General features: G+C 45.2%; 1 protein-coding gene across 1 annotated transcript; it reads left to right on the top strand.

The window, feature by feature from the left end:
* Nucleotides 1-16879: 16879 nt before the first annotated feature.
* LOC311218765 (ankyrin repeat and MYND domain-containing protein 1-like) lies at nt 16880-52176 on the top strand (the record flags this gene model as incomplete). The annotated part of the gene is made up of 16 exons (XM_084301618.1): nt 16880-17002; nt 21314-21460; nt 21923-22359; nt 23441-23657; nt 24443-24607; nt 26661-26719; nt 28158-28329; nt 28870-29010; nt 31246-31407; nt 33298-33405; nt 35650-35781; nt 36533-36646; nt 38236-38401; nt 40294-40360; nt 41982-42136; nt 52013-52176. 16 exons carry the CDS (start codon nt 16880-16882, stop codon nt 52174-52176), a joined length of 2529 nt encoding a protein of 842 aa, XP_084157744.1.
* Between the last annotated feature and the right edge of the window lie 18476 nt (nt 52177-70652).

Raw genomic sequence — 70652 nt, 5'->3', positions numbered from 1 at the left:
AGTTACTAAGGATGAGGGTGTTAAGGAAGGTGGAGGAGCCTGAGGACAAAGACAGCTGGGAGGGCTGAAGATGGTGGAAAAGGATGAGAGTGCTCAGGAGGTGTGAGGAACCTGGGGACAACATTAGTTGGGGAAGACAAGGATGCTGGGGAGGGCAAAGGCACAGGAGAGGAGGGTCACCCACCTGCCTTGGTGCCACCCACCCTCTGCACAGGGTTTTTGCTAGTGGAAAGCTCATTTTGGGGTAGAAAATGAAAAAAAGCTGGATTTTACCTCAGCCAAGGGGACTCTGGCATTGCCACTGTGCTCCTGTCCCTCCTACCCTTTGCAAAGGGACAAGGCCCTGAGCTCCCTGGCCCAAGAGCTGCCCCCTGCCAAAATCCACCCCCACTCACCTCTGCCTGTCACAGGAGTGCTGTGCACTTGGTCCAGCTCTGAGTAAGGACACACAGCCTGTGAGACATCTCCTTGGTGTCTCCTAGGTGTCCTCCCCCTTCTCCAGTGCCCCATACCCACCTTGCTTGCAGATGTAGTTCTAGAGCACTGGCAAAGGGGTGCTGGGCTCGGGAACCCCAGGGTTCCCCCTGTGAAGGTCGCTGCAGCTGGGGAACATCACGGGGCAGAGGCTTGGTAGCTCCAAGGACAGGGCTGTCATGGCTGGGCACCCACGGATGCTGAGCCCCTTGCCCCCTGCACCCCAGGCTCTGTCTGTTCCCTGGTCCCTGCTGCCTGCAGAGAGGGTCTGGTGGCACAGAAGGTGACCAAGGGTATGTGTGTGTGTCCCCTGTGGCTTCAGGGAGACCTAGGCACGAGGTGGGGATCTCAGGCACCCTTTCAAGTTCCATAGGATGGGGCAGGTGCAGCATTCTGGGAGTGGGCACCTGGAGGCAAGCCTGACACTCTGGGAAATGGGCATCTAGGGCTGGTGACAGAGATGATACGCTTGTACTCTGCTGCTGCTTACCAGGGTGGCATGGCCGTGGTGGAAGCCCCATCACCTCCTGCTTGTGCTGAAACCTGGGCGGCTTCTCATTGCTGTGGGAATAAAAATGTTGGTTTTGCAGAGTTACATTGTTTAAAGGTAAGGAATGTGGTATTGAGATATGCTTGCAGTGATAAGAAAATTTAGCAGGCGACCTTGTAAAATGCAGACAATCAGACTCCTTAGAACAATTAGGTGAAAATCACGGTGTCAAGTTGGATAAGTGAAGAAACATTACCACTTCAAACAGTAAAAAAGTCAAAAGAAATCAGAAATTCAACTGAAGGCCATGCATTGTCTGTGAAGCATCAGATAGATTGTGAACCTGGATTACCCACTCAGTGGGGAAATGGGAGGGTCCTGTCATCATCAAAAAGTATATAAACTGTGTTTTGGAACTAGTAGGTGTGCTCTCCTGCCATTGCAATCGCACATAAATTACTACTTCACTGAGATCCTCGCCTAAGTCTAAGTTACTGGCTACAGAGTGTTTCTCACACTGCTGCCTCAGCACCCTGCAGGCCCAGTAGCCCTGATATGCAGCTGTCTCATTTGCAGGGTCGAGCTGCTCTGGGGGTGTTATAAATGAGGTCTCAACTCAATCTGAATTTTGTAATATTTATAAAAGGAATATTTCTAAAAGGTATAAAAGGCAAGTAAACAGAGCTGGGTGTGCAGGGAGTCTACGCTCCACCAACACGCACACACAAACATCAAACATTCTAAATATACAGAACATTGCTTTACATACTAAACGCAAGCATGCCTATACATACGTACAATCAGGAAAGGTAACAAACAATCCTTTAAGTTCCATAACTTACTAAAATCGAGTACGCCTACACATATTCACGATCAGAAAAGGTAACAAACGATCCTTTAAGTTCCATGACTTAAGTCTCCATTTTCCATTCCCTTTGAACAATATGTCTTGCTTTAAGTTGTCAAGCAACTCAGTCTTCAGGCCTTATGTATCCCCTTCTTCCCAGATCGAAGAAAAGCATATCCACCTCCTTTTCAAGGCCAATAGGGCCTGGGTCAAAAGGCACGTCCAGGTCAGCAGGGGGCATAACAGCAAAAGCCTTCGATGGCTGCAGCAGCAGAGGGGCCCATGGCGTAGCAGTCAGATCAGCAAAGGAGCCCGCAGCTCCCTCACTGTCTGGCAAACCACATGCTTCTGACTGTGGCCCCACAGGGCTCTTTAAGGCCTCAGAGACTGCTCGCCAGGTGCCGAGCAATCCCACCGCAACCTTGTCGTTTTTAGTAGCAGAGTCCCACACTTTGACCTCAATTTGGTTCCATATTTCAGGCTCATAAACTGTCCGATTGTTAATAAGGAGAATGAGCTGTAAGGTTGCCAGGACAGTCTTTGTTCCTAAGGACGTATGATTCCCCATAATGTGCAGCTGCTTACCAGTGAGAGGCAGTTGTGTGCGCGGCTCTGCTTCTCTCAGCTTGAGCTTCTTCCCAGCTCCGGTGCGCCAATTCCAGCGACTTTCAGTACGAGCTTCTCCGAGTGGTTTGCTGAGTTTGGCCGAACCTATCTTCATGAGGCGATCAATGTGCCTGTTCCTGTCCGTCTCTATTCTGCCAGCCTGTTCCTTTTCATTCCTTCTTTCTACTTCTTTACTGATGATATAACTTCATCGTGTTGCCTTTTTTTATCTTGATGGCAGGCTCCCCTCTTATACCCTTCACCCCACAGCAGTCCTTTTCAGAAACATCTTTTAATTGGTCATACAACTTTGCATATAACAACAGCAGCAAACACCCAGAAACTTCCATGCCTTAACAGCTGGAGAACAAGAAACCGGAGACTGCATGGGGTCTCCTGAATCACCCTTCTTTGTTCCCTCTAAACTCTTTTACATTCCTGATGGTCTCGTCGTTAAGAGTCTGATGTTATCATCAACCATGGGTTTTTCCCACCCCCATGGCCACACTCCCACATCTCCCCCTTCTTTATTAACATCAACCATCTTCTCGACGCGAATTACCACTCCATATATAACACAGGGGATCCGTAGAGCTCAGGGGCCGACGGCTGCCGCCAGCCTCGCCCTGCGCTGCTTTGGGTCGAAATCCCCCCGCTTTGGGCTCGGGGGCCGCCCGGAGGCCGCTCGCCTCACGACGCGGCTCTGGCCGTGCCCGCAGCCGCAGCGCCGCCCGCCCGCTCCCCGCCTCGGCCCCCTCGTCCCGCCCGGCGGCGGAGCTCTCTGGAGGAGGCCCGAGGCCCGGCTCCCCTCCGGGCCGCTGCCGGAGCCGGGGGCCGCTGTCCCGGCCCTCCCGGGACGGCCCCGAGCGGGCGGCCCCGGGGCTCGAACCGGCGGCGACACCGCCGGGAGGGGCGGGAGGAGGCCCCGCCCCGCGCCGCCGCCAGGGGGCGCCGCCCCTCCCCTGCTCCCGCCGCGCCCGCGCAGAAGCCGCCCGGGGCCCGACGTGCGCGGCGGCGGCCGGGGCGGGGCGGGGCGGGGCGGGGCGGGGCGGGGCGAGCGGGAGGGCCCGGCCCTCAGGCCCTCAGGCCCCGCCCCCCCCGAGCGGGCTGCGAGGCCCGGCGGGGCCCGCCAGGGGGCGGCGGGGCCTCGCGGCGGGGCCGCTGCCCCGAAGGCCGCCGGGCCCCCGCGGAGCGTTCGGAGCTGCCTCGGCCGCGGCTGCGGCTGCGGGGCTGGACTCGTCCCGCGGGGTTGGGCTCGTCTGGCACCGAGCCGCAGTGACACGGAATCAGAACCACTCGTTATAAGTGCCGGGGAGTTGCTGCTGCTCCTGCGCCGGAGCCCCGCAGATTTGTCACTTAGTTGTGATAAATAAATGCCACGGCAGGTGAGCAGGATGCCTACAAGAAGCAGCTTCAGTAACTCCCAGGTGCTCACTGAGGTTAAAGGCACAGGATGGCAAGCAGATGTCTCAGACAAGTGACACACGTCTGTTTTTCCTGTCCCCAGCAAGTGGATGGACAAGGCCCTGAGACCCCTGGCCCAAGGCCTGTCTGCCACCAGCCTGTGGCCACCTGGGAAAAAAAAAAAAAAGGCCCCAGGGCCACCTCCCTACTGGCCGGAGGTGATGCAGGAGGTCTGGGGGTGCTGCACTCACACCTGCAGCCTCCATGGGCATCCTTGAGGCCGAAGCAGAGGCTGTTGATGGCCATGGCCAGAGCGGAGGTGAAGCTGACACTGAGCACAGGCCTGGCAGTGAGCTGGTGATAGAGGTGTGGGGCCTCCACTTTGCTGCTGCTCACTGGGGTGGCACAGCAGCACTGACACTGCAGAGACAAGGACAGGACTCGGGGTGGCACAGCCTATCCAGAAGGGGCACCTCTGGGGTGCCCTCAAAGCACAGAATTCCTGTGCACGCTGTGGCCTGAGTCACGGCGCTGGGTAGGCTGACCAAAGGTCAGCCATGACAGACTGCAGCTTGGACATTTCTCCCACCCTGTGGATCTCCAGTGACATTACAGACCCACATGGAGAGAAAGGGAGCAAAATGTTGATTAAACTCAGGACCAAGGAGGTCTAATGTGGTCTAATGAGTGATGTCTAGGGGTATACTTTTTGGCCTTTTGACGAGGTTCCTGTACATACTGCTCAGGAAGCCATTGGCCACTGCTGCTGTCCTGGTTTTGACTGGGATGGAGTTATTTTCCTTCTTAAAATAAAGTTCCTATCTCCTTCCTAAAACAGAGTTCCTAACTAAGTTAGTTTCCTTCCTAAAACACAGCTATTTTCCATACTAGTAGCTGGTGTGGTTCTGCATTTTGGATTTAGGATGAGAACAATGCTGATAACACTCCAATGTTTCAGTTGTTGTAGAGCCATGCTTACACTACGTGACACCTGAACACACTGCTCAGTCATATCTTGCCTTCTGCTCCAAGACCTATTCCACAGAGCTGTGCCACGACAGGCTGTCCCCAGCACCTATCACACCACTTCGGTTAGGCCCAAGTACCAGACCTGGAGTTCATTTTTGCTGATTTTTATCAGGTTTCTGTCAGGCCAATCCTTCCACCTGACTTGGTTCCCATGAAGCGTATCCCTTTTTGGTGTCATCTACAAAGGTGGTGAGAGTTGTCTCCCTTGGGTGCCCCATTTGTCAATGCTTTCCAGCTAGGGAACAACCCATTCACCAATACTCTTTCATCCTGATCATCCAATTAGTGTTTTTCCTGTCTGGTTCTCCATCCAGCCACCAGAACCTGGGTACAAGAACATTGTATTGCTGAGTCCAGCAAAGGGCCATAGAGATGATGAAGCATCTTGTATGTGAGGAAATGTTGAGAGAGCTGCTATTGATCAGTCTGGAGAATAGGAGGCTCAGGGGTGGATCTCGACAACATATAGAAATACCTGATGGGACAGTGCAAAGAGGACAAAGCCAGGCTCTTTTCAGTGGTGCCTAGTGCCAGGACAAGAGGCAATGGGCACATTGGAACATGAGAGGTTCTGCCTGAGTATCAAGAAGCACTTCTGTACTGTGCAATTGACTAAGAACTGGAAGAGGTTGCCCAGAGAGATTCTGGAGTCTCCCTTCTCGGTGATCTTCAAAAGCTGTCTGGACATGGTCCTGGGCAACCCACTCTGGGTGGCCCTCCTGGAGCTCAGAAGGACCTCCAGAGGTCCACTCCAACCTCAAACATTGTGTGCTTTTGTGAGTACTCTGCTGTGTGACCTACATCTAGGAACAATAGGGAGGACCCAGGTGTTCAGGCAGCCCCCAGGAGGAGGAATCTGGACTCCTGGAGAAGAGCTGGATGTCTGGGTGTTGTAGGTGAATGGGGAGTGACATTCTCTCTTTTTAATATTTGTTAATATGTTTTTAAATGTTTGTGTATATGTTTGCTACTATGTGTTTTTTAATGAGCTTGTTAATATGTTTGTTATTAAGTCCGTTAATAATTTTATGAATACATTTTCAAAATGCTGTTAAAATATGACAGAATCATAGAATAGTCTGTATTGGAAGGGACCTTTAAAGGCCATCCAGTTCCAACCCACCTGCCATTGGCAGGGATACCTCCCAGTAGACCAGGTTGCTCAAAGCCCCATCCAGCCTGGCCTTGAGCACTTCTAGGGATGGGGCATCAACAACTTCTCTGAACAACCTGTTCCAGTGTCTTACCACCCTCTGAGTGAAGAATTTCATCCTAACCTCTAATCTAAATCTCCCCTCTTTTAGTTTAAAACCATTCCCCTTTGTCCTATCTGCCTGAGTCAAAATCTGCCCGAGATGGAGTCACTCTCCATATTTTATAAGCTCCCTTTAAGTACTGAAAAACTGCATTAAGGTCTCCCTGAAGCCTTCTCTTCTTCAGGCTGAACATCCCCCTCTCTCTCAGCCTTTCTTCATAGTAGAGGTGCTCCCACCCTCTGATCATCTTGATCATCTTGGTGATCATCTTTGTCTCCCTGTGTTACCATAAAAATTCGTCAAAGAAACTCTCTAAACTCAAATTGGAGTGTAAATTCAAAGATAAGTGCATACTATGAGTTCCTCACCTATTCTTTACAGGCACATCCTCCAGGCCTAGGTTATCTTGACCCCTCTCCCCCATCCTGGGATACAATTCTCTATGGTCTTACAGATAAGGTTGACTAATTAGTGAGTAAAGTAGCATCAGACATACAAAGTTTCTAGTCTCCCTTCTATCTAACTAAATATAGTAATATATTTCAAATTTGATTCTACTATTCTATCAGAATAGTCAGAAGAACTACAGAGTCTGTCTGACTAGGTATTACCTGCTTTCTTCAAGGTTTCCTTGTTTTCTTCAACTTAAGAAGACAGGATGGGAGAGAGAATTGGAAAGGTAAAAGTGCAAGAATTCATGAGTTGAGACAAAAACGGTTTACTATGTAAAGCAAAAGTTGTACATGCAAGCAAAACAAAACCAGGAATTCATTCACTACTCCCCATTGGCAGGCAGGTAAGGGCTTATCATACATAATAGTTTATTGGGAAGATAAATGCCACCACTCCGAATGTCCTACCCTTCTTCCTTATTTACCCCAGCCTTCATTGCTGAGCATGATACCATATGGTATGGCACATCCTTTTGGCCGGTTGGGGTCAGCTGTCCCGCCTCTGTCCCCTCCCAGCTTCTTGTGCACCCTCAGCCTCCTCGCTGGTAGGGCAGCATGAGAAGCTGAAAAGTCCTTGGCTCTGTGTGAGCATGGCTGCGCAACAACTGGAATGTTGGTGTGTTAGCAGCAGCATTCTCATCCTAAATCCAAAACACAGCACTGTGTGAGCCTCTACAAAGAAAATTAACTCTGTCCCAGCCATAACCATGTCATAAGGGTATGTAGGAGAGTGTCTACTTCTTTAAGGGTACCTGGTCAAGGATCATTTGCCACAGCAACAAGGGGAAGAAAGGGATGCAGTGCTGGGAACAAAATTTAGTCAGTCATGCTAATTTATGTGAGAATGTAGGAATATTTATTCAAGCAAGGTTATCTGATGGAGAACTTCTAAGTTGGAAGACAATGACAAGAAACAGACCTCTCAGTCATACTAATGGACAGGCTAACAGGCTGCAGGCACCACTTCCAAGAGAGATGAACCTTCCAACTGATATGAACCCAGGGGCCCTAAACTGGGAGGGTGCAGGAACTGCAGAGCTCAGAAAAAAACACGAGGAGTGTGCAGAGAGAAGGGGGAACTGGAAGAACAAACAGGCGGAATAGATAGAAAAGGGTATAAAAGGGCTCATCACTTGTAAATAAAAGGCCTGTCAGTACACTTGTCTGGCCAAGCCCTGTGGGAGGGGAGATGAGGAGGCAGCATTGCCCTCTACAGACAGACAAAAGCAGTATCACGTTCAGAAGTCTTGGTTCTCTTGGGGACTTCAACTGCACCACTATCTGTTGGAGCAGGGCACAGGCAATCCAGGAGGTTCCTTCTCACAGGGATAGAGGAGCCAAAGAGCAGAGGTGCTATGCTGGACCTCATTCTCGCCACCAAGGAGGGGCTAGTGGGGAATGTGAAGCTTAAGGGTAGGCTTGATTGTAGTCACCATGAAATGGTGAAGTTTTGTACTCAGAGGGCAGTGAGAAGGGAGCACAGCAAGCTCACAACAGTGGATTTTGGGAGAGCACATTTTGCCTTCTTCAGGGATCTGCTTGGTAGAGTACCACAGGACAAAGCCCTGAAGGGAAGAGGAGCTCAAGAACGGTTAATATTCAAGGATCATTTCCTCCATCCTCAGGAGTGATGCATCCCAACAAAGAGGAAATCAGGCAAAAAATGCCAGGAGACCTGCATGGATGAACAAGGAACTTCTGTCCAAACTCAAGCAGAAAAATGAGGCCTACAAAGGGTGGAAGCAAGGACAAATAGCCTGGAAAGAATATAGAGAAGCTGTCTGAGCAGCCAGGGATCAGGTTAGGAAAGCCAAAGCCTGGTTAAAATTAAATTTGGCCAGGGACATCAAAGGCAAAAAGGCAAAACCAAAGAGTTCTGTAGGCACATCGGTGATAAAAGGATGACTAGGGAAATTGTGGGCCTTCTCCAGAAGGAAATGGGACACCTGGTTACGCTGGATACGAAGAAGGCTGAGGTACTCAATGACTTTTGCCTCACTTTTCACTGGCAAAAGCTAGCTACATAGCCCAAGTCCCAGAAGGCAAAAGCAGGGACTGGAAGAATGAAGAACCACACAGTATAGGAGGGGATCAGGTTCAAGATCATCTAAGGAACCTGAAGGTACATAAGTCCATCAAACATGATGAGGTGCATCCACATGGCCTGAGGGAAATGGTGGATGAATTTGCTAAACCACTACGCATATTTGAGAAGTCGTGGCAGTCTGGTGAAATTCACAGTGACTGGAAGAGGGGAAACATAACCCCCCTTTTTAAAAAAGGAAAAAAGTAAGACCTGGGGAACTACAGGCTAGTCAGTCTCACCTCTGTGCCTGGCAAAATCATGGAACAGATCGTCCTGGATGCTATGCTAAGGCACATGGAAAACAGAGAGGCTACTGGGGACAGCCAACATGGCTCCACTAAGGGTAAATCATGCCAGACAAATCTCATGGCCTTCCATGATGGGTTTACAGCACCAGTGTATATGGGAAGAAAACTACGTCATCCATCCAGATTTGTGCAAAGCATTTGACACTGTCCCCCATGATCTCTAAATTGGACAGACATGGATATGATGGCTGGACCACTTGGTAGGTAAAGAATTGGCTGGATGGTCACATTCAAAGAATTGTGGTCAACAGCTTAATGTCCAGGTGGAGATCAGTAACGAGCAGTGTTCCTCGGGGGTTTGTATTGGGACTGGAGCTCTTTGAACATCTTTGTCAGTGACATGGACAGTGGGATCAAGTGCACCCTCAGCATGTTTGCCAATGACACCTAGCTGTGTGGTGTTGTCGACATGCTGAATGGAAGGGATGCCATCTGGGGGTACCTTGATAGGCTCGAGAGATGTGCCAGTGTGAAACTTACAAATTTCAACAGGGTCTGCTCCTGGGTTGGGGAAATCCTAAGCACAAATACAGGCTGGATGGAGAATGAATTGAGAGCAGCTCCAACACTCTTGGGGGTGTTGGTTGACAAGAAGCTCAACAAGAGTTGGCAATGTGCGCTTGCAGCCCAGAAAGCCAAAAAGTCACCCAGTTACCTGCACATATCTTGGACCATCGCTAGACTCTGCTGCTAAGCTGGGCTGGGCTCCTAGGCCACAGGGAACTACTGGCAAATGGGCAGTGCTGCAGAGAGACAGCTCTGCCCAGGAGCAGCTCCTCTGTACAGCACAGCAGGGCTGGGGTCTGTGACCACAGGTACTGAGGTGGCATGGGGAGAAGAGAGAATGGAGAGAGACATTGCAGGCAGTCATATCCCTCAGATCATGGCATCTCTCAGGATGTCTGTCACAATTTCTTTTCTGTTGAGGATGTGCTGCACAGCAGGGCTTCTCTGCTGCACCATCATAGGATAGGGCATGAGGGCTGTCTTCTCTTGAGGTTGACTGCAGGCTGTGCAGCCGGGGGTGCAGGCAGGGGTGGCCAGGTCTGTGGTGCAGAGCAGGGTCCCTGCTGTGCCCCAGGGGCTGTGTGCTGGGGCAGGGCCTGTGCCTCCTGCCAGGCTCAGCACTCAGCATGCCCGGGGAGCTGCCCAGGGGCTGCGGGGAGAAGCTGTGAGTGGAAGGAGACCCCCAGGCAGGGCAGGGCAGGGTCCTGCTGCTAGCAGGGGGCTGCTGCCTGGGGCAGGCTGCTCACAGCTCCACAGCACCCCAGGGCATTTCCAAGTGCAGTTTTCACAAGGAAAGTCAAGGCAGGAATTACATGCAAAGCTCTCGATACAAAGAACTTTCCTGAGTTAGTGCTTTCAGTTTCCTTCCCAAGTGTAGAGAAGAGACAGAGACTGATAGACCAGCATGTCTGTTGAAACCCTGTAATATCATGTCACCCACTCTGCAGCCTGACTTCACTAGCATCACATTTTCTGTCTGCTGAATATTTTCTTCTGACCTGCTCCTCTGCACAACCATGTGCCCTGCTCCTGCTGGGAGGTTTCTGCAGGGCAGAGTCAAGTTTTCAGAGACTTGGATGGGAAAAGACAGAGGAAGTGCTCCAAGAACAAAGAGATCCAGGCAGTGGAGTTGTACTGCTCTCCAGAGGGCAGGAGAGGAAACTGCTGTCATAAGTGCTGCACAGGGTGGGCTTGAGGAACCTGTCTGTTCCTCCAGTGCAGACACGTTCTCTGAGCAAGCCTCCTGATGTCCTCTCCCACGTGTTATAGCTTCTGCTATGAACTTCAAGTTGTCTGGGGCATGAGATGCCTCCTCTGAAGCCAGAGCTCCAGCAGATGATAGATGCATCTCCCTGACATGTGCCCTTTTCCTCCCACATGACAGAAGGCTTAGAGGGACAAACCAGCAATGCTGATAGCTGTGTGGGGGACACAGCTGGGTAAGATACTGTCCCTCTGGAGAGTTTCTTTGCCTCATTGCTTTCCTTGGCATAAGCATAATGGTATTTCCCCACATTTCTTCACCTGCCCATGCTGCTCGTGTTATTTCAGGCTTTCTGGTGGAGGCTTTCTCTGGTTGGAGACTTCAGAGATGTGGGAAGCCTGACCACCAGTGAAGACTGAGGCAAAGAAGTTGTTGAGTACCTCTGCCTTCTCCACCTCTGTTGTTACCTGTTCTCCATCTTCATTTGTCAAAGACAGAACGCTCACCTTAGTTTTTCTTTTGTGACCAATGCACCTGTGGAACTCCTTCCTGTTATTCTTTGCATCCCTTGCCAAATTTAGTTCTGTCAGTGGCTTGTCTTTTCTGATCCCATCCCTGCACATCCAGACAGCATCCCTGTACTCTTCCTAGGGCATGTGGCCCTGTTTCTACTGTCTGTGCATTTTCTTTTTTTGCCTAAGTTTGACAAGCAGGTCCTTGTTCAACCATGTTGGTTTTCTACCTTGCCTGCTTGATTTATTACATATGGGAAGAGAGAGCTCCTGTGCAGTAAGAAAAATATCCTTAAAGAGTTGCCAGCTCTGATCAGATCCTCTAAGGGCCATGTCCCATGAGCTCTCATTCACTAATTCTTTGAACACCTGGAAGTTCACACTCCTGACTTTGCTCTTAGGTAGGTCCATATCCCTCGAGATCACACACTCAACCAGGACATGGTCACTGCAACTCAGGCTTCCTCCAATCTTAACCTCTTTAATGAGCTCTTCCGCACTGGTGAGCACCAGGTCCAGTAATGCTTCTCCTCTGGTTGGTTTGTCTAATACCTAGATGAAGTAGTTGTCCTCAGTGCACTCCCGGAGTCTCCTCAATTGCTTACTGCCTGCCATGTGGCTTTCCCAGCACACATCTGCATGGCTGAGATCCCCCAGGAGGATGTCAGTCCGTGAGCATGATGCTCATTGTAGTTAGAGCAAGAAGGCCTCGTCCACAGGCTCCATTTTATTGGGTGGCTTGTATTAGACTCCAACCACAGGATGTCCTTTGTTGATCTGGTCCTTAATTTTTACCCACAGGCTCTCAATGGGCTCTTGGCTGTTTCTCAGAGGCAGCTCTTCACAATCTATCAATTTCTTAACACAGAGGTCAATGCCCGCACCCTTCCTTCCCTGCCTATCTCTCCTGTAAAGCTTGTAACCGTCTATTCCAATCTTCCAGCTGTGTGATTCATTCCACCACATTTCCATGACAGCAGTTAGATCATAGTTTTCTAAGTGCATCTAATTAGATGCAATGGTTAACATCTGGATTGAGAGATACTGATTTCCAACTGCCTCTTCCCTCTGGTGTCTTTTCTTCTCATGTTTTTTCATCAATTGTTGTTATACCTTAGTTCAGATTTTTTCACAGTAGGTCTATGCTGAATTTTACTGCTCTTTTAAGTAGGAGTTAACTGTTTTACAGAACAAGAATTGCAGTCCCACTCGTTGCTCTGTGGAAAGGTATACTGACCCCTGCAGGAATAATAATGACTTGCCACGAAACTGAAAATCATACCATGCCTAGAATTGCTCACTGTCCTTAACTTTATGGGTTTATTTTGGTGTAAATTACAAAATTATTCACTTCCAGGGTAACTGCAAGGCCTATCTCCTCTTTAGAATTTAAAGAGAAAAGTAACCTGAAAACAGGGTTTGCTGTATGCAGTATGTTTTGGAATAAGCATTTAATTTTCCTCTACTTTTTGTAATGGAAGCTGCTATTTCTCTGTTGTTTAACAGCCCTGCTGAATTCCTCACACTGGGGACTGGTGGTGAAAACAAACATCACCTGATATTATCCAGCGGTCTTGTTCTACTACAGTGCTCAAAAATCACCAAAAGACAGTGACACAGAGAAGTAGATTACAGAAGGAACAATACCAAAGTACTGAAAAATGAAGCCAACTAGATAGCATAAGTGTATGGCATCCATTAATAGCATGGTATGAGACCTCTCACTGGAGAAGATATGTGCTCTTTAGGAGCTGCAGCTAAGCAGAGGAATGCCAGTGAAGCAGCTTTTGTCAAGTTGATGGTGTCAGTAAGATTTAGCTTCCATCTGCCCAAGCTTCAGCAGTTCAGCCTGTGAGCCTGTGCAACAAAATGCACACTGCTTCATAGCTACATATGCTTTCCATTTGGAACACCTCAATTTCTCTTTTAAAATAGGAATACAGTGTTTTTTTTTTTTTTTTTTTTTTTTTTTTTTTTAAACAGTGGGAGCTTTTTGTGTGCATTTTCTTAAAGATTGCAAAGGACCTGAAAACTAAATAGCAACTGTCTGCCACAAAAGTGAACTCCACAAGTGAAGTGCACTCTAAAGGGTTCAAAGGAAGGTTGTCTACCTTGTCTGAGCATAAAGTACCAATGCAGTATTCAATAAAAATGGTAATTGCAGTTATCTAAGAAAAACTGGCTTTTTGAGATAGCAGGTCCTAGTGTTTTACAGGATTTAAACTCCATCCTTAGCTTGTTTTGTAAGAAATGTCCATTAGTTCAAAGGTACAAGACTTGAGCAAGTACTCAGGAGGAATTAATTAAAGTGTTATAATTAGGCTGCAAGACAGTACAGTTTTATGTTTGTCTCCAATTTCTAGGGTTTCCTAGTGTTATGAAATGTGAATGGCACATCTAGGTCCTCCTTGTAGTACCTGAACAGAAACTTATGAGAAGCTTGTAAGTTTTACTGTAATCACTCCTCCTCAGAATATTCTCCTTGCCTGCTAAAATCATCTTCTTTCACTCAAGCAGCCACTACAATTTCCCACTAGCACTCCCCTGCTTCAAATGCTCCTTGCAATGTTGCTAATTCTCCCAAAACCCAAACCCCTCTTCAGTTCATATAGGAACTTTCCCAAGACCTCTTCCTGGTTTGATGATTACCATTTAGGTTTAGAGCTCTTGGTAAGCACGTGATGTTAAGACCCTGGCTGCCCCCTCTAGTAGTCCTGTCCCTTTCCCTTCCTGCCCAGCCACTGGAGCCCAACCTGGTACCTGGAGCCCCAGGGTCTCTATCCAGGCCAAGGGACACTGCTGCTGATTTCTTGTTTGCAAATTCAGCCTATAGTGAAGCTGAGCACATGCACACACAAGACAGGACATGGACACAGCTGGTCAGACAGACTGCAGCAGACAAGGTGCAGCCTTCAACAGCACCTACTCATAGGACTATCATAAACACAGACAAACATCAAACAAACATCTGTTCTCCTCTTCTGCCGGCAGAGGTAAAATATCACTATTGCAGGTACAAACATGACTCAGGAATCACAAACACACATTCACAGATGCCTCAAGTACCGGAATGGCCACTCTGCCTGACCTGTACCCCTATCCAGACCTAAGGCTCTCTTAGCTGTATCTTGGGTCCCTTACTCACTGGCTAGACCAGCCTGATGTTTTCTGCAAACACTCACAGGATCATCTTGCATGCACTCTACACGTGCAGGTTCCCCCAAGGCGTACCAGTATGGTCCTCTGGCCACCTGATACCTTGGTATGGACCTGAGACCCCTCTATTTACCGGCTGAAGTTTACCAGCAAACCAGCTTAAGTACACATGTATATCCCATCCACACCAGGTTTGAGGAAGATACAGACATTTGCACTCCTCAGCAGCTGACACCAGGCACACAAGCTGTGACCAGTGGTCCTGCTGTCAGTGTGGAGTTCCTCAGTCACTTCGCTTACATGGGCCCACCACAGGAGTTGGTTTTGGGGACACAAACTGTTCCCACCACATTGTCTGGGAGTTAAAGACCCCCACTGGTGACTGTAACAGACACCAGAAGCCAGAGTGCACAGACACCCAGTCTGGCTCCAGCACCTGGCAACCCATTTTCACTCACACACAGGTCTTACCAGTACTGACTCCTTGCAGCACGCACACAGGTAGGCTAGACTGTGTGAATATGCAGATACGCAGTTAGTTAAGATTTAATAAGAATATAGGACAGACTGCAGTGATCAGGTGCAAGGCTTAGCCATACATGCATAATGACTGGCCCAGTTTTACATGCAGCTGGCCCTCTAAATCCTTTTCTGCCCACATCCAATTTGTACCTCCTTGCTCCTCCTTGTCTTGCACATCCCCTCATCAGTTTGTACAGTTTTTTTTTTGTTTCTCCCACACTGTGGAGGAATGGTTACGTGAAATAGGACATGTGGATGTTGGGCAGTTAGGAGGCAATGGGCTAGTAAAGTACCGTACTCAACTCACATGAGTCTGGCACGTATGCAGCTGGCTGAGAGCCAATCAGGCTCAAGGACACGATGCCCTTGAGCGATTGGGAAAGTCCCTAAGGCGGGACGGTGGCTAAAAGAAGGAGGAACTACCTGAAAAGAGCTGGAAATGTTAGCCAATCCTGAACTTAGTTTTTGCAATATGTATGAGTTGATTATGTTCGAACTAGATAAAAGGCGACTGAGCTATCCATTAAAGTTGAAGTTCACTGTTCACTCATTGAGCGTCTGTGTCTTCCTTCCGTCGACAACACCACACCTCTCCATCCAGGGTCCCCCTCACTCACAGCCTTACCAGCTGCAAAGTCCGGATTGATCTTCCTGAAGTGGCGTACCTGTAGATTGTACCAGTCCATCAATTAGTGTGACTAGGAGGCTTGCCTCTTGCTATTACCTCCATGTTTTTCTTGCCAGGTCTGTGAATCTCACTTTTTTTTTTTTTAATGTTTTCCACTTTTTCCCATAGTTTGCTAATTGACAAGATCCCCAACCAAATAGCCTTGCTGGAATAAATACTCTTACCCTCTCACATTCTCGCATCAGTTCATACAACTGTGTTTGGTTCTCTCCACTGCCTCCCTTATCATTTGGCAGTTAGGTTTGTGTTCCTGTATGGTCTTGTTTATAGGTTCCTCTCTTTCTTATTTTAAAAGGAGCAGACATTCTTCCACACACATGGTCAAGTGATTCTAAGTAGGTAGCAACAATAGGAAAAAAAGTATTTTGACAAAAATCTGTTAGCCACAGCAGAACTCTGATGGGTGAGAAGAGCAACACAACAGGGTAAGGTGGGAACCCCTGTGCTGTGCTGGTGGTGAATGAGGTGTCAGTCATGTCTCTGAAGAGGTTGCTGGTATGGACATCTGGTACCTTGGGCTTACAGATTTTGTGTATTTCTGAGACAGCTGTTTACACTCTGCTCTTAGTCCTGCTCTAATCAACGACACAAGCTTGAAGTTCATCACTCAATTCAAGCACACTGCATGGGTTTGATATGATACCTGCACACGTGGGCTGAAAAAGTCTGGCAAAAGTGCCACGAGGGTGTGAGTGCAGGGGGAAGGGGGGACAAGCACCAGCTGTGAAAGCAGGGACCAGGCTGGGTCTGCACCAGGACGGGCCGGGACAGAGTTGTTGGCTGTCTGTTCATCCAGGGAAATAATTCCAGCCCCCGAGCGTTCTCCTATGCAGCACCTGCGTGCTGTTTTTCTGCCTTACCTGTCATGGCCCGTGCTTCTCTCGGCAACCTGCCGGACTGCACCGTGCCAAGCCAAGTTCTTGTTCCCTGTCCCCAGCAAGCGAGGGGCTGCTTGTGTGCCGTGGCGTGTTTGAACGATGCCTTTCTCAGAAACCGTTCCTCAGAGCCAGCCCCCGCCAGCGTGGGGCTCCGGCTGCTAGGAAGGAGTTCGGGCCTCCCACAGGCTGCGTGTGGACACGGGCGAAACGCCGCGAGTGCCAGGGTGGCTGAGCCTGGCTGGCGCAACGCGGGGAAGCCCTTCTGCTGGCAGGGCCGACCGGGGTCCGAAGGCGCTCGGACCGGTCCCGCTCGCTGCCTCTCCCCCGGTGCCAGCCCGCCGGGGTCTCCGTGGCAACGCCCCCATCACGGCCGAAGCGCAGCGTCGCCGGGCCCGGGCGCTGCGGAGGGCCGGGGCGCTGCCGGTGCCGCTCTCTCTGCTCGCCTTCCCACCGGGCCGCCATGGCGACCGATGCCGGGCGAGCTGCCGGCCAGCCGGTGGCCGGCGGCGGTGAGGAGGCGGGGGCGACCGCATGCGGCCCCTGTGGCGGCCGGGGCCTGCTCTGCGGGCCGGGGGCCGGCGAGGTACGCCGCTGCCGGGGTACTCGTCTGTGGTCCCGAGGGGAGAGGGGTGGGCGGAGGCGCCTTCGTTTTTTCCGTCCGAGTAGCAGCGTGCCGGGGGCCTGCCCTGCCCTGCCCTGCCCTGCCCGGCCGCACGGAGCCAGCCAAGTAAGGCCCTCTGTCCTCCTGTCCCCCCTTTGTTTTAGTTCCGTGCTTTGCAGAGTAGCCCCTTCCAGCTATGAAATATACAAGGTGATGTTTTGGAGGTAATGCTTTCATGGCATCACTTTGTTGTAAGGAGATGTGTCTCTGAAATGCAGGTTTTCCTCGATATAACTCTCTGCCAAACTAAGTAGTTTCAGCTTATTCCTGAGTAAGGCAATTGCTTTCCTAGTGTCTGTGTAACATCTGAGAGCACATTCACCAGGTGGATTTGACTTACAGAAAGCTGACTCCACAATCAGTAAGACTGTAAAGTAGGTATGTTTATTCAGCGTTGGGTGGCATGGGGGGTAGTCCCACCAAAGTCGTGTGCCTCTAACATGGCAACTTGCTTCGGTTATATGCAGTAAAGATTTACATATGCATGAGGTTTCCCAGTATGCCTATACATATTCATAAGCTGTCCCTACTTAGTATTAAAGTTAGCTCCAATAAGTCATTTCCATAAACTCCTCCCCTCTGTGCTTGCGCAGTGCCTTCTGGTGGTGGGCGCTGAGGGTCATGAGGATGAAGTAAGATGTCTTCATCAGGGTTGAACTTTTCACCTCATCTCCTCGCACATGCTCTCTGAGCCCTTGGTCACGATCTGGGCCATAAGGTTGGTTTGGTCCGGTTCTCCGGGTCTGAGGGGCTCCTGTTATCTCGAGGCCTTGCATGTTTGACATTCTTTTTCTTGCCCTTTTAAGAACCGTCCTCCTTATCTCTGAGCCCTTGGTCACAGGGGCCATGGTCTGAACCATAAAGTTGGTTTGATCTGGTTCTTGGGGTCCCAGAGGCTCCTGTTATCTGGAGGCCTAAGCGCAGCACAGGCACATCACAAATGTAGCACATATTAAGCAATGAGTGTTGCCTACATATTCATTCTTAATCAATCGCTCTCTAATTTCTAATCCCATGTTTCAGTCCCCCCTTTTTTGGAAAATCTAGTAAATTCTTTTACTTAATACAAAAACTCTTGTTCCCAGTCTCTGTGATATGTACCCCTCAATGCCTTGCTACGTACTTTTGTCAGGGAAGCTAATATAGCCATTTGTTGTAACAATTTCCAATTCCAAACAAGTATTACAAAAGACAATATTAAACTTACACCAACTATTATCAGTAAAACAATAATTGGGTATCTCGAGGTGTTCAAAATCCCAGTTGCAGTTGGCGACCATCCAAAGAGTGCGTCCCACCAGTTGTGATTTGTGTCTTGTTTTACTCTTTGCAAAACTCTTCTTATTTCCTTTGTATCATGATGGACAGTGATTAGAGTCTTCTTTCCATTTTCCTGAATGCTTTTTAAAATTTTGATCAGGTCTTGGTGTTTAACTAGTTGCTTCACTAACATGAGGTTCATCCCAATAGCTGTAGGTAATAACTTGTGATACATTGTGTTGTTCGACTTGATCAGCTGGTGGGATACCACTGGTGCCAAATATAGAAAATCACACTCGACGATTCTAACAAAGTTACAAATACAAAAGTTAGAGTGATTTTTGCTAGGGAGAGTTATGTTTTCCTTATCTACTTCTACAAAAGCACAAGCAGTTCTTAAACTTACACAGCCTTGACCAATATATACAAGCACAGTCTTTTGACTAGTATTTGGATGAATTTCAAAGTGGCAAACAGCTTGCTCCATGTCAAGACATACATCCTGAGCATTAATTGTGTTGCTTTCACAAATAAATCCTTGTTGTTGCTGGGTAACATGTGATTCTAGATTTACAGACTGCCATTTCCCATTCTCCATCTGTGCCCATGTTCTATGCTCCAAAGGATAGAGAACTGTCTCCTCATGGTTTAATCCTAGTGCAATGATGGGGTGGATAACATAAACTGTGGCATTACTTACAGTAAGCACAAAGGCAGTAGCCATGTTAACAATGGGATCATAGGTAAAATTTACCAGAGTCCGCCAAGATTGGAACTTCTCAAAATCATTGGCATTGTCCCAAACAGTCTTTTGGACTTCAGCTGGAAAAATGCCTTCACCTCCTTCTCCGATGATCAAGGCAGCCGTTGCCTGCATCCATAACTGTGCTTGTGTACAACTAAGAGCTAAAGATACCTTATCTTGAACCATACTACGTGCATCTGTTATTAGTTTGTGGTGTTGGTCTTCAGCCTTTTCCCATCTCGGTAACACCTTTGAAACTTGCTATTGGCTAGTTCCCAATGCCAATAAGGATGATTGTAGGGGCTGTTTTAGTTTTGTCTAATCACTTGTTGCTGTGGCTAGCTTATTCATTAATATTTCTGAATCAATTCCATTTAAAACTCTTAATCCTGTTCCTAGCATTCCAGTTAAGTCTCTTCATGTCCTGCCCCTGAGGTGTGCTTGCTTTTGTGACCATATTGTCTACTCTTCAAATGATATCTTTAGGAAAGGAGAGCAGGCTGGTTGAACTGCTGAGATGTTAATTTTGTATTAGCAATTCAACATGCTTGAGAGACCATTCTGGATTAAAAAACTGTTACAGGAAGAACGGCCAAAAACACGACGGACACTAGTATGGTCAGATCATGCTCTCTCTCTATTACCTGAATAGCCTGACTTTTATAGCAAACTTAACAGGGGCAGATAGTGTCTCACACAATATTATTGGTCAAAAGCACTCAGACAAACAATTGCAAGAAAACAACCCCACCTGCAAGAAAACAACCCCCTTGTGATTAGCAGTCATGTCGATCCCGTCCTTGAAGCCAGCTACTGGCAACAATATTTTTCTAAATTCCTCAATTGGGCGATGTGGGAACACTGTCATGGGAACTTCTTGTAGTCATCCTGGTAGCTTGGTTTGCTCAGCTGCAGCAAGTCATGGCCTCCTTGCTGTTTCAAGAATCCCTCAACAGTTGGGATATACAATACACATTCCTTTTCTTCTTCAGTAGCTATCATTTGCGTATTGCAACAGTGCCCCCTTTTCCCGAAGGGGGTCTTTCAAATGTCAAGATCACAGTTCCTGAATATGGTGGGGCTATTCTTGAACCCCTGTGGTAACACTGTCCAAGTAAGCTGAGTTTTCCATCCTCTGTTATTATTTTCCCACTCAAAGGCAAAGAGTTTCTGGTCTTCAGTTGCCATGGGCAGGCAGAAAAAGGCATCCTTTAAATCTAGTACCATGAAACAAACTTGACTGTTTTTCTCATTTTGTAATTCCAATCATTCTTCCCAATTTAAATTTCAAGCATTGCAAAAAAAAAAGCCTTTTCCTGTTGGCCAGTTGCTCCTATTACATTTACAGACTAATTAACACAGAGAAAGAAGCTCCCGTAACCAACAAAAAATTCAAGCTTCACTTCTTCATTCCCTAGCTTTATTTCAACCAGCGGACCTGGTAGGCAGGTCCCCATTTTTCCTGACTGTTGTAAGTTTATCCTGCAACCTAAGACAATTTCTTTCCGATATCAGGGGCTGATTGCCCTAGAAAGAGGCTAACCAATTGCCTCTGTTTGTTTTCTGAACCCAGGTCATCTCCTTGCACATGCTTTCTGAGCCCTTGGTCACAATCACATGCCAAACATAATTTCATCATCTGGAATTAGGAACATATGTGGAGCATTCTCCATATGTGGAGCTTTTTCCTTCTGTTTCATTAATAAGTCATTTGCAAGCACATAGCTAGGTGTTTTTTTGGTGAGATGTTTTTCATTTGGTTTTGCTAGATTTTTCTGCATTAGAGTGTGTTCATAATAGCTTGGTTTTGAGCCAAACTTGTATTTTCACAGTTCTACTGCTTTCAAATTTGCTTTGAATGCAGAATTTCCCACTGCATATGTTTTGGTATGCAAGTCCTTATGAAAGCTGTTGAACACTTGATAGATGCTGGTTTAACCTGCATCACTAGACAGGGTATATCCAACGACACTGAGATACATTTGCTGAAGTAGTGTGGACTGCTGATGGCTAGCTGCATACTGAAACAGTTGCTGGGAGCAATTGGTAAATCCTGACTGATTTCTGAAGCTTGTGACTAAAATGGACTTGAGATCTTGAGATCTTTTCATATATTGATCTCCTTCACCCTGTTAGTCCTGCTCTGTTTCAGTTAAGGAGGCAACACTTATTTCTGTCCACTCAGTTATATCATCCTTGTTATCTTTTTCCTTTGTTGTGGATTACAGAGATATGTGGGACAGTTCTACATGGACCATCGCCATGGGAAGGGTATTTGCTACCAGCCTGATGGTTCCAAATTCACAGGAGCATTCTATCTTGGCCATGTGGAAGGCTATGGGACCCTGGAATGGAAGGATGGCAAAAAATTTCAGGTAACTGGAAAAATACTATGTTGCTACTGTGATTTCCTAATTTCCTAGCCTTTCAAAGTCAGTTTTGTTTGTTTGTTTGTTGGTATGTTTCAAGCAGCTCCCTTAACATTTTTGTGGATGAGAGAAAAAGCTTCATGCTTTGATCTCCAGTGGGTTAGGGCACTCATTTCCACTGCTCATCTTCTGGTGTACTGAACTTTTGCACAGGGAAATACTGAAGGATAAAATGTGATACCATCTGTCCAGAACTAAAAAACTGATGCCTGGAAAATTTTCTTTTAATATCTAATATATACCAAAGAGAATGTGAGGGCTTTGCAGTTCAGAATGGCTTCAGCAGTCTGTCAATAGGAACTGGGTCACCAAGGCCAGAACTAGACAGATTAATCTAAGGAGAAACCAGACTTTTTTGTATAACTTGTTTGATCTCTGACTGATACTAACGTAATTGTTTCCAAAAAGGGGCTGTACAAATGCGATGAGCGGTTTGGACCAGGGATTGAAAGCTATCCAGATGGCTGTCAGGATGTTGGCTTGTGGCATGGGAATCATCTAATTAAACTGTGTGCTGAAGTACCTGGTTATTTTTCTGTCTTGGATTATCCAGAACACTGCAGATATATTGACGACAGGTCTCAAAGGAAGTATATTTCTGTTAAGGAGGACCCTTTTCTCCATAGCTATAAACATCTCCCTTTTGATGATAAGGATATTTTTCCTGAAGGAGTCTTTGCATATTCTCATAACACAGATCATCTTGCTTTGACTCACTCCTTCCTGGAAGAATGTGATGCTTGGTATTTTCAGAACACCACAAAGCTGCCTGAGGAGGACCACTGGCCTGTTGCAAATGTAACACCTTTGCTGGTTAGAATGCAAATGCATGCTTATAAGCACAGGTAACTGTTGATGATTTGTTCATTTTATATAGATTTTTAGATTTTTTTCTTCTCTGCATTATTTTGTGTTCATTATTTTAAAATTTAAGTTGCATGATGGAAAATGTACTCCAGATTCTTTTTATGAGATCTTGAGATTACAAGTTGGCAATGAGGATTTAAAAAAAAAAAAAAAAAGAAAAAGAAAACAAACAAACAATAATCAGCTCTCAGTTCACAAATTAAATGAAGTTTCTCTCCTTTATGTCAAACATTGGTTTTATCCTGGTAACAGCTATAAAAATAGCATTAAAAATTAATTATTTGCTTCTCAGAATTCCTGGAAGTCCAGTTTTGAAAGGAATTAGGTCTTCACAGCCCTTGTCTCCTGTGAGAGATGACCATTTCTCTTTAGAGAGTGCAGTGTCTTGCGCAGAGGTGGAAACATGAAGAGACATAGTGGCAGATTTTCCAAAGAACTGTGAATCTGGCCACTCATACCTTTTAGTGGTTGTCTTGACTCTTCTCCTCAAGGCAATACAAAACGTGCTGCAGCTAGTCTACAGTTAATACAACTGCTGACTGAATCTCGGTATTTATATGTAACTTTGTCCTTGTATGTGGAAGTGTTCTTTCAGCCAGTGGAGTATTTTCTTCTTTGCTTTGTTGATGGAAACACAAGCCAGGAATGCATATTTTGTAGTCCTAGGTAAAGCAAGTGATGAAAATTTAATTGTGAACAGTTATCCTGTGTGTACATGATAAATCGGTTCATTGAAATACTCGGAAATTAGATTTTGTTTTCTTCTTTTAGCAGATATTTTGATGGTTGGATATTTGAACTCCTCTGTAGTTAAAATCTGTGTGCTGCTGCTAACACTTAATACACTGGTTTGCCTTTTTTCCTGTAATGTAAGCAAGCTTGTGCTATCTGAAATAGATATTTATATTTAATTATAGCTGGCCTTATTTGTCCATCCTGATCATCTCCATGTTTTCTTCTTATGTGTTTTTTTCTTTAACTGTGCTAGTGATCTAAGAATACCTAGCTGCTTAGTTGTGCAGTGCTTTTGTTTTTGTTTTTGTTTTTGTCGTTTTCTAGGCACTGTCAAGTGGAGTTCATTTCAGATATCAACCTCATTCTCAGTGGAATCCGCAGTAGTCATGGGCCTTCAGGCCCCAGGGAACTTGCTGCAGAACACTTAATTCAGAAGGCAGCAAGAGGAGATTTTGATGGGGTCTATGCAATTCTGAGGAATGAACTTGCTCATCCAGATGTAGCTGATAGACATGGATACACAGCACTTGCTGCTGCTGCGGTAAGACTAAGCATGACTCTACCACGCAATGACAAAATTCCTGCTATAGTAGGCTGGATAAATTTGTTGTCGTTTCATTACATGATATGAAAGGAATGTTCAGTAAACAAGAAAAACAGAAAAGAGTTCTGGCATGAGTAGAATCTGTAATGCCTGGTATCATGCCAAAACCCATGGAAATAAATTATCTAAAATAAGACCTTGGTTAAATATTAGGAATGATTTCAAATGTGAAGCTTGATTTTAGGTTAAGATTATGCAGTAGACCTACATGTATGTTCTTGGATATGATGATGCCCTTATTTTTTCTCCTCGCCAAAATCAAATTCAGACAGTTGTTCTGGTTTTGCTGAAATGGTTTTGATGGTGGCTTGAAACCATGCAAGCACAACTTCAATTCCTGTAGGAGGGACATGAAATCTCCCTTCCCCAATCTTTTTATTTGTGCCTTTTTTGCTACTTGAATACTTGGCATTCATTGTAAATTGCTAGTAAAATCAAGATAGTAATCTAGAACACTATTTCTCCTGTAAACATCTAGTCTCTTTCTGAATTCTCTTAAAGAAGGAAGAAAAAAGAAGGGTGTACTTGAAAATGGAATTTAGCTGAAACATGTATTCTGAAATCTTGAAGACCTAGTTCAATATTGAGTTTCTATTTTGTGGGAAATACAATTTTGAATTAGCTAAATTAGCACTACTTTAAAACTGTTATATTTTTTTTTTCATGTCAAAAGCTAGAAGTGTGTACATATGTGTACAAGTATGGGTGTTTCCCCTCTACAGGTTCATTCCCACAATGATGTTATCAATCTTCTTCTTGATAGTGGAGCGGATGTGAATAAGTGTAGTGATGAAGGATTATCTGCTCTCTCCATGTGTTTTATTCTCTATTATCCAGAAGAATCTTTTAAGGGTAATATTGCTGAGAGGAACTTGCACAGTAACAAGGTTTGTTTGCTTCTTACGGAAAAGGACAGAATATAATGTATTATCTTCTCAAGTTGTAAGCTTGATTTTTAAAATTACTGTGTGTACTCCATATGAAAAATCATAACTCTTGTGCATTTTGCACTCTGAGGATGCAGAATAATCCATACTCTTAATGCTGACTTCGAACTCAAAGGACTGAGCTCCACTGCAGTAACAAGTAACTCTGCAAGTGAAATAAGGCACTGTTTCAATAGCAGAGATGTCAGGCCATGTTTTCTAGGTGTTTAAGACAATGAAGATGCAGCAGGACAATTGGTGGGATTCATAGAAGTGTAATTAGAACAATAGGAGGTAGGTGATTCTCCTAGTACTATAAAATCCTGCTGTCATCATTGAGGTGGCTAGTAAAAAGCAATTGTACTGTCAGAAGGCTCCTGATCACTCTGAGAAGGGGGGCGAGGAGGGGTTCACAAAGGAACCCTAGCCTCCCTAGCCTTCATCCTGCTGCAAAGAGAAATGTCTGCTCTGAATCTTCTTATCTAGACCATAATATACATTTAACAATAGTGCAAACCTGGGAATAGTAAAGGATATGAAAACAAGGAGTGTCAGGAATCACTAGCCAGGATGACATAATAGATAAGAAAGGGGTCTGAGCAGGTAGAGATACTTCAGTGAATGCTAGAAATGGAAGGGTGCTACTGAGACTTTCAAAAGAGATTAGAAAGATAGTGGCCCGTATACTGTGCAAACTTGTTGGAAATTAAGGACCGAATAATCTTTGGTTGCTCAGAAGTCCTTGTTCCATTTCCAGGAGTATATCTAAGTGGTGGCCAATTGCTAAAGTAGCCATATTTTTATGGGAAAGGGAGAAGGGGAGTAAGAGATCAATACAAAGCAACTGCTCAAAATTTAACAGAAACAAATATGAAGCTATTACCTCTCATTTTGTAGGTAATACAAAGTAATTGGGAATAGATAGAGGATCTTTCTGTGCTTAATTCTGTCTGTCACAGTCTCTGAGATTCAGCAAGGAAAAATAAATGTTGCTTTCACTTTTTCTCTGAGCTGGATCATGGAATCATGGAATGGTTTAGGTTGGAAGGGAGATTAAAGATCATCTAGTTCCAACCTCCCTGCCATGGATAGGGACGACTTCCATCAGATTAGGTTGCCCAAAGTCCCATCCAGCCTGGCATTGAGCTCTTTCAGGGATGGGGCATTCACAACTTCTCAGGGCAAGCTGCTCCAGTGCCTCACCACCCTCATCATGAAGTTTCTTCCTTACACCTAATCTAAACATAACTATTTTTAGTTTAAAACCATTAACCCTTGTCCTGTTGCTACACTCCCTGATAAACTCAGCAGTGGTGAGGCTGCAGCAGTAGTACTGTATCCCATTGTCCCATCCCGTCTCCCCTAGTACAAGAGGGACATAGGCATATGGGAAAGGGTGCAGTGGATGGCTACCAAGATGATGAAGGGAGGGACTGGAGCACCTCTCCTATGAGAATACGCTGAGAGAGCTGGGACTGTTAAGTCTGGAGAAGAGGAGGCTCAGGGGGATCTCATCAGTGTCTATAAATGCCTGAAGGGAGAGTGCAAAGAGGATGGAGCCAGGATTTTGTCAGTGGTGCACAGTGCCAGGACAAGAGGCAATGAGAACAAACCGGAACACAAGAGGTTCCACCTAAACACCAGGAAGCACTTCTGTGCTGTGCAGGTAGTGGAGCACTAGCATAGGCTGCCCAGAGAGGTTGTGGAGTCTCTTCCATGGAGATCTTTAAAAGCTGCTCGGACATGGTCCTGGGCAAGCAGCTGTAGGTAGCCCTGCTTGAGCAGGGCGGTTGGACCAGATGGACACAGAGGTCTCTTCCAACTTCAAGCATTCTGTGATTCTGTGATAAAGAGTCTCTCCCTATGTTCTCTAGCACTTATTAACTGGATTCCATTATAATTGTATGCTGCAGTGTGTTACTGTTCTAATGTGTTAATATGCTGAGTCACTAGAAGTCTTTTTTTTTTTTTCTTTTTTCATTTTTGTAACCTCTTTCTTTTTTTAAATCTTAAGAGGAGTGAACAATCAGAATCCTCAGAAACAGTTGTTGGGGCTGAAGGCATAATCTTAAAGTAAGTCGCATACACTGTAAATGGGAGATCAACCCTCATAAAAACCCTTTTGTACAAAGAAGGTAACAGTATTTCACTGTTTCACAGAAGGGTACATCCCTTGCAGGGAAAGATTTTTTTTGCATGTTTCACTAGGTAGATCTTGTTTTCATGTCAGTAGAAGCCCTCATTGTTTATACACTCTAAGGTAACTCAGGCAGACAGTGGGCAAAGATAGCAGAAGAAAAGTGTTTTCAATCAAAGGACATTGTGCTTGAGCAAGACAAGGTTTCTTGTTAGCAAAAAGTGAAAAGATGCTAAGTATGCAGTGCACACTTACAGTGTAGTATTGACAGGGGGAAGGAAATGAATACTTTCACTTCTTGAAGTCTTGACTCCATATGAACTTCCTGGTTGTTTTCTGCAAGTGTCTGTTCGACACTATCACCTGAAACATAGTCTAGCTATTTAGTCATTTGGATTCTTGAAAGGGCCACATAATTGCCTTTTGCTTTGTGACCAGAGTGATCACTGGAGATGACAAAAATTTTGTGTTGCATTTTATGCCACTGGAGGTCATTCTGCTACATTGAAACTCTGAAACTGAAAATTCCTGGTGGCCTTGACCCCTTATATTTTACTTCTGTGTCATGTCCTCCCATAATTATTCTTGTCTGAAACGTTGTGTGTATTGCATGCTCTTCACTGGAATATAAAGATACATTGAACTGAGTAAAACTGATTTAATACTATGCCTGAGAATATAAGTCTCTGCTGAGAACACTTTGTGATAGAGTTTCTAAGTGACTTCCAAGTGTTGTTTGCCCACCATTTTTTTAAAATGTTTTTGGTGGAGTCATGTTTTTCTTTGGGGTGTGTGGATAGTTAGACTACATGAAAATGCAGAGGGAATCATAGGTAAGCCTCCTGAAATATACTGTTCTAGTCTAATATAGCTCCTGTTCCAGTTTTTGTTTAAGGGAAATATAGCTTTGTTTTCTTGGGATGGATGAATGAGGTATTACTGAGGAAAGAACCTTCTAATGAAATATTGATTACAGGACATATAAGTCTGTTTCTTTGATTTAAACAATTCTAAAACTCAATGCTTACATGTCACATGTGAGTGACTGGTGGGGGTACAGAGAAATTTGCCTAGCTTTGCCTATAGATGCCCATGCAAGAGCTTTTTATGACCACAGGGACTGCTTTTGCATGCTGCCCCTTTAGCTTAGAGGGCTGAGATACACTGGTAGGTTTGTTCCCTCTTCAGGTTATAATACCATTGCCTGAGTGGTGTAGGACAGTTGTGATGCTTCCCTAAACAGTGCCATGTCCTGCCTTTGCAAAGTGACAGCTTTAATTTCTATTACCTGGGGGTCATCTTAGTCCAGTAGATTTGACATTTTTCTTGAAAGTTGCTAATAAGTTATTCTGGTATTTTTCATGTCAATTCTAGGCAACAGAAGAGATGGGAGACAATCCAACTTCTGCTTCGCCGAGGTGCAGATCCCAATGTAGCCTGGGTTCCACCACACATTCTATTCTTTGCTGTTAAAGCTGCAGATGCAGAGGCAGTGAAACTCCTTGTAGAAAGGGGAGCCAGGACTGATGTGCGTCTTCCATCCAAGGTTTTACTGGATTATAATTCATATTGGGGGTGTTCTAGATGCATGCTGCAGCTTTAGTGCCCTACGGTAAAATACCTTCAGTCTTAGAATCAGCTTTAGAATGGAGAGCAAGCTCTTTAAACTGTTTATCTCAAATACTTTTTTTAGTAAGAAGAACTCAACGTTTCTTATTCTCAGAGGGTTTTTTTTTTTGTTTGTTTGTTTGTTTGTTTGTTTTTTTCTCAATACATTTCCTTGGTTGCCAAGCTTGTGAGTGGCTGGGGAATGCTTGTGGAACTGTTCCTCAAGTTGGTAAAGCTGTTGTTATCATCTACATCCAAGCTGAGTGTCTGGGACCTCTAGTGTTCCATAGTTCTGTAGCACTAGGTTCTAGGTTTATGGTAACTGTTAGTGAGACGCAACACGTAGGAAGAGTGATCTTATTTTATTCATCAGAAAAAAAATAATATTTGGTGGTGCTTAATTTCTGTTTGTGATAAACATAATGCTTTAAGCTTATGCTTTATGCTTTACATCTTAATGCTGTGTTTGTGTTTTCAGTTAGGGGGTTTAACTCCTCTCCACATAGCTGCCTCAATTCCTGGGGAGGAAGGAGTCCAGATAATGCAATACCTCCTAAATTCTGTCCTAGATCTTGACGCAAGGGCAGAAGATGGAAATGAGGTTTATGGTCCAGACAAGGTGAGTTGCTTTCTGATCTCATCTTCTTTCAGCTGTTGATATTCAGACTGCACAGGACCTAAGCAGGGATTTGAGCTTTCTGCCTGCTTGATTTCACAGTGAAATCTTTGCAGTCTATTGGGATAACCTTTAAAAAATAAGAAAAATCCATTTGAGGTCAATAGTATTGGGTTGCAGTAAATGCATTCTTCTGTTTTGATGCACTAGAGTATTTTGCTGTCACGTCTTATACTAAAAAGAAATCACAAATCTCTTTTGTGCTCTAGTAGAAGTGTCTGAAGACATAATGACAACAAAAATGTATGATGAGACCTGCTTGTTTCATCTCCATGGAGCTGAGCTATTGCTGTCTGTCTATGTCTCATTTCCTTGAATCTAGGCTGCCTCTGTTGGGTTCCTGGAGCATTCACTATGCTTCCAGAATTGCAGAAAGCCAGCTCAGCAATATGCTTTTTTTGTAGTATAGAACTTTTTAGTTAGAGTTGCCATGTGTGATGATAACTCTCTACCGCTGCTGGAGCTATAACCAGCAAAATGTGTTTTTTCTGGCATTTATTACCTGAGAAATTTCTTGAAGTCCTGTGATGATGGAATTATCTTACTAGAACAGTTGAAAGGTTGGAAGGAACCTCTGAAGATTGTGCAGTACAATATCCCTGCTCAAAGCAGGATCAATTGTAGCAGGTTGCTCAGTATCTAGTCCAATTGTTTTTTGAGAATCTCCAAGAACAAGTTCTCTGGGCAACCTGTTCAGTCACAACATTTTTCCTTGTGCACACTGGGATGCTGTTGATCTTCTATGCTGCAGGGGCACATTGTTGGCTCGTGTTCAACTTACATTCCACCAGGACTTCCAGGTCCTGTTCTGGAAAGTTTATTTATTTATTTATTTTCCATCTGTTTGGCCCTCGTGATGTACTGGTTCCTTGCGTTATTCTTCTTTAGGTAAAGGACTTTGCATTTCCCTTTGCTGAATTTGTTGGCATGCTTCTCTGCCCAATTCTTCAGCCTCTCCAGTTCCCACTGAGTAGCAGCAGCACTGTCTGGTGTATCAACCACTCTTCCCAGTTTTGTATTGTCTGTTTACTTGTTGACTGTGCACATTGTCCCAGCATCAAGGTAATTAATGAAGATGTTATATAGTATTGGCCCTGGTAACCACCTGGGGGTACAGCACAGCTGGACTTCCAGCTGCTGATCACAAGCCATGATCCACCTCACTGTCTGTGAGACATTATTGAAAGCCTTGCTGTAATCAAGATAAATAACATTCACTGTTTTTCCATCTTTCACTGAGATGCTCATCTTGTCATAAAAGGCTATCATATCCGTCAGGCATGGTTTTCCCACTGCAAATCCATGGTGATTGCTCCCAGTCACTTTATCCTGAATATGTTTGGAGGTGATTTCTCAAAAAGATTTTTCTGTCAGCTTCCTATAGGCTAAGGTGAGGCTGACCAGCCTATTGTTCCCTTCATTCTTGCCCATAAGAGTGATGTTTTCTATTTGCTGGCCATTAGTATCCCCCCCAGCTCACCATGAAAATTCAGAGATAACTAGAGTGGCCTTGTGATGTTGTTGGCCAGGTCCCTGGCATACCATTTGGCCCCAGTTACTTAAAAAAAGGAGTTGGCTTATATAACTGCACTGATAGATTTTTTTCTTACTGTGACAAGGACTAAGGTGAACGTTTGCAGCACAGGGATTTAGATGGCTTTTTTTTCAGTTCGTATTTCAGTAGCTTGTTCTTAAGTAGAAACAGTATTCAATTGCAGAATTCCCAGACATTGTGTAGGCAGGATTTACTTTCTCAAATATATTCTTTTGTATTGGTCTGGCCGGTACTGGCTGGTATTCATAGACCTTAAGTGAATGACATGTGAATGAGTTTGACTCAAGGAAAGCCCTTTGTGCTTGCTTCTTCTCTCCCACTTCCTAAACTGTATCATTTGGCCCAGTAAGCTATTAACTTATATCTCTAAAATTTTCTTTCCTTAGATTCCTCAAGTGGTTTTATTAAACTTCTTAGTGTGCAGTCCTAAAGCAGTCTGGCAGTTGAAACATGAATGTCAGGAAGAAAGTAGGAAAAGGGGAGCTGTGGATTTTGTGGGGCTGAACAAGTCTTATTCATGATTTTACATCCAGATCAATGATTGACCAAGCAGGTTTATTTTCTGTTAACTTATCTTTAAGATATGTTACAAATGTGCACCTAATTTCACTTAGATTCATCAGCCTCAAGACAAGGAAACCAACTTGTCAGGTGGTGTCACTTTGCAACTGAAAAACGAAGCAGGACCGCCACGACAGTACTTCTCTTCCAATGGTGGTCCTGTTCCTGAAGAAGGTGGAAGAAGTGCACTGCATATTGCATGTGAAAGAGAGGATAACAGTGAGGTAAGAGCATAGCATCTGAGGCTCTGCTCATAGAGAGTAGTTCTAAGCTAATCTCAAATGAGAAAACTCACTATTATAGAATGGCTCGGGTTGGAAAGGACCTTAAAATCACCTAATTCCCCCCCTCCCCCTCGCTATGGGCAGGGACACTCTTCACTAGACCAGGTTGACCAGGGCCTCCACCAACCTGGTCTTGAACACCTCCAGGGATGGGGCATCCACAGCTTCTCTGGGCAACCTGTTCCAGTGCCCCACCACCCTCTGAGTGAAGAAATTCCTCCTAACCTCTGATCTAAATCTCCCCTCTTTTAGTATAAAACCATTCCCCCTTGTCCTATCATTATCTGACTGAGCAAAAAGTTGCTCTCTATCTTTTTTTGTAAGCCCCCTTTAAGTACTGAAAAGCTACAATAAGGTCATCCTGGAGCCTTCTCTTCTTTACGTTGAACATCCCCAGCTCTCTCAGCTTTTCTTCATTAGAGAGGCGCTCCAGCCCCTTGATCATCTTTGTGGCCCTCCTCTGGACCTGCTTTAACAGGTCCACATCCTTCTCATGCTGGGGGCACCAAATCTGGGCACAGTACTCCAAGTGGGGACAATCACCTCCCTTGACCTGCTGGCCACTCCTCTTTTGATGCAGCCCAGGATGCAGTTGGCCTTCTGAGTTGCATGCACCATGCACCGCTGGCTCATGTCAAGCTTCATTCACTAGAACTCCCAAGTCTTTCTCTGCTGGGCTGCTCTCAATGAGTTCTTCTCCCAGTTTGTACTCTGGTCTGGGATTGTCCTGACCCAGGTGTAGCACCTTGCGCTTGGACTTGTTGAACCACATTCAGTTCACATAGGCCCACTCCTCCAGCCTGTCCAGGTCCCCTTGAACAGCATCTCTTCGTGCTTTGGTATCAACTGCACCACTTGGTGTCGTCTGCAAACTTGCTGAAGGTGCACTCAATGCCACTGTCAATGTCATTGTTAAAGGTATTAAAGAGTACTGCTCCCAAGACAGACCCCTGAGGGACACCACTTGCCACTGGCCTCCACCTGGACATGGAGCCCTTGACCACCACTCTCTGGGCGCGACCTTCAAGCCAATTCCTTATCCACTGAATGGTCCACGCTTCAAATCCATCTCTCTCCAATTTGGAGATCAGGATGTCATGTGGCACTGTGTCAGAGGCCTTACAGAAGTCAAAGTAGATGACATTGGCCAGTGTTCACTTGTCAACTGGTGCAGTCACTCCATCATAGAATGCCACCAGATTGGTCAGGCATGATTAGTAGTAGTAGTGAAGACATCTCATCTGTTATTGCTGACAGAATTCAAGGAGTAAACTCTTCTCCTACTGAACTATAAATATTGTACAGATTAAAAATGTATTAGCATTTGGGGGGAAAATTTTTCTTAAGATTTGGATTTCCATTTGAGAAGGGAAACTCTTTTAGTCGAGTTTCCATGTCTTACTTCGCCATTAACTTTTATCATCCACAAGGCCAATTTGAAGTTAGATGGTCTTAGTTTTGGCATTCGCTAACCTATGTGCATTTGTTTTCGTATTATAGTAAGATTTTTCTAGCAGATTTGGGATGCATACACTTGGAGTATGGTATTTGACAAGAGACATACCTTCACTCTTGTAGCAGGAGATGATGTGGTTTGGTAATCTAATTGCAGAGAGGTTTTACGTATAACACCACTGTGCTTGGGCTCTCAGCCATAAGAAAATGGATGTGTATTTTTATTATAACATCATTGTTTAGGTGAAAGTTTTGAATGTGTTTTATGCAGCTCATTTTATCAATTATACTATTATTATGATGTTTATTTAATATTAAAAAGTTGACTTTATTATGATCTAATTCTACCTTTTTCCACCTTACCTGCCTACAAAGCATGCCAGAGATGTTATCCGTCTCCTTTTAATGCATAAGGCAAATCCAAACATATTGTGGAGTGGCCATTCACCACTTTCCTTAGCAATTGCCAGTGGGAATGACTTGGTGAGTATCTTTAAGTTCCTTAATTTTTTGATGTACTTCTTCATTTCTGTCTGCCTTATCTGATGACAGCCAAGCTGCATAATGAATGGTGCTTGCAATCATAAATTTCCAGTGAAAATGAAGTTTTTACTTTACTTTTAAACCTATGGGTGCTTTATGAGCTGAAATAGAGGAGTCCTAAATGACTATAGGATGAGGTAGCCAGAAATATTTGGGTAGGATTCAGAAGGCCTGGACATCTGGAGAAGTGTATTCTGTTTGATGAATTACAAGAACATGCAATTTTCTGACATGCTGTCTCCCTGCCCAGAGCGACCCAACCAAATGTCAGAACACTTTCTTCTGTGTAGAAGACAAAAACTAGTTATTTTTATTAAGAAGTCTGATCATTGATTTTTTCATAGATCAGCAGACTTAGAAAAGTTTTGGGATGTAATGAGGCTTAGCACTCCACAGACGAGGACTGTAGTTCACACAGTGGAATTCAATATCTGAAGTTAGCACCTGTCTTCCTGGAGCAAGGAATTGACTGCCTTTTGCCCACACTGGGCCCTTCAGAGCAGGTCTACAGCAGCCAGCATAGTGCAAGAGAAGACGTACAAGCAAATTGGCTAATGAAGCAGACGTGTCTGCAAGCAATGTCTGCCTCTATGGCATTAGAGTTCTGTGTGTCTGGGCTTCTGGACACACATAAAGCAAGGGAGGAGAATGAGTGGCACCCAGGCACCCCTACTGAGCTCAGCTACTGTGCAGTCACCACACAAGGCTGTGGGAAGGACATTGAGGGAGCAAGCATGACTGCAGCCTAGTGGTTGAAATCAGCTGCAAGGATCAGGGTAGGGGTATGATTTCTGCTTCTCTACTTGCTTTCACTAGTAGAAAAGCACACTAATAACCTAGAGAATTATTATCTTGGAAACATAGCTACAAGCAAACCTAGGGGGAAACCCTTTTCAATGTTTTTGATGAAACCAACATTTTACCTTTTAGTCTATCACATTTTAGAGTATACACAAGACAAATGATAGGAAAGATTTGTTGTGTGTTTTTTACTATTCTTTAATGATACAAATTTCACTGGAAAACAATAGATTATAAAAATTAAACTGAATGCAACGTAATATGGAAAGATTGTGGACTATGGAAGAAGATATAATAGAAATAGCTACAACTGCATACAACATAGAATAAATTGTCTGAAATCTTTCAATTGGGAGCTCCTTACACTGTCTTCATAATTTTCAAAGACAGTTTTGGTATTTTTCTGGAAAAAAAAAGTGTTTTCTTGCAACACAATAATTGAAATTTAGGATTTCCCATTAAAATAGTCCCATAGCCAACAAATGCTACTGGTTCTCCTGCCTTCTCAGAAGCTAATGTGATGAAGTAATGATTAATAGAATATAAGTGACCAACCTATCTAATACTTATCTTTGTGGTAAAGTGTTTAAAAATATATATATCTTTGTTAGAACAGGTAATTTTTAATGCTATGCTTTTCTGTCTTTTTCACTATTGGTAAGTATCTCATGATGACATTTTCAATCATGCTTCTGTATGCTCCAGTATCACAGAATCAGAGAAAAGTTAAGGTTGGAAGTGACTGCTGGACGTTATCTGGTCCAACCCCATGCTCAAACAGAACCCACAGCTGCTTGCCCAGGTGGCTTTTGATCATCTCCAAGGAGGGAAACTCCACAACCTCTCTCAGCAATCCATGCCAGTGTCTGTCACCTGCACAGTAGTGTTCCCAGATGTTTGGATAGAATCTCTTGTGTTCCAGTTTGTGCCCATTGCCTCTTGTCCTGGCACTGGGCACCACTGAAAAGAGCCTGGATCCGTCTTCTATAAATAGACATTATCTATTATTATGTACACCTTGAGTCTCCTCTAGTCTAAGCTTAAGTGACCAGGTTTACTCAGCCTTTCCTTCTACCACAGGTGCTTCAGACCCTTTCTCATATTTGTGGCCCTTTGTTGGATTCTTTCTAGTAGCGCCAGATCTCTCTTGTACTGGGAAACCCAGAACTAGGCATAGTACTCCATGTGTGGCCTCACCAGTGTGGACTGTACATCACAAATCTGTGACATGTACTAGCAGATATTCCAAGCATGCTGTGTTAAATACTGGAAAGCTTTAGGGTCTGGACTGATGTGACTAGGTTCTCACTTTTGTGCTGTGAAACTATCAAAAATGGCTTCTTGATCCACTAATTTTCCACATTTGCATATGCACATTCTCAGGCAGTGGTTGAACTCCTCAAGCATGGGGCTGACCCTAATTTGACATTAAGTGGCGTGGTAAAAAATGCTCTCTGTGCAGCTGTCAGTACCACGTATGAACAACAGAGAACAACAGCACAGAGGATTGCTTTGGTGAGTGCACTTTTTTTTTCAATTTCAGAAAAAGCACTGATTTTTATCAGGTACCTTGTGTTCCTTTACTGTTTAATGGATAAACTGCTTCTGTGAAGAACAATTCATTTTTGTTTATTCCTAATGCTGTTCTTCTGTCCTGTAGAACAGGGGGTTTGAATGGAAATTCATTTTCATGTTTGAGTAAATGTTTCCTCTTTGTTTAGAAGAGCAAAAACTACATTAAAGGTAAATGGGGTGATTATATCAGATCTGACTGTTATCTGCTTTTATAAACACACCAAGCATCCACATGAAGAGAGAGATGTTGCGTTACTGTAAACTGGTGAATATGACTTGCAATAAGCGCACTTCTTGTTGAAGTCAATGGCAGTGTTTGACCTTGTGAAAACTGGAGTTTGTCTTCTCATCCCAGGGAGCACAGAACTGATTCTATTCAGAATGGAGGTAAAGAAGCCTGCTGTTGAGGGGTCTGGCAGAAGAAGCGATTGGCTTCATCTGTTGCTGCAAGATTTTAAGATGCCCAGAAACAAATAGCAACTGCCTGAAAGAAGGCTTTACTTATAAAACGCATTTAGATTGTCAATCCATCAACAGCTTTAAAGGAGCAGAAGAAATGCATGGTTTGATGCACAAAATAATCTCACAAATAGAGATCAAGCTCTGATACTCAGTCCTGTCTTTTCAGCTGTGACATTTTTGTTGGAAGCTTTTCTTTATGCTTGGATGTATGATGATTTGTTTTCTTCAGGTTGATAAGCTGCTTGAAGCTGGTGCAGATATCCTTGCACCAGTTACTCTTCAGGAAGGACAGAAAAAAGCTGTGGGAACAGCTGTCGACTTTGCCTATTACAAATATTATCAGGTATGACTTAAATATTGGAAAATACTGTGTTCTTTGCATCCATTCATATATAGGGTCCATTGTGTCCTTATGATTTGTCTGGTATCTTCTTCAGAAATGCTCACTGGAAATTTGCTTTCTCTCCACATATGTCATGAGATGCCTTTCATTTGCTTCTGAACTTTAATCATTTAAAGTCTGAATACCTCTAACAGTTTAGCCTGTGAAGATAATCTGTGCTGTCAAATGGTATAGCAAGATTCCATTCATAACTGAATTGAAAAAAGTTAATTCTAATCCTAAAACCAGCCATTAAAAACAGATGTCATGTTCAAGAGGCTACAATCAAACCATGAGAAAATATGATGATATATTATAATTATATAAAAATATGATTATTTTATATACTATGATAATATATAGTGTGCATATATTATGGTGATAATTTGAGGTGTGTTATAAGCTATGAAAAGACAATACCAATCAAACTTTAAAATAATGTGTTTACAAAAGAATATTTGAATAAAACATACATTAAAATATGTATAATGTATTAAATTTTATATATTACATATAAAGTAATTTATGTATATATTTACTAAATAAAGGGAATTACTAGAGTGAGCCTTTATCATTTATTAATTCACTATAAAAGGAATCTCACTGTAATATAACTAATACTAACTAATCTTACTGTGAAGTATAACTACTAAATTTCTGCCTTATTATTTTTTCTCAACCTATTTATTTCAAAAAACAACCCTTTAAAAAGCCTGGGATTCTCTGACAGCTCTGATTAGAAGCAATTATGCCTTGGATCATGAAAGATTTTTTTATAGCTTTCTTCTTAAAAAAAGCTTACATAATAAACAGATTGATTATCTCTGGGATGGTACTTGTTCTGAGAAAAACAAAAGTAATAGTAGGAGTGTGTACGTACCTTGTAGTATTGCAGCTGCCTCCAAGCTGGCTAATATAGCTCTGTGACTGTGGGATCCACCACTGCACATTGTTCACCGAGCAGCCTGCTTGGAGCTAACATGAGGCTTTTTGCGTCCTGTACCAGTATGCTGTGTAGAAATTTAATTTTGATTCTTTTGCTTGTAATCTGATCCTCAAACAGGAAAGTAAACAGTTTATAGCTGTGATCATAAGCAAACTCAGTCACCATAATCCAGATACCTTATTTTTTTTTCTGGCTCTGGACTTAGTTTCTTCTTTTTCTTCTTGTTGTCACTCACTACAGTGAAGCAGTACGGCGAATGCAGAAATATAATAGTGGACAAGATGTCTTTCATTTCCAGCAAACTTCTCAGTGCTTCCAGAAGTTCTGGGAGAGGAGCCCTGCAAGATGAGGGCAGCTTCCCCCTTAGGGAAACATTTGAAAACTGTTTGAGTTGACTTACTGAGCACTCACCAAACTGATAACTGAAATAACTAGCACTTCTAAACTGGGCATGTTCTGTGCCTATATCACAGACTGAGCTCCAAACCAGGATCCATCAGTGATGATACTGCACTTTTGGAATGGGTTGGCTTTAACTCTGAAAAAAATGTTATTTAGATTTGTGTTCCCATACATTAGTGAATTAACTTGGAGTATGTTTCAGGATAGGAGAATTGCTAACACACCATACCACATACTGTCAGCATCTGAGCAGGAAGTTTTTCAAACACGCCAGTCACTGCTGGAACACATTACAGCAAAGCTCCGAGAGCGTGTCATCCTGAAAGAGAAGGAGTGGGATCAAGAAGAGCTGAGAAGATCCAAGAAATGTTAGTTCAAGCCTAGGAGTATTTCAAGATTAAGGGTAGCATCAACAGGTGTGAAGGGGAATTTAATGTTATAATTCCAGTATTGTCTGAAAAGGTAACAATTAAAACTGCCTTACATATTTGATAAGGAGGTTTAAGGGTTCTACAAACATTGAAAAGAACAAACAAGGCACAGTGAAGGAAATCTCAGTATGAGCTTAGCTCCTTCTTCCTTGTGAATTCCTATACGAGATCTATTACCATGTGTTAATGAGTGACTGAGAGAGCTTGTTTTCCTGAGACCTTGGTTGTATTTAATGCTCTTCTTCTACTAGAGTGGCAAAAATGAATATATACATTAAGATGATCTGAGTGACTTCCTCAGTAGTGCTCAAATATGTGGTGAAACCAGGCTTGGAATCTTGATCTCAGTATACCAGACTTTGAGGTATATATATCACACTTGGGAAGTGCCCTCAGAATATCAGATTGTTACCTTTGCAGTTCAGAATAACCTGAGATACTGTGGCTTGGCATCCAGCAGGAAGTAAAGGTAAATTATCTGTGTGGTTTCTTCTTTCAAAAGTACTTTGGCTCTTTTTTGTTGGCTTCTGACATTCCTAACCTGATCTCCTTCAATGATAAGATGACCCACTTAGTGGATGAGGCTTGGTTTATGGTTTGGACAGATGTCCTGTTCACCGAGTAAAAAAAATGGTTGGATGGTGGGGTCCAAAGGGTTGTTGTGGGTGGCGTTCAATCCACTTGGTGGCTGGTCACTACTGGTATTCTTTGGGGCTCGGGATCGGAGCCTGTTTTATTTAGCTTTTTCTTCAATGATCTGGATGAGGAGATCAAGTGTACCTAAGTAAGTTTGCAGATAACACAAAGTTGGGCAGGAATGTTGATTTGCTTGAGGATAGAAAGGCTCTGCAGGAGTACCTGGATAGATGGATGGGTCATGTCCAGCTGCATGGTCTTCAACGGGGCTGAATGTCCAGTGCTGCACTTGGGTGACAATAACCCCATGCAGCAACACAGGCTCAGGGCTGAGTGTCTGGAAAGCTACCAGGCAGAAAAGGGCCTGAGGTTGCTGGTTGACAGTTGGCTGTATATGAGCCAAGGGCTTTCTGGCCTGCTTCAGAAATAGTGTGGCCAGCAGGACTAGGGAAGTGATTATCCCCTTGTACATGGCACTGGTGAGACTGTGCCTCAAGTGCTGTGCTCAGTTTTAGGCTCCTCACTACAAGAAAGATACTGAGTTTCTGGAACACATTCAGAGAACAGCAACAAAGGTGGTGAATGAACTAGAAAATAAGATGTATGAGGAGTGGTTGAGGGAGTTGGGGTTGTTTGGTCTGGAGCAGAGGAGGCTGAGCAGAGACCTCATGTCTCTCTACAACTACCTGAAAGGAGGTTGCAGTGAGGAGAGTGTCAGTCCCTTTGGTCAGGTGACAAGTGATAGGATGCAAGGAAATTGGCCTCAAGTTGCATCAGGAGAGGTTTAGATTAGAGATTGGAAAGAATTTCTTCACAGAAAGAGTGGTTAGGCATTGGAACAGGCTGCTCAGGGAAGTGGTGGAGTCACCATTTCTGGAGGTACTTAAGAGATGTGTGGACATGGAGTTTAGGGACATGGCTTAGTGATGGACTAGGTACTGCTAGGTTGGTGGCTGGACTTGATGATCCTAGGGGTCTTTTCCAGCCTATATCCATATCCTATGATTGATTCATTGATGTAATGTGCATTTTATTACGTATCTTCAAATTTTATACAGTAGACGGCCTATCTGGTAATGTCTGGTGAGCCAAATAGACTTCTAACGAAGGTGGATTGTGTGACTGGTATTCTAATTCTCAAGTTGGAGTACTGATTTTTGCTCTCTTCTCTCCTCTTCCTTATGTTATTGTAGTGGATTCAATCATTCATGCATGTGTTTCAAAGATGAAAGAGAAGAGCCATCATGTGGAAGAAGTGAGGTATGACAGAGATACTGCACATAAGTATTGACTGTTCCTAGAAATGACTAGGTTCTATTTTTTCCTTGCAGAGACTGTCATCACCCTGCTGTTCTCCTTTCTAATTTTCCCCTCTAGTCTATCTAGTCTTGTCAGGTGAAGTTAGCTTCTTTCCTAGTTGTGATCACATCGCTCCTTTTCAGCTTCAGAGTTCATCACAAGAGCCTATATAATACTCAGCCTTATTGTAGGAAGCAGTGTATCCTAGTGTTTTAAACCAATTCACACCAACAGTATCCCAAAGTAGCATGCAAATGCTAAGAAATAGGCACATACAAATTTTGTATCTTTTTCTGGACTCTTCAGGAAATTGCAGGAGAGACTTGTACTGTTTGGGAACATTCTTGAAACAGTTCAGTAACAAAAGTTTGAATAGTAATGGAAATATGTGCCTAAGGGATACTGAATTCTGTCATCAGTTTCTCCTGCTGCAGGGAATTCACAGGATTCTCAACTTTGTCTCAGTATTTGAATCAAGAGCAGGTAACATAAGTATCAGGAACTGTTCCACTTTTGAAGAGAGAAATTTTGAGGTAGCATTTCTGTTGCAACATGATGGACAGATAATAGTATAAGGTGAAGAGATTGCCAGAAGAAAATAAAATGATTTAAAATAAAATCTGGAACATTAAAGTAGCATACAAAGATTTCATGAATAGGTTTCAACAATGACTTGCAGAGAGATGAAATCTCAGTGAAACTTGCTAGCTATTGGGAGGGATAAAGGAATGCATTTAATAGAGACCATATCACACAGCGGGAAGGCTGTAAGATAAAAATTTGGTAGTATATACAATGTATTCAATATTGCCTGTAAAAGCTATAAAGTATTTAGATGTATCTTAACCTTTAAAAAAATGTAATAGTATCACAGGAATTAAAGTTTTTGCATGGTTAGCTTTTGGCTTTATCTTATATCTGATCTTGTCAAATTTCACAGGCATAGAACTATTTGGCTCAGACCATACTATGGAAATCTGTGCTGTAAAGGGTTCTTAAATATTTTTAAAAGATTGTAAGTACATAGCCAAGCTTGCAAGTACATCTAACAGTCTGCTTCCCATTCTTACTGAAAGACCTAGCCCAAGCACTCTTTGTTTTCTGTTCCAGCTTTGGAATAACTGTTGTGGTGCAGTGGCCTATGGGTGTCCCTTTTGTCTCTGCAATCTTCCAGTATATTCTATAAGGGTTTTTCAAATTTGCCGGTTTAGCTTCATTATCTCCGACCATATATAATTTGTCCTGCCTACCAGTTTGAAAATGGACTCAGCGTCATGAGTAGATTAAAGCACACAATGTAGTACAGGATGTAGTTGCTGGTTTAGTAAAGGCTTGGGTATGTTTCTCACTAGAACACTTGGCTTTTGGGGGGCTTGCTTTACTGTTGGTACGCAGCCTGTTCCCCACAGAGTCCTGTGATAAGCTGCAGTCTTCTGATTCCCTGTCCTTGAGTACTATGACATTTTTGTTTCTATATTGTTTCCATTTGGATTTAATTGTGTTGTAATAGACATGCTACCAGGTTAAGAAAAAAGACTAAACAAACACTAATATTTTTTTTTGACAACTACCTTTGTTCTAGGCTGCCATTCTTTAAATACTGCTATCAGTGTGGACGTTCTGTTGGTGTTCAGCTGTCACCTTGCATGCGTTGTCATGAAGTTTTCACTTGCAGTGAGACTTGCAGAAGGAAATCCTGGAATGAACGGCATAGGCATGAGTGCTTGGGATTGCTGGGTAGGTCTGAATGTCATTGTTATATGAGTACAGTGTGTTGTACATGTGTACTGACTTGGACATGTCCTCCTTGTAATGAATCTGTAAGATGTGTTTTATGAAGAAATTTAAACAAGAAGGTTTGATTAATTCATTTGAATAACTGTGTTTTGAAAACCACCAACTTTAAGAGAGCTGCTACAGTGTCATTGCTCTCATTTCAAGAGAGAAGAACCTGTAAGGTGAGTGCTGAGCAAAGGAAATACTCTTCCAAAGACTAAGGTTAGCTACTGCAGACATCAACAGACAACTCTCCAGGCTGAAGGACCATGGTAAATTTAACAAGTGAGACAGAGTAGGACTTTATGTACAAACTGTCTCTTAATAACCTCTATGTGTATATTAGAATAGGTATCAATGGGATTTCTGATTTTATGTATGGAATTGTCGATGCCACACTACTGTGGATCTTAGAAACCACGTGTTGATTAAAATGATTAAAAAAAAGAGGCCACATTACACAAATGACATGCTATGTAGCAGTAGAAGACAAGCATGGTGGATATAAGAAATTATATTACTTTATCTATATCAGATGTTCACATATAGTGAATGAGGAATCTGTCAAGTATGAAAATGAATGCAGAACTACTGTCATTCTATGACTGATCTGTCTTTCAGTGGCTGTCTGGATACATGTAAAACTTGTGTACTAGGGGGAGTGCCTGTCCAACTAAAGATAAATTACATCAAACATAGATGCTTACCAGTATGGGGCTCTGAATATCTTCTGGCAGCTTTACTAAGATAAGATATCAGTGGTGTAGATTCAGAGATTATATGAGAATAAATGAAATTTTACTACGAGGGTGATTTCATTTGCAATTTAATCAAATGCATTTGTTTTCTTCTAGTCCTTTCCTAAAGTTTTGCCACCCTACTGCACACAATTAAAACTTCAGTTTCATTCTTTTCTGGAAAATACTTTTCACTCACTTACACACTTCTGCCTTTATAATGTATGATGCGCTAATATCTGCAATTGCTTGGAATGAGAAATACAACAGCTCTATTATCGAGTATCTTTACTGCTATGTTTTCATGTGCTTGGGAGAGTACAGGGAACTACAGGCCAGTCACTTCTCAGTCCCTGGGAAGCTCATGGAGCTGAAGGTGAAAAACATTTTCAGATGTATAGAGGACATCACTAGTCAGCAGGGAATTTACAAATGGGAGACTTGTGCCTAACCAGCCTGATAGCTTTTTACAGTGAACTTGGTGGATGAGAGGAGAACAGTGGAGGTTGTTTACCTTGGCTTTACTAGGGCTTAACACTGTCTCCTCACAGACAAATTGATGAAGTATGGGTTAGATGAGTGGACAGTGAGGTGGACCGAAAACAGGCTGAATGACTGGTCCTGGAGTATGGTGATCAGTGTGGAAAAAGTCCAGATAGAGGCCAGTTATGAGTGCCGCCTGGGTAGGCACTGGGTCCAAGAGTATTTAATGTCTTCGTTAATTACCTCAATGCCAACCTTAATGCCAACGTTAATGACCTAAGCCAACAAAGAGAGTTGTGCTGCTGGACCTTGTATTAATGAAATCAGGAAGGACTAGTTGGAGATGTGAGGGTCAGGGGCAACCTTGGCTGCGGTGATTGTGATATGGTGGAGTTCAGGATCTTGCAAGGAGGAAGCAGGGCAAAAAGTAGGCTTGTGACCCTGGACTTCAGCAGAGCAAACTTTGGCCTCTTCAGGGATCTACTTGGAAGAATCCCATGGGTAAGGACCCTAGAAGGAAAGGGAGGTTCAAGACAGCTGGTCAATATTCAAGCATCACTTCCAAGCTCAAGATCGGTGCATCTCTGTGAATAAGAAGGCAAGCAAAGGGAGCAGGAGACCTGTGTGGATGAGCAGGGAGCTCCTGGCAAAGCTCAGACAGAAGAAAGAATTCTACAGCATGTGGAAAAAGGGACAGGCCACTCAGGAGGGATATGGGGAAAATGTCAGAGTATGCAGGGATCAGGACGGCTAAGATCAGCCCTCAGGAGTCTCAAGCCCTGGAGATGAGAGAGGAAATCCGGAGAAAGGAGGACTTTCCCTTGGTCTAAGGGGATTGGGTCAGAGATCATCTAAGCAAACTCAACATCCACAAAGCCATGGGCCCTGATGGAATGCACCCACGGGTGCTGAAGGAGCTGGGTGATGTTATTGTTACGCCACTCTCCATAATCTTCGAAAGGTCGTGAAGAACAGGAGAGGTGCCTGAGGACTGGAAGAAAGCCTGTGTTATCCCAGTCTTCAAAAAGGGCAAGAAAGAGGACCCAGGCAACTACAGGCCAGTCAGTCTCACCTTCATCCCTGGAAAGATGATGGAGAATCTCATCCTGGAGGTCATCTCCAACCATGTGGAGGATAAGGGGTGATCAGGAGTAGTCACCACGGATTCACCGAGGAGAAATCATGCATAACCCATCTGATAGCCTTCTGGGATGAGGTGACCAGCTGGGTAGATGAGGGGAGAGCGGTGGATGTGATCTACCCTGACTTCAGCAAGGCTTTTGACACTGTTTCCCATGACATCCTCATAGATAAGCTCAGGAAGTGCAGCCTAGATGGGCGGTGAGGTAGATTGATAATTGGCTGGAAGGCAGAGCTCAGAGGGTTGTGCTCAGTGGCGCGGAGTCTAGTTGGAGGCCTGTAGCCACCGGTGTCACCCAGGGGTCAGTAATGGGGCCAGAGTTTTCCAACTTATTCATGAACGACCTGGATGAAGGAATGGAGTGCACCCTCAGCAAGTTTGCTGATGGCACAAAGCTGGGAGGAGTGGCTGACCCCCTAGAGGCTGTGCTGCCATTCAGAGGGACCTGGACAGGTTGGGGAGGTGGGCTGGGAGGAACCTCATGAAGTTCAACAAGTGCAAGTGCAGGGTCCTGCACCTAGGGAGGAATAATGCCAAGCACCAGTACAGTCTGGGGCTGACTTGCTAGAGAGCTGCTCTGCAGAGAGGGACCTGGGAGTCCTGGTGGGCAGCAGGCTGACTGTGAGTCAGTAATGTGCCCTTGTGGCCAAGAAGGCCAATGGGATTGCTGGGCTGCATTCGGAAGTGTTGCCAGCAGGTCAAGCGAGGTGATCCTCCCACTCTGCTCAGCCCTGGTGAGGCCACACCTGGAGTATTGTGTCCAGTTCTGGGCTCCCCAGTACCAGAGGGACATAGAACTACCGGGCAAGTTCGGAGGAGGGTTTCTAAAATGATTAGAGGACTGGAGCACCTGTCACACAAGGACAGGCTGAGAGAACTGGGCCTCTTTAGCCTGGAGGAGACTGAGGGGAGATTAATATATCTGAGGGGATATTAATATATCATTAACATATAAATATATATATATATAAATAAATAAAAATAAATATATAAAAATATATAATAATAATACTATATACTGCTATATAATATATAGTATATAATATATATATTTTTATATAATATATATTATATATATAATATATATTTTATATAATATATATATTATATACTATATATTATATAGCAGTATATAGTATTATTATTATTATTATTATATATATAATATATATTATATAAAAATATATATATTATATTAAAAAAATATATATATAAATATCTGAGGGGAGGGTGTCAAGAGGATGGAGCTCTTTTCAGTTGTGCCCAACAAGAGGATGAGAGGCAATATGCACAAAATTAAGCACAGGAGGTTCTGACTGAATATGAGAGGGCACTTTACTGTGAGGGTGACAGAGTACTGGGACAGGCTGCCCAGGGAGGATGTGGAGTCTCCTTCTTTGGAGCTACTCAAAAGTCACCTACATGCCATCCTTTGCAATGTGCTCTAGGTGACCTGCTTGGCGGGAGGGTTGGACCAGATGATCTTCAGAGGTCCCTTCTGTCATGTTAAGGGGTGTAGCTGATTAACCATTATGGGTCTGGTCGGATTCAGGGTACTGAACTATCACAATCACAGATTCCCCAATAACTGATTAACCGTTAGGGGTCCGGTTGGATTCAGAGCCCTGAACTACCACGGTCATGGATTCACCAATAATGTATAACCACCCTTACTCTACTTGTCTTTAATGAGAACTATCACGGCTATGAACAGTGCAATTTATTACAGCAACAGGTACACAGATTCTTTGGATTGCTGGCAATAGTTACTGTCTGCAAAAGCAAGCTAGCATGCATGAAATGCACAGGTGGCACAGGTGCGAAGCCTGGAAATTAAAAAGGCACAAAGACTCTATTAAGATTCCTAAGTTTCCGCGGAGACACAGTATAACCAAGCATTCAAATCAAAAGTGTTCCAATGTGGGGGAAGAGAGGCTCAGCCTGTTGACTTATCCCAGGAGTCAGGAGGTCCTCAGTATGGTATCTGCCTGGATGGTATCCCATCCTCGGGATGGTATCTCCCATGACGGTGGTATCTTCCCTAACGATGGTATCTTCCCTAACATGCCCTCTCTCTTAGGCCAATTTATATTATTTTCTATCTTTTAGGTGGAGCATGAGTGACTCTAGTCAAGCATATCTTAGTTATGATCGGTGAAAAGTTCTCCCATCTCCGTTTAAAGTAATAGGCTCCGAGAAATTCAGAGAGCATGCTCAGTGAGGGGTGGTTGCACCTTGGAGGCGGGTGACTTTTGGGATGGAGGTGTGTTTTGGTATTATAATGATATTATAGTGAGCAAAAGTACATAAGGGTACAGCATTTGTCAAAGCATGACAGGTCCTTGGCTCAGGGTAGCAAAAAATGCAGCTTATTGGTCTTGGTGTGCACAAGAACAACCAAGTCCCCACCTGGTCACAGAGCCTAGTCATGGTGTCTCCACTCCACTCTACACTCCGTACTGTTCCTTAGAGCTAGCACACCAGGTTCCCCCAGCGCGATAGCATCTAAGGTTGGAAGCCTAGGGAATGCTCAGGTAATGTAGCTGCACCCTACCCTGAAAGCCTCTTCAGTGCTGTACATTTTCTTTAAAATGTGAATGTTAGTTTTATTTTCCTAGTTACTTCAGGCAATTGTACCACACCTTCCTACCCCGCTCATTCTGTGATTCTGTGATTGATTCTGTGATTCTGTGATTCAATGCCACGACAGAGTGCGCCTTCAATACATCAACGCAAAACGGAGGACTAAGGAGAATCTCCATCCTTTACTGGATGCAGGGGGAAAACTTGTTACAAAAGATGAGGAAAAGGCGGATGTGCTTAATGCCTTCTTTGCCTCAGTCTTTAGCGGCAATACCAGTTGTTCTCTGGATACCCAGTACCCTGAGCTGGTGGAAGGGGATGGGGAGCAGGATGTGGCCCTCACTATCCACGACGAGATGGTTGGTGACCTGCTATGGCACTTCGATGTGCACAAGTCGATGGGGCCGGATGGGATCCACCCGAGGGTACTGAGAGAACTGGCAGAGGAGCTGGCCAAGCCACTATCCATCATTTATCAACAGTCCTGGCTATCGGGGGAGGTCCCAGTTGACTGGCGGCTAGCAAACACGACGCCCATCTACAAAAAGGGCCGGAGGGCAGGCCTGGGAAACTACAGGCCTGTCAGTTTGACCTCAGTACCAGGGAAGCTCATGGAGCAGATCCTCCTGAGAGTCATCATGCAGCACTTGCAGGGCAAGCAGGCGATCAGGCCCAGTCAGCATGGGTTTATGAAAGGCAGGTCCCGCTTGATGAACCTGATCTCCTTCTATGATAAAGTGACGCGCTGGGTGGATGAGGGAAAGGCTGTGGATGTGGTCTACCTTGACTTCAGCTAGGCTTTTGACACCATTTCCCACAGCATTCTCCTCAAGAAACTGGCTGCTCTTGGCTTGGACTGGCGCACACTTTGTTGGGTTAGAAACTGGCTGGGTAGCTGGGCCCAAAGATTCGCAGTGAATGGAGTCAAATCCGGTTGGAGGCCGGTCACTAGTGGCGTTCCCCAGGGCTTGGTGCTGGGGCCAGTCCTCTTTAATATCTTCATCAATGATCTGGACGAGGGCATTGAGTGCACCCTCAGTAAGTTTGCAGATGACACCAAGTTAGGTGCGTGTGTCGATCTGCTCGAGGGTAGGAAGGCTCTGCAGGAGGATCTGGATAGGCTGCACCGATGGGCTGAGGTCAACTGCATGAAGTTCAACAAGGCCAAGTGCCGGGTCCTGCACCTGGGGCACAATAACCCCAAGCAGAGCTACAGGCTGGGAGATGAGTGGTTGGAGAGCTGCCTGGCGGAGAAGGACCTGGGAGTATTGGTTGATAGTCGGCTGAATATGAGCCAGCAGTGTGCTCAGGTGGCCAAGAAGGCCAACGGCATCCTGGCTTGTGTAAGAAGCAGTGTGGCCAGCAGGGCTAGGGAAGTGATTGTCCCCCTGTACTTGGCTCTGGTGAGGCTGCACCTCGAGTACTGTGTTCAGTTTTGGGCCCCTCACTACAAGAAGGACATGGAGGTACTCGAGCGAGTCCAGAGAAGGGCAATGAAGCTGGTGAGGCGTCTGGAGAACAAGTCCTACGAGGAACGGCTGAGGGAGCTGGGCTTGTTCAGCCTGGAGAAAAGGAGGCTCAGGGGCAACCTTATTGCTCTCTACAGATACCTTAAAGGAGGCTGTAGCAAGGTGGGGGTTGGTCTGTTCTCCCCTGTGCCTGGTGACAGGATGAGGGGGAATGGGCTAAAGTTGCGCCAGGGGAGTTTTAGGTTGGATGTTAGAAAGAACTTCTTTACCAAAAGGGTTGTTAGGCATTGGAACGGGCTGCCCAGGGAAGTGGTGGAGTCACCATCCCTGGAAGTCTTTAAAAGACGTTTAGATGTAGAGCTTAGCGATATGGTTTAGTGGGGACTGTTAGCGTTAGGTCAGAGGTTGGACTTGATGATCTTGAGGTCTCTTCCAACCTAGAAATTCTTTGATTCTGTGGTTCTGTGATTCAAGAAGTACCATTTGATACAAAATTGGGAAGAGTTGCTAATCCATTAAGTGGTATGCTCCTGTTCAGAAGGACATGAGCAGGCTAGAGAAATGGGCAGAGAATTAAATTCAACATAGGGAAATGCAGAGTCCTGCATCTAGGGAGGGATAACTCCATGCACCAGTACATGCTGGGGGCCAACTAGATGTTAAGCAGCTCCTCAGAGAAGGACAACAGGGGTCCTTCTGCACAAGTTGACCATGAACTAGCGGTATGTCCTTGTAGCAAAGAAGACCAGAATCCTGGGCTTCTTTAGGAATTGCATCACTAGCAGGTTGAGAGAGGTGATCCAACACTTAGCATTGCTGAAGTCACATCTGGGTGTGCTGTGTCCAGTTCTGAGCTCCCCAGTGCAAGAAAAATGGACTTATTGGAATGACTCCAGCAAAGAACCACTTAAATTGATTAATTGCTTGGAGTACCTGCCATATAAAGAGAGGCTGAGAGATGTGAGATTCTTCAACCTCAACATGAGACAGATGAAGTGGGATCTTAACAATAAATACCTGATATTTACAAAGTTAAAATGAAGAACAAAGCCAGACTCTTTTCAGTGATTCTCAGTGAGAAGACCAGAGGCAATGGACACAAAACACATTGCATTCCATTTCATTTCAACACAAGAAAACACATTTTTCACTGTTAAGGTGGCCAAACACTAGCATAGGCTGTGGACTATCCATCCTTGAAGATTATCAAAACCTGACTGGACAGAGTGCTGGGCAACCTGCTCTAGATGACCCTGTTTGACTGGGGTGTATGTGTGTGAACTAGAATATCTCAAGAGGCCCCTTCCAACCTCAAACATACTGTGTTTTTGTGATTAGAAAGAAATTGAATATGAAAGGAAGTAGAAAGAAAAGAAAGCACACAGATAGAACGATTGAATTAATGAACGGAAAATTATCACAACACTTTTCAACTCCGCTAGTAAGATTTTGGTTGGATTTTTTTTTTTTTTTTTTTTTAAATCTTAATACGTAAATATTAAGAATTCTTAAATTTCTGGCCTGTATAAAGCATTTTCCGTCTGCCCTGGTTTTAATTAAGGTATCCACTAAAATGCCCAACTAAATAAACATTGTACACATACAGTTCAGCAGCTTTCTCAAAGTAACGTGTAGATTTATATAGAAGTGTATCATCCCATTTGATCATTGATATAGTCTATCCCCTATATATGCCAATGTGTCTTTACATGCTGTTTTACTGCTGCTAAAGAGGATTTGATAGCTTATCTATAACTGTGACCACACCCAATCTGAGCTTGAGGCAATCACAGAATCACAGAATTGTAGGGGTTGGAAGGGACCTCCAGAGATCATCGGGTCCAATCCTCCCTGTCAAAGCATGTTCCCTAAAGCAGGTTGCCCAGGTAGGCATCCAGACAGGTCTTGAATATCTCCGGAGAAGGAGACTCTGCAGTCTCTCTGGGTAGCCTGTTCCAGTGCTCTGTTACCCTCACGATGAAGAAGTTCTTTTGCATATTGCTGCAGAACTTCCTGTGCTCTGTTTTGTGGCCATTGCCCCTTGTCCTGTCTTTACAGACCACTGAAAATAGGTTGGCCATATCCCTTTGTCTCCCACACTTTAGGTAGTTATAAACATTGATAAGATCTCCTCTCAGTCTTTTCTCAAGGCTGAACAGACCCAGGTCTCTCAGCCTTTCCTCATAGTGATGATGCTCCAGGCCCCATACCATCTTTGTGGCCCTCTTCTGGACTCTTTCCAGGAGGTCCCTGTCTTTTTTGTACCAGGGAGCCCAGAACTGGAAACAGTACTCCAGGTGAAGCCTGAGCAGGGCAGAGTAGAGGGGGAGGATCACTTCCCTTGACCTGTTGGCCATGCTCCTTGTAATGCACACCAGGATCCCATTGGCGTTCTTGGCCACCAGGGCACATTGCTGACTCATGGCCAACCTGTAGTCCACCAGGACGCCTAGGTCCTTCTCCGCAGATCTCCTCTCTATGTGGTTGCTCCTTCCCAGGTGCAGGACTCTACACTTGTTCTTGTTAAACCTCATTTGGTTTCTTCCTGCCCAGCTCTCCAGCCTGTCCAGGTCTCGGTGATTGGCAGCACAGCCTTCTGGCATGTCAGCCACTCCTCCCAGCTTTGTATCATCATCCATTAATGTTTATTTTGGTGGGAGAATTACAGATTTATATTTATTGTTTGTCCCAAAGCTGTCTTAAATGACAGTAAGGATTAAAGCTTAAACGCTTACTTAGACTAGAGGTTTATAGCATCACTATTAAAGGCACCTGGCTATTCCCATGTATATATATATATTTTCATTAAAAAAAAATCTATATGGAAGGGTTTTAGTATAAGTTCAGTTTCACAGGAACTTTAACTGGAACTCCTATAAATCTTCTGGAGAGTAATGATGGTGGAGTTTTTGTTTGTTTTGTTTCTTCTCTCCAATTCTTCTCTCCAATTTAAAAAGACTTAAAACTCCCTAACTCAGATCAGTTTGAGCATTTCTGTTGCTCTAAAAGCCTTTGATTCTGTGCGCCCTGTTTCCTGCTTCCTGTACTTTTCATTGCAGAGTGACTTGCATTTATTTTGTACCTCATTTGGAAAACTCTTGATGTTTAACAGAGTCCTGAGGTAACCAATAGTATTAACCACAGGATTAGCACTTTCTCAGATATGTTTACAAGAAGAAACAAGTGTCAGTTGCATACCTGTGTGTGATCAGTTTGCTAGGAAGTTTATAGGTATGTAAATAGGTAGCCACAACTCCCTTAGAGTTGTCTGTTAACATCACACGTGATAAAATAGTGCCAAAATAGGAACATTCTCAAGTCTTCTACTTATTCCCAGTTTATTGTTCCAAAGAAAACAAAGCTTACCCAAACAAATATTGTACTTCTTGTTACTTACTTACATACTTTATCCATTAATTTTCAGAGAAATGTACAGGTGAAACAGTGCTGTCTGTAAGCACTGCAGAATGCAAAAAGAACATCATTGGCAAAAAGAAAAATGGAAGAGAAGGAAAAGAAGAAAAGAGAGGTAGAAAAAAGAGTAAAGTTAGGATTGGTGGAAGAGACCATCATAGGAAGAATGATTGACTCATTTCAATTTAAGTTTAATACCATTGTCCTTTCTGACTTTTACTCCACTTCCAATAAGGTTAAAACTGACCAGTCCAACAAGTTTTGAGGAACTAAAGCAGAAGCATCTTTCCATGATGTCACACATAAGCTCAAAGACAGATAATGTCATCAAAAAGAGTGTGTCTGTTGTGAGGGTATATACTAGTTATGTATTTAAATAAATGTTTGCAATTAGAAATATAGTGAAATTGGCTTTATCAACCTAATGTTCTATAGATATATATTTTAAAGCCAGCATTGCCTATTATTAAACTTAGTTACATATATTGCATCCTATAGGGGACAGAGGGACTATTTGGCAACTAGAGTCGCTCTGTAGGGGAGGTTTGTTGCTTCTTGTGGGTTGGATCTGAGACCCTAGGGAGAGATTGCTCAGTCCTTCTATGCTGCTAGCCCACTTCTTGCTTCTAGCCCACATGGGCACTGAGAATCCTGCCAGGAAAGTGAGCATATCAAGACTGACTACATCGCTTTAGGGGTGAGGGTTAACATAACGAGGACCAGGTGTTTTTCTCCTTGAGCCTGCTGCTGAAGGGGAAATGCTTAAGGAGGAGTGGACTTTGTTATACAGCTGTGCCACTGGCAATGGTTTGTCTTTAAAACTGTAAAACCCTCTCCTCGGTTGTGTGTGTGGGGGGGGGTGTGGTGGTGGTATGCTGGTGAAGAACTACCAAAGAGGAATAAAAATTCATGAAGACTGACCCAGTGAGAAGAAGGTTGGAAGGAGATGATGACCCACAGTTAAGTTGCAGACAGGCATGGCAAACAAAGGTTTCCCCAGAGCTGACCCCGACCCCAGAGCTGACCCCAAACCCCAAACCTGAGCCCCAACCCCAGACCCTCAACCCCAGACCCTTGACACTGATCTTCCATGCTCTCCAGAAACCTCCTAGACTGCTTCCTCTGAGCTGTATTGCATTTCCAGGATCTGTCTGGGAAGCTGCAGTCCCCCATAAGAACAAGTGCTGACAATTTTGCAACTTCTGCCAGTTGACTGTAGAACTCCTCATCTGTCTTCTCATCCTGGTTTTGCAGTCTATAACAGACCCTCACCAGGATGCCTGCCTTGTTGGCCTTCCCGCTGATCCTAACCCATAGGGATTCAACCTTATCATTCCCAGCCTCGAGTTCCACAGCATTAAAACACTCTCTGATATAGAGAGCCACACCGCCACCCCTTCTGTGCTGCCTGTCCCTTCTGAAGAGCCTATAGCCAGACATTGCAGCACTCCAGTCATGGGAGTCGTCCCACCACATTTCAGTGATGGCAACCAAGTCATAGCTTGCCTGCTCCTCTTGTTTGTTGTCCATGCTGCATGCATTAGTGTAGTTGCACTTCAGTTGGGCCATTGCCTTCTTCCCCAGCCCTGACATTGTTCCCCCTGGCACACCTCTATCAAGCCTTATTTCATCGCCACCCCCCTTCTTACCTAGTTTAAAGCCCTCTCAATGAGCCCTGCCAGCTCCTGGGCTAGCATCCATTTTCCCCTTAGAGATAGGTGGAACCCATCTGCAGCTATCAGACCAGGAGCCAAGTAAAGTGCCCTGTGGTCAAAAAAAACAACAGAATTTCTGTGTTGGCACCAGCCTCTGAGCCATGTGTTTATCAGTGCTTTCTGTGTCCTCTCTGTATCTTTCCCTGCCACTGTAAGGATGGAGGAAAAAACCACCTGAACTCCTGCTCCATCTACTATTCGTCCCAGTCCCCTAAGTCCCATTTGATAGCCTTCAGACTACTTTCTGCAAAATCATCACTGCCAGCCTGGACTATCAAAAGAGGATAGTAATCAGAGGGGAAAACCAGGTTGGGAAGTTTTCTGGCAATATCCCTGACCCTGGCCCTAGGGAGGCAGGCAGCAGACCTCCCTACAGGCAGGGTCAGGCTGACAAATAGGGCCCTCTGTTCCCCTGAGAAGGGAGTCACCTACAATGATCACCCTTCTTTCTTTCTCAGTGGAGGTAGACTTGAGGCATGGAGTCGACTTCCTTGCCCTAGGCATCCTCCTGGGTAGACTTTTCACCTCATCCTCACCCACCAGTCTCTCAAGCTCCAGGGCCTCAAACCTGTGTTAAGGGCACCTAGGGAGGCAGGGCCGGTAGGGAGGAAGGTTGCCTGCAACGCTGAGCAGGGACCTGTTTCCATTCCTCCTCATCTCCTAGGTCCCCTCCCTCTGCTTGACAGTGACAGGGCAGGGGGTCCATCCCCATTTGGGGTGTCTCACCCCGGTACCTTTTCTTCAGGCCTGGCAGGGAGTTGCTCCACCAGTCTATCTCCTGCTCACAGTCCTTGATGGCCCTTAATCTCTCCACCTCCTCCTTGAGCTCTGCCACCAGGATGACCAGGTCATCCACCTGCTCACACCTCAAACACACGGTGTCTCTGCCGACTTCAGATGGCACCAACAGGCTCAGGCACTCCGTGCATCCAGAGACCTGAACTGCTGCATTTTTGATAGGGCACTCAGTCTGGGTGGCCACAGACTTTCTAGAAAGAGATTTCTACCTAGTGTAGACCATGGCGTTTTACCTATAGGTAGACAGCCGGTAGATGAGTTGTTCTTATGAGTGGGGCGGAACGCCCTGCCCTGCCTGAGTGTGCCCTGACTGCGTGAACTGCTGCGCAAACTGCCATGCCACAACATACTGATGTGCTTGCCCGTCCTGGTCACTGCGCTCCTGGTCACTTCCACTCCCTAGGGGCTGCTTTTTAACATCAGGGGAGGGGGCGCTGCTGGCTCCGTCTATGCCTCATCAGCCTCCCTTGTGAGGGCTGCTGGGCCCTGGCAGCTCCCTCAGTTGCCATGAGCGGCCTCGATGTTGGAAAGAAAAAGCCCTGCCTGTCCTGATCCCCGCTCCACTGCAGGATGCGTCTGCCCTGGAGCTGATCACCTCAGTGAGATAATGGACCTTGGAGAAACAAACCTGAGCCCCAGCCATGAGCCTCAACTCCAAGCCTCAAAACTGGACCAGTGACACCGGACCTTCGAACCCAGAACCCCCACCCCAGACCCGACCCTGGAGCCTCCATCCTGGACCTGACCCTGAGCCACGGACCTGGACCTGACCTGAGGACTCGGATCTGACCCCAAGCCCTGACCCCAAGCACCAACCCCATGTCCCAACGCTGAGTCCCAGTCCAGAGCCCCAGCACCGAGTTCCAACCCCACACCCTTGACCTAGGACCCTCCACCCCAAAGCTGACCCCAAGCCCTGGACCCGGAACTGAGCCCAAAGCTCAGGCCAAACCGGAGCTGACCCAGGCCCCCAAAATGGACCTTGGAGTTGGACCCGAAGTTAATCCCAACAATGAGCCCAAACCCTGAGCCTGAGCCCCGTACACTCAAACTGGGACCATCGATCCCAGATGCTCAACCCTGGACCCTTGACCCCATAGTCCCCACCCTGGAACTGACCTGAAGACCCGACCCAGCAGCTGACCCCGAGCCCCTGACCCAGGAGCTGACCCCGAGCTTCTGACCCCAAAGCTGACCTTAAGCCCCCAACCCAAGAATGGACCCTGGACCTGGAGCCCCGAAGCCAGACCCCAAACCAGGCCCTTGACCCTGAGCCGCTGACCCTGGAGATAACCATGAACTGTGACCCCTGAAACAGAACCTGGACATGGAGCTAACCCTGAGTCCCAACCCCAAGCCCCATCCCCAAGCCACAGCCCTGAGCCCCAAACCCAAACCCCAGCCCTGGACCTGATCCCGAGGCACGGACCTGAGCCCCAGACCCCTGAGCTGACCCTGAATCTCGACCAAGGAGCTGACCCTCAAGCCCCCAACCCTTGGAAGAGGCCCTGGACCTGGACCCCCAACTCTGAGCCCCAACCCCAAGCTCCCAACCCCAGAGCTGACCCTGACCCTGGAGCTGACCCTGAGTCCCTGAAACCAGAGCTGACCCCAGACCTGGAGCTAACAAGACCCCAGAGCCCCTGACCCAGACCCGACCCCTGATCCCCCTACCCTGACCCCCAGAACTGGACCCAACCCCAAATCCCAAACCTGAGCCCCAACCCCAAGCCACAACCTGAATCCTCAACCCAGGACCTTTGACCCCTGAGCCACCAACCCAGACCCAACGCCAGAGCCCCGCACCCAGTTCTGACCCTGAGCCCCAGACCCAGACCCATGCCCGAACCCAGGACCCTTGACCCCAGAGTTTGCCCCGAGCCACAACCCTGAGCCTGACCCCAAGCCCTGACTCTGAGCCTCTGACCCTAGAACTGACCCCAGACTGTTGACCCCAGAGTCCCCACTCCAGAGCTAACTATAAACCCCAGACATGAGCCCTGGACCATGGAGCTGACCCCAAGCCCGAGCCCCGGAGCTAACACAGGACCTGGAGCTAACCCCAAGCCCCATCCCTGAGCACCAACCCCAAGCCCCAGCCCTGAGCCCCACCCCAGACCTGACCCCAGATGCCCCACCAAAGGACAGTAACTAGTAAGGAATAGTAATAAATAAATAAATAAATAAATAAATAAATACACAAATAAAAGGGAATGGGAAATCAAGGAAATGAGTAATATCCAAAACAAAGACGTTTTAAAGAAAGCCTCCTCGGGTGCATATTGGCACATTGGAAGGATATTGTTAGAACTGGGGGCACAGAAAGCAAGAGGACTTTCACTAAGTATTGCAATCAATGGTGGCCACTATATAAACTAAATGGCCACTTTACGGATCAATCGACTATAACACTATCTTGCAATTAATGTTGTGTTTGAGGAGAGAAGGAAAATAGAATGAAATGTGTTATATTGATATGTTGTTTCAGCATTTTAGTGGGAACAGGAGTGGAATTAAGTTGGCCTTTGGTGTTGGCATGAGAAAAGTACAGGCTGGAGAAAGATAAAGGAAGGGTTAAAAGAGTTGTTTAAGGTGTTAAAGGTGTGGCATGCAGTATTTAACAGAACTGTTTGAAGCTGAATGAGCAGGGAAAGAGGATGTAGGAATGTTAATAGTTCTGCCTCAACAGGAGGCTGTGATCTCAAAATCACCAGTGTGAGCCCTTTGGGGCAGGGGGACCATGATGGGTCCGAGAGAGTTGTCCTGGAAACAGAAAAGCAGTTAACCCTTAAAACAACCTGAGTTTATGAGTGAGCCCAGATTGCCAATGGGACCGCTCAGGGAACTGTTGACGATTGCATTCCCCTGACCAACCCCACGCTGAGACTATAGTCACCCCGGAAATAATGAACGGTAAATACCAAAATCTGGTTAAATTGGGAATTGAGAATCTGTTCCAACAAGATCCGAAAGAAACCCCTATGGAATTTTTGGACCGACTATGAAATGCAATGGAAAACAAAAGAAACAAATGAAACTGGAGAAAATAGGAGCTAAATTAGAAAAAGGAAAATGGACACTGCCAGACAGGCGAGAGATATTGCCAAAAGCTTATGCGAAGCAAATATTGGGATGTTTGCATGCACAAACACATTGGGGTACAAAGGCGTTAAGTGATCATTTACTAAAACAATTTGGTTGCATTGTTTTTTTTTTTTTTTTTTGAAATAGCAAAGCAAATTACACAACATTGCATAACTTATCAGAAGATAAATAAGAAAGTGTTTCAACAAGCAGCCACGGGAGGGAGAAAAAAACAAAACAGCTTATAGGCCTTTTGAGAAAGTACAAGTTGATTTCACTGAATTGCCCAAAGTAGAGAGGATAAAATATCTATTGGTAATAGTGGATCATTTAACACAATGGGTAGAAGCTTATCCCGTAGCATGAGCTATGCCACAAATGGTGGTAAAAATTCTATTAGAACACCTGGTACCTAGATATGGGATAATCCAGTACATTGATTCTGACCAGGGCACACACTTCACTTCTAAAATAATAAAATTATTACCATACTCCATGGCACCCACAAAGCTCAGGGGAAGTAGAAAGGCTGAATCAAACAATAAAACAACAATTGGCTAAATTAATGATCAAGACACAAATGCCCCGAATGAAATGCTTACCATTGGCACTTTTAAACATAAGAACTAAACCACACAGTGAGACTGGATTATCACCATATGAAATGTTATATGATATGCCTTATTCTCAAGGGATACCTCTAGGGAAAAATGTAGTTGAGGATTGTAGCATCCAGAAATATATAATTACTATTGGAAGGAGATTACAAGAGCTAAGAGAAATTGGAATGATGGTTCAAACACCACCTTTAGGATTTGCTATTCATAAGATACAACCAGGAGACAAGGTCTTAATAAAAAAACTGGAGGGAAGAATCATTGAATTCCCGATGGGAGGGACTGTACCTTGTTTTACTTACTACTGAAACAGCTGTGAGAACAGCAGAAAGGGGTTGGACCCACGCATCCAGAACAAAAGGACCAGTAACTACTGAAACTTGGAGGGTTGAGTCCGCTCCTTGGGAACTGAAACTCAAGCTAAGGAAGAACTAGTATTCTGGCAATGAGGCTCTGCATGAATTAAGGATGCTAAATAAAGGGAACAACCCTGAAGGGAGGAAAGGGAGAAGGCAAGGCCGGGGCAGGACCATCCACTGAGGTGTGTATGGTCTACCAAAGGAGGCAACCCGTATGGGTATTGACTGCTGAGTGAGAGGGCCTCGACTGGACTTCTCCCACACTAAGGTCAGGTTGTCCTGAGAAAATAATATAAGAACCTCTTTTTTTTTTTTTAAACCTATATAAAATTGTGATTTGTTTTCCAGGAGCTGGGTCACCCTGACAGGCTGAATGGTAACACAAGCCTCACTAGACCCTGAAAGCGGGCCCAACCCCTTGATTGAAGGCATTTGCCTATTATGATCCAGCTACGTGGGCAGAAGATGGATCCTGGGGCTATAGGACCCCAATATATATTCTTAATAGAATAATTAGGTTACAAGCTGTAATAGAAATAGTTATGAAAAAAAATGGAGATGCACTTGGATTAATTGCAAAGCAAAATACCAAGATGAGAACTGCTTTATATCAAAATCGCAAAATATTAATTCTTTTTTTAGGTTAGGTTCTCCAGGGTTAGGGTTTTAAGTATCCTAATTTTTTGGGTTATGGTTTTTAGCATCTTAATGTTTTGGGTTGGGTTCGGGTTTTTAGTGTCCTAATGTTTTGGTTTAGGGTTTGGAGCATCCTAATATTTTGGGTTAGTGTTTGGAGCTTCCTCGTTTTTTGGGTTTGGGATTTGAGCGTCTTAATTTTGTGGGTTTGGGATTTGAGCGTCTTAACTTATTGGGTTAGGGGTTTTAGGCATAGGTCTTCAGAGGTTTAGTGTGGTAAATAGTTTGGATTAGGTCTGTAGGGGTTTCGAGGTTCTTTAGGGTTATGGCTTGAGGCTTTTTTGTGTAAGGGTGGTAAGGGCTAGGGTTACGGTGAGTGCTGTTACATGTAGTTCTCGAAAACTCGGCTTCTGATTGGCCATGCCGGCTCTCCAGGGAATGCTGGTAGGTGTAGTTTTCCGGCACCAGGCTTCCGGGAGGCCATTTTGCTTGCCCAGAGCATGCCGGGAAATGAAGTTCTGGGACTCCGGACTTCCGGGAGGCCATGTCGAGTGCCTAGAGCATGCCGGGAAATGTAGTTCTCGGGAACTAGGGTTAAAGTTGGGGGCTAGGGCTGGGGCTAGGGTTAGGGTTTAGGGTGAGGGTTGGGGTTAGGGTTAGGAGTTAGGGTTAGGGTTAGGTTCTTAGGGTTTTATTTTTGGTCAGTTATTTACGGGTTAGGGTTACGTTTAGGGTTAGGGGCACTAAATAATGCGCCTCGGCACATTTAAAGCGTGGCACCGCCTGGGCACATTTCTTGCAGGGAGCTAGGTGAGGTAAAGGAGTTGGGAACAGAGAGGTATTGCACAACGGTATGTTGCATCAGTAGCAGTGAGAGTTGTGGAGGAGGTGGGTATTAGGGCTGGCACACTAGTGAATGCTGGTTCTCTGTGTTTGCAGATGATGGTGAGCCTGTTTAAACTAATTCCAGTTGAAGAAGTTTCAGATACTTGCTTGGTGATATTGTCATTTCAATATTCAAAGCTGCAGCAAAAGCATGGGGATTATTGCTTCTAGAAACACCCCAGCTCTCTTGTCTGTTTTCTGCATGCTAAAACAGATTTAACAAAAAGAAATAAACAAAAAAGAAAGAAACAAACAAACAAACAAACAAAAAAAACAACAACAAAAAACACACAACACAGCTGCTGCTGTGCCTGCTCTCTTCTTATTTCCTTGTGTTTTGTCCATCCCCTTTTCCAGGTGATTGGGTTTGGATGCTGGGCGGGGCCAAAAGGTATATGAGCCCCAGGCATGCCTTCAGAGAGTTCCTTCTGCCTGGGCTGCTCTTTGGGGTAAGTGCTTTGTGTTTCCTTCAGTCAGTTGCAGGGTTCTCTAGGCAGGCTGGAGTCTATGGATTTCTGGATTTCTAAGTGCTTGGAATTCACTTAATAGAGGGATATTTAGTAGAGGCTGCTGGCTCACTATTTTTTGGGATGGTGGGATACTCTTCTGTTTTTGAGCTATATTAGAATCTCTAGATGGATCAACCCACTTGTGTAACTCTCCAGAGGACTAAAACAAGCTTGATTGCATGGTACATGTGGCTTAACAGCATAGATGCAGGATTACCAAGAAACTGAGCAGGGTTGTGTCAGTCACCTCTTTCATCTGCAAAGGGTAAGTCTGTGATTACCCCTGCCGGGGCTGCTGTGTGTGCGTGTCTTTTTGGCATTTATGGAGCTCAGTTGCTTTTTTTGTGTGTATGTTTTAACTTTTTATTTTTTTGAGGGGCAAATAGTGTGTGTGCTGAGCGTGGTTGGCAGGAGGAGGTGGGGAGCTGCTCAGGACTGGTAGGTTTTGTTTCTGGGAGTGTGCGGCATCCTTCCTATGCAATGCGACTGATCGTTGGGCAGGAACATTTCAGCTCCTGTGTCTTGAGCAATGTAGCTTGTTTAGTATGTGTTGTTTGGCCTGGGCAGAGTTTGCTGTGGCGCTGTGAACGAAGAATCTCAGTTAGAGCTGGTGAGCAGCTGAAGTACCGGAGCTGGGAAGAGAGAGGTATTGCAGCAGGTACGCTGTGGCTATGAGGTGCCTCAGAATGTTTTCTCTTGTCTTTGCAGGTGCTTTGTGCAGCTGTGGACAGGGAAAGGAAATCCTCATGTCACAAAGCACTTGCGGGAAAGTTAGTGTTGTCAGCCTTGTCATCCCTTATCTGAAGCGAAGCGAAGATGCTCAGGTGTTTCCCTGTGAGGGTCTGAGGTGAGGCTGTTTGGGATAGAGGAGCAGTGTGGCAGGTGGGTGCTTGCAAGCACAGTGGTCATTTTGTCCTTTTGTGTTCCCAGGTAGTGTGGGTGATGCTCGCTGCACCTTTCAAGGTTGGACCTAATTTGCAGGTACAGAGGCAAGTGGCCTGCTGTTTTGAAAGGATAAAACTAAAGATGGGGTCACTTATGTTGTTGAGGGATGGGTGCTACTTCTGTCAGCTGAATGTTTATCTTCTGCCTGTGTTTCTCCTTTGTTCAGGCTGAAATGCACTGCACAGTACAGGACGTCTCAACCCGAGCTGCCTCTGGAGTGACTCTGGTGCATGGTGAGCAGAGGTAGCTGCTAATTTTGGGGGTGTGGTTGTCACTGCAGTTATTTTCCTACATGCAATAGAGTAAAATTACAGTTGGGCTTTTAGAGGTGCTATAAGTGGGTGAAGAGAAGAGATGGAACCATCTGCCATGTGGGGCAGGCAAGCGGCTGAGGTACAGGAGGGGATGAGAGTATGTGATTTTTCCTGCGGGTGGAATGGAATTGATTGTGTTGGTGTCTAATCTGTTCTGCTCCTAGATTTTTCTTTCAATGTAAAGAAAAGTTTGAGCTAATTCCGGTTAAGAAAGTTCCAGTTCCTTGCTGGGTCTTATTGTCCTTTCAATATTCAAAGCTGCAGCAAAAGCATGGGGATTGTTGCTTCTAGAAACACCCCAGTTCTCTTGTTTGCACTCTGCATGCTGTTGAGCAAAAGGAGATTATTAATAATAAAAAATAAAAAGGAACACACTAAAAACAACAACAACAAACACACACCATTGGGTGATGTGTTGTGAATGCAATGATCATTTAATCCCTTTGTTTTCACAGGTGCTGGCTGCATTGTTGGAGCTTGGACTTGGAGAGGAACAGGTGAGCACAATCATATGTTGCATCAGTAGTAATCAGCATTGTGGAGAAGGTGGGCATTGGGGCTGGCATGCTAGTGAATGCTGGTACTCTGTTTTTGCAGCTGATGATGAGCCTGGCAATTGACTAAGATGACAATCAGTGGCTGTGCATTTCTTGAGGTGGAGGGACTTTACCATCCAGCAATCTGAGAGCTAAACTGGGGAGCACCTGGTATTTGCATATCTGGGGTGGCTAATGGGAGCTGGGAGTCAGAGCAGCATGGAGCCAGCTGGCTGAATAGACTTGGTGCCACTGTGAGGGTGGTCCAGGCTGGGTCATGTTCAGGCTGCTTGTGGCTGGGTCAGCAGGCTAATAGAAGAAGCGGGATTATTTTGTAGCTTGAGTGCATGCGCCAGGCAGGACAGTTTCCTTCTGTTCGTCTGTCCTGTAGTGTTGCTTCTGCAATCTTTGTTCTGTGCTTCTCAGGTCTTGATATCCTCCTAGCTTTTTACACTGGACTGACTATACAGGTGACTTGGTAGCTGTCCTGAAGGGCCTCAATGCTTGTTTTGTCATCATGGCTCTGATCTGAGCATTTCTTCTCTTGCAGTCACTGCTTGAAGTGCAGATGTGTTTCAGGTCTTGTGCATCACATTCGGTTTGAGATCGCGTCTGTTTCCATCCTCACTCTTGCAGAAGTCATCTGGGCAGAGCACCGAGAGCAACAGCACAGCACAGACAACACAGAACACAGATGACAAGCTGGGACTGCCCTGCCTGGCACGGGTTCACGCTGTATGTGACACAATTCCCCACACATCATCTCTCTGCCTGACCTGATGAATCCTGAAAGGCCCCATCCACTGCAATGACTTAAAAGCACAGACCTGCACCCTATGGGTGCATTCACAACCCCAACTCAAACATAGCACTTGCCCCCCAACTTAGCTTGGGAATGCTGTGAGGCTGGTTCCATCCTCACCAAGGAAGGCTCACAAAGGCTAGCCAGGACATTGCTTCAGGCACAAGGCTCCTCTTCACCTGCAGAAATAAAATGCCATCAGGTGCCAGCACACCAGCCAAATTTCTTTCAGTGAAACACACTCCTCAGAAACAAAACAGTAGTCAACTGACCTGCTCTGCTACTGAAATCAGATAGACACCCTCCAGACAACTCCCCGCCTCCCCTGCCAACCACTCCCCAACACAGGATTTCCACCTCAACTTAATTCTCAGGGCTCAGAATCCACCATCAATGTGGACCACAGAGGCCAGCTAGGATGTTACCAGTACCTTCTTCGTCCCTGCAAAAGAGGAGTCACCCAGAGGTGCACCAAGATACTACTACGCCAAAAACAATACCCGTTTTCCAACTTTTCACCACTCACCTTCCTGATCCAGGCTGAGCACTTCCATTCAGTGTGCCAAGCCAAGGTCACAGGGCTTACACCAGGGAGAAAGAACAGACAAACGTGACAATCCACAAAACAGTCTATACCCACTCCTCTTCTTTCCTCCCCTACTGCAACAGCCATGAAGCCCCAGAGCCACATGCCCCAAGCCAGTACCACTGCTTCACTCACCTAACATCCCAAGGAGATGCATCGCGCTCCCAGCTCCTCTTGCGCTCTGAGCAGCTCCAGCATTTCAGGAATTGGAATCGCTGATGTCTGGCACTTGTCAGAAACGTGGCAGGAGACGTACTCTGCTGTCGCAAGGCGCTTGCAAAGCCAGCCCAACAGGTGAAGCAGCCTAACACAGTCCACCGAACAACTCAGGGTCCCCTCTGCTGTCCACTCACCCTCAAGCTTCATTTAAGTTTCCGTGTCTATGCCCTGGGCTACAAGAAACAAAGAGAGAAGGTCACATCCACGATGGACACGCAAACAGTACAGCTCCTTGCTGAGGACTCAAACACAGAGACCAGAGCCAGATAAATAAAAAAAACCACCCTGAATTCCACAAATGCCAAAAGGTCATGAATGCACAGCAGCCCCAACAGAGGTAGTCACAGACTTATCTTTTACAGACAAAAAAGGCAACCCTGCTCAGTCTCTTGGTCATACCGCACCTACAAGGTCAAGCCTCTTGTAGCATGTAAGCAAGCTTGTTTTAGTCCTCTGGAGAGTTACACAAGTGGGTTGATCCATCTAGAGATTCTAGTATAGCTCAAAAACAGAAGAGTATCCCACCATCCCAAAAAACAGTGAGCCAGCAGCCTCTACTAAATATCCTTCTATTAAGTGAATCCCAAGCACTTAGAAATCTAGAAAACCATGGACTCCAGCATGCCTAGAGAATTCTACAACTGACTGAAGGAAAATCAAAGCACTTACCCCAAAGAGCAGCCCAGGCAGAAGGAGCTCTCTGAAGGCATGCCTGGGGCTCATATACCTTTTGGTCCCACCCAGCACCCAAACCCAATCACCTGGGAAAGGGGAGGGACATAGCACAAGAAAGTAGAAAGAGAAAGAGAGCAGCAGCAGCTGTGATTTATTGACTTATTTATAAGGCTTAGCTCAACAGTATGCAGAGTGCAGACAAGAGAACTGGGGTGTTTCTAGAAGCAACAATCCCCATGCTTTTGCTGCAGCTTTGGATATTGAAAGGACAATACAACCAAGCAAGTAACTGACTTTTTTTTTTTTTTTCCCATCTGGAATAAGCTCAAACTTTTCTTTACATTGAAAGAAAAATCTTTGAAAAAATCAATGATTTTCAAATTTACAATTCAATTATTTTCAAAGAACAGATTATACACCAGAAAGATCAATTCCATTCCACTAGCAGGAAAAGTCACATACTTCAGTAGGCTATCTTAAAACCAAAAGGCTATGCTGATGGGTCAAAACACACTACAGAACACTGGGTCCAGGCCCTCCGCTACACCAACTTAAAACCCATCCCTACACTCACCAAGGTGCAACCCCAACCCAAACACAGATGCAGCATTTCAGCTTCAACACAGGTTTGGGAACTAATGGAAAGCAGGCTTCATCCTCAGCAAGGCATGCTCAGGCTACACAGGACAGGACTTCAGGCAGCTCTTCACCTACCAAAGACTACTGCCATCAGGAACTGCCATGCCAGACAACCTTTTTTCTACACAACACCTTTCTCAGGAACCACACAGCATTCCAGCTACCTGCTTTCCTCCTGCTCTAAAGGCTATCTCAGCCCACCTTGTGTGTGGCACCTGATAAACAGGAGAGAAAGCAACTGCAGCAGCAAAAGCCAGAGCACCCTTAGGACAGTTACTCTCATCCTCTCCTGTACCTCAGCTGCTTGCCTGCCCCCCACAGGAAGAAGAGAAAGCCACCGCAGCGCTTGGAAACCATCCCTGCACATGCCGCTCCTTGACGCTCTCTGGCCTTATTTCAAATCCTCAGCCACTTCTGTGGAGAGCCTGCCACGGCACCCGCAATTCCTCTCCCATGCCGGGTAGGGCTATGTTTTGGGTTGCTAAGAAAGAGCAAAGACAGAGGGTCCAGTTGCATGTGAGGCTGCGTGAAGGCTCCCCTGGGCAGTTCAGTTGTACCCAAAGCCTTCCTCTGGGGGCACTTTTGGATGGGCGAAAGGGCCTTTGAACGCATTTTCTGGGTTACTATTTTGAATGCCTCTCCGATTCCGTGAAGGGCTATGTTTCGGGTTGCTCAGAGCAAACACATAGGGACCAGTTGCATGTGGGGCTGCCTGAAGACTCCCCTGGGGAGTTCAGCTGTACCCAAAGCCTTCCTTTGGGGGCAATTTTTGATGGGCGAAAGGGGCGTCCTAATGTTTGGGTTAGGGGTTTGAGTGTCGTACTCTTTTGGGTTAGGGCTTTGGATGTCAAGCATCCTAATTTTTGAGTTTGGGTGTTGTGTGTCTTAATGTTTTCAGTTTGTGTTTTGAGCGTTCTAAAGTTTTGGGTTTTGGTTTGTGTTTTGAGCGTCCTACTGTTTTGAGTTAGGGCTTTGAGCATCCTACTGTTTTGGGTTGGCTTTGTTTGGGTTTTGAGCTTCTTAATTTTGGGGTTTGGACTTTGAGTGTGTTAATGTTTTGGGTTTGGGTTTTGAGTGTTCTAAGTGTTTGGGTTAGGGCTTTTAGGCATAGATCTTTTGGGTTTCGTGTGGTAAATAGTTTGGGTTAGGCCTGTAGGGGTTTGGAGATTTTATAGTGTTAGGGCTTGAGGCTTTTTTGGAAGGGGGGTAAGGGCTAGGGTTACAGTGAGTGCTGGTAAATGTAATTCTCGAACACTCGGCCTGTGATTGGTCAGGCCAGCTGTCCGGGGAATGCTGGTAGGTGTAGTTTTCCAGAACCGGGCTTCCGGGAGGCCATGTTTGGTGCCCAGAGCACACTGGGAGATGCAGTTCTAAGACTCTGAACTTCCGGGAGGACGTGTTTGGTGCCCAGAGCATGCCGGGAGATATAGTTCTTGGGTTCTGGACTTCCGGGAGGCCATGTTCAGTGCCCAGAGCATGCTGGTATGTGTAGTTTTCCGACACTGCACTTCCGGGAGGCCATGTTAGGTTCCCATGGCATGCCGGGAGATGTATTTCTCAGACTCTAGATTTCCGGGAGGCCATGTTAGGTGCCCATGGCATGCCGGGAGGTGTAGTTCTTGGACTCTGGACTTCCAGGCGGCCATGTTGGGTGCCCAGAGCATGCCGGGAGATGTAGTTCTTGGGTTCTGGATTTCTGGGAGGCCATGTTGAGTGCCCAGAGCTTGCTGGGAGATATAGTTCTTGGGAACTAGGTTTAGGATTATGGGTTTTGGGTTAGGGTTATGGTTACGTGGCCGTTAGCGTTACAGGCCGTTAGGGTCAGGGTTAGGACTGACAGGGTTGGGGTTGGGGTTAGGGTTAGGGGTTAGGGTTAGGGAAGCCGGGGGCTGTTGTCCACCGGCTCTGGGACTGGCCATCCCGGAGAATGGAGGTTCTTACCTGTTCATGGCATAAGCCAGCCTTACCAAGCCCCAGGACTCCGGTCCCGGCCGAAGTGTTTGCTATCCGCAACGGGTCAGGGTCGGACCTCGGGCGGCTCTGGTATGGTGATCGCAGGACCCGTGTGTCTGTCCACGGGCAGCATGGGGCTGGCTGTCGCGAGCCCCTAGACTCTGGTCCTGGGCGATGTGTGTGCTAGCCAGACCGCGGTCCGGGTCCCACCTCGATCGGCTCGGGGAAAGCAATTGCAGGACACGGGTGTCCGTCTACGGGCAGTGTGGGTCCGGGTGTGCCGAGCCCTTTGGCTCAGGTATTGGGCAACGTGTGTGCTAGCAGCACTGGACTCCCAGTCCCGTTTCTGGCGACTCGGGGACGGCGGTCCTAGGACACGGTTGTCCGCCCACAAGTGGCATGGTTGTCAGCCGTGTCGTGAAGCCAGGACTGTCGTCCGCCGGCTCGGAGGCTGGCCGTCGCCGAGACCGGGGTTTCTGTCCTGTACGGTGCAGCAGCTGTCCGTATGTGGACCCTGGGCTCCGGTCCTGGGCGACGTGTGTGCTACCCGCACCGGTGTCGGGGTCCCGTCTTGGGCGGCTCGAGGTAGGTGATCCCTCGACACGGGTGACCGGCCACAAGCGGTGTGGGTGCCAGCCTTGCCGCGAAGCTGCAGGCTGTCGTCTGCTCGCTTGGGAACTGTCCGTCCCCGACACAGGGGTTCTGTCCAGTCCGGAGCGGCAGCCGTCCTTCCCAAATTCCTAGGCTCCGGTCCTGGGCGACGTGTGTGCTAGCCGTACCGCGGTCCGGGTCCCGTCTCGGGAGGATCAGGAAATGCGATCCCACGACACGGTTGTCCGGGAATAAGTGGCTTGTGTGCCAGACTTGTTGCGAAGTGTGAGGCTGTCATCCGCCTGCTCGGGGGCTGGCAGTCGCTGGGACCCGGGGTTCTGTCCCGTCCGGAGCGGCAGCCGTTCGTTCCGAATTCCTGAGCTCCAGTCCTGGGCGACGTCTGCGCTAGCCGCACTGGGGTCCGGGTCGGACCTCGGTTGGCTCCAGTATGGCGATCTAAGGACCCATGTATGCACCCACGGGCAGCGTGGGTCCGGGTTCCCAAGCCCCTTGTCTCCGATCCTGGGAGACGTGTGTGCTACCCGCACTGGGGTCGGGGTCCCGTCTTGGGTGGCTCGAGGAAGGTGATCCCTTGGCGCCCAACGTGGGGCACGAAAGGTTGAGATAATGGCAGATCTGACCAGAGTGTGTTAAACTAAAATTGGTGTAAGTATTAGACCTGCTTGATAGTCACTTGTCATAATGCTGATTGCTTTAATCTCAACTCTGCTGCGCCTGTTTTCCAAATTGAGTATTATAGCACATTATTTTCCGTATTTGCTCTCTGTCATGTTGTTTATCCTCTGCGGGCCCTGGTTTCAGATCATTATGGTACTGTTTGTTGTAGCAATGGCTTACGAGACGATGAGATATCTGGTCATGACTCTAACTTGGTATTCGTACTCAGTAACATCGTCGACTCTGTACTTCGGAAACTGTATCTTGGAAACTATTAGCAATTATACCTATTGCTTTTTTCCATTAGGGAGTCAATCTGTGGAGGGGAAAGGGGAAGATATTTTTTTTACTTGATCACTGTCCCTTCCTCCTTCACCACCCTCTTATCCTCCGAGCTTGTTACAATAGCTCTCCAAGATATTGAATATCCTTGGGATACTCAGACCAGCATAGTCTTGTTCTGCCTCCTGAATGCACTTCAGATTCTGCTTAAAGTTAAACAACTACTTAGGAAGCTCATCCGGAGATCTGCTCGGAGGCAGTATAGTTGTGGGTGGCAGGGAGTATGGGAGGATATGGGCAGGCATCTAGAGCAGTTGGCACCCCCAGTGTTTTGGAAATTCACCCCTGAACAACTGCAAAATCCTCAAAAACTATCGAGACTAGGCAAAGAATAAGATAGATCTGAAGAAATAGGACTTTTGTGAGTAAGATGGTAATGTCTGTCCAATTACACACACCACAATAAAACAGTACTTCTATTTCTAGTCCTTCTAATATGCACTTAAATTGAAAAAAAAAATGTATTTTGAAATACTTTCCATGAAACACTGAAACTTTAAAATACAGATCTAAACTCCAATGAAGAAAGAATTATATGTTGAGATATTATCATTTCCAGTCTTCCCTAACTACTTACAGTTATAACATAACAGTAGGCCAGCTTCACCATCTTCATGTACATCAATAGCTGCAACAAAATTTACCTGCAATGATAATAGGAAAGGGTAATGATCAGGCAGATAGGATACTGATGTTACTATGACCAGGTTTTGACTAAGAAGCAATCAAATCAGTTGGTGCACAATTACAGATAAAAGAAAAAAAAACAAAACTATTTCTTTTTTGTGATTCATTTTCAGGATGCCGATAGGATGGAAATCAATTTCTTTTGTATTCAATGCTCTATTTCAGTAATGCATATTCAATTTTGTACCTTCAGTATATATACATGCCTACAGTATAAAATGATACAAACATACCTAACTTACTCGACAATATAAATTTTGGGAAACTGAGTTATTTCAGGGTAGCTTTGAATTAACATGCTATGCTAAAAATAGCAATTCTTTCCAAAAAGTGAAATCTAAAATGCTCGACTGAAAATCATGACTAGCAGAAAGATCAAAAGTGCCAATTACTGGATCAAAACCACTAACAGGTACATTGATTGATGTGGATGTACTTCAAGAATTACTGAATAAACTGAATTTAGAAACTGAGAACCACTGCTGGATAAACTAAAATGTTTTTTGCATAGCATAGGCTACTTATATTCTCATACTTTAATCCTGTATTTGTCTTTTACAGTTAAATTAAAAGAAAAACAAGACACCCATAAGTAGTAGTATATACATTCAGAAAAGGAGACCTCCTTGATGAAATACTTAAGACTGGATTAGACAAATGTCTCCTAAACCACACTATTTGCTACTTGGGCAGGGCTGTAGATTGACTTCATGAACTTCATGGCTTTCCTTTGTGCAATAAAGTAGGTGTTCTCTTGATTTAAGACAAATATAAGGCAAGAACTGTTAAACAGACCTGGAAGCTTATATACATCTATACAGAACACATTTTGACCCATCAGTAGCAACTGAAAGACATTTCTGCTTTGTGACCTGTGGAAATAATTTGGTAACCAATTTCAACAACACAAAAATCACTGGCACAGATCTAATTAACTTCCTGCTTTGTCTGTGTTCTCAAAGGAAATAAGGGTTACTGGGGAAGAGAACAGAGGGGGGCGATTCTTGACTGTCCACATTCTTTAATTGTATTTCCTTCTTAATCCAGATTAAAATAGATTCCCATTGCTGTGGAGAATCT

Source organism: Netta rufina (assembly GCF_964035555.1).
Source record: "Netta rufina genome assembly, chromosome: 25".
Classification (NCBI taxonomy): Eukaryota; Metazoa; Chordata; class Aves; order Anseriformes; family Anatidae; genus Netta; species Netta rufina.
The sequence above is the reverse complement of the archived record's forward strand: the minus strand, read 5'-3'. Positions and strand labels throughout refer to the sequence as shown.